This window comes from Symsagittifera roscoffensis, chromosome 2 (genome assembly GCF_963678635.1).
Source record: "Symsagittifera roscoffensis chromosome 2, txSymRosc1.1, whole genome shotgun sequence".
Lineage (NCBI taxonomy): Eukaryota > Metazoa > Xenacoelomorpha > Acoela > Convolutidae > Symsagittifera > Symsagittifera roscoffensis.
In genome coordinates, this window is record NC_087063.1 from 4,480,274 (window position 1) to 4,552,088 (window position 71,815).

The following is a 71,815-nucleotide window of genomic DNA, read 5'->3' on the forward strand; positions in this document are numbered from 1 at the left end:
ACTTCGAATAGATCAAAATATTCAATGCTTGATTGGCTCGCTTTGAAAAGATGATATTTTCAGGCTTCGTCTCCTGAAGAGTTTGCTTAGAAAATATTTTTTGTGACCCGATTTGCGCTATGAAATTGCTTGATGTGTTTCGAATTTTCAGCTCTTGACTAGATTGCTTATAAAAACCTGATCTTTCGTGAACCGATCCACGCTATAAATAAGCTTAATTGATTTTTAAAGTTTCGTTTGATTCACTTGCTCAGGAAAGTTTTGTTTTGTGAATCGGCTCACAAAAAAATAACTTGACTGATTTCCGAAAGTTTTAACGCTTAATAAAATTCGATTTTATTGCTAATTGATTCCAAGTAGAAAAAAATAAAACGGAAAAAGTCGAAAATTTAATTTTTTTTTATTTTTGGTTCAGAACGGTTTTTCGAATTCGTTGAAGTTTTTCTCAGTTACCTTATTTGAATGAAACGTTTACTTCGAAAATGATTTTTGATAACGAGCCTATTGATCAGTCGATACGGGCTTTTTTACTTAATAGCCTGCTGGTAAAAACTTTGTTCTTTAGCGAATCGTGCCGCCCATGAAAACGGCGTGAAATGATCTTTAATTTCAGTGCTCAAAAGTTTGCATGATTTATTTTTCTCTATTTTGCGAATAGCTTGAAGCTATCAAAGCAACTTAAAACATTTCGAAGCTTTTCTGCTCACCAGCTTGCTTCAAAAATTTTAGTTTTGCAAACAGATTCAGGCCTATAAGAGAAGTTAAAATTCTTCTGTGTTTTGCTCAATAGCTTGTTCAATTTTCAGCGCTGTTAAAATATTTTGCTGAGTAATCTTCTCGAAAAAAAAACTTAATTTTGAGGCAAATAGGTTCAAGCAATGATAGCATTTTGAAATGCTTCAATGTTTCAATAGTCAAATTTACACGTGATTTATTTTGCGTTTTTATTGAAACCATGAAAACAGTTTGAACTATTTCGATGTTCTATTGCATTACAGCTGACTTGAAAACCCTAATCTTTTTGGCGAGTACTTTCAAAACGATTCGGATTGTTTGAAAGTTTTGTCGCTTGAGTAGCTTGCGTATAATTTTTTGCGAATTGATCGCTTTGAAATAAAACGACCCAGGTCAAAATTTATGCCTTGAAAGCTTGCAAAGAAGGAATAATTTTTTTCCAGAACCCGTCTCCCCATGAAACAACTGGACATAGTCCGGAGTTTTGTCGCTTGAATAGCTTGCTACGAGTAATTTTTTTCGTGAATGGGTTGACGCAATGTAGTTATTTGAAACTTTCCAAGTTTCATTGCTTCAATAGCTTGCTAAGAAAGTTTATGAACTTGTGTATTGCTTCTTTTTACAACGAACGGATTTGCTCAATTGATTAATTTGAAATGGTTCAAATGTGTTACGCATGAATGCTTGCTGCAAAAACCTGAACCTTTTTAAGAACCGATTAACGCAATGAAGTTATTCGGAAGTTTTCAAATTTTCATCGCTTCTATAGCTCGTTAAGAAATTTTTAAAAATGTGCGGATTGATTTACGCTCAAATTAAACTTCAAATAGATCAAAATACTCAATGATTGATTGGCTTGCTTTGAAAAGATGATATTTTCAAGCTTCGTCTCCTGAAGAGTTTGCTTAGAAAATTTTTTTGAGCCGATTTGCGCTGTGAAATTGCTTGATGTGTTTCAAATTTTCAGCTCTTGACTAGCTTGCTCATAAAAATCTGATCTTTCGTGAACCGGTCCTTGCTATAAATAAGTTTTATTTATTTCAAAAGTTTTAATGTTTGAATCACTTGCTCAGGAAAGTTTTGTTTTGTAAATCGGCTCACAAAAAAATAATGTGAATGATTTCCGAAAGTTTTAGCGCTTAATACAGTTCGATTTTATTGGTAATTGTTTCAAAGTAAAAAAATAAAATGGAAGTCAAAAATTTAATTATTTGAATTTTGTTTCAGAACGGTTTTTCGAATTCGCTGAAGTTTTTCTCAGTTACCTTGCTTGAATGAAAAGTTTACTTCGAAAATAATACTTGATAACGAGCCTATTGATCAGTCGATACGGTCTTTTTTACTTAATAGCCTGCTGGTAAAAACTTTGTTCTTTAGCGAATCGTGCCGCCCATGAACTTGTGTATTGCTTCTTTTTACAACGAACGGATTTGCTCAATTGATTAATTTGAAATGTTTCAAATGTGTTACGCATGAATTTTTGCTGCAAAAACCTGAAATTTTTTAAGAACCGATTAACGCAATGAATTTATTCGGAAGTTTTCAAATTTTCATCGCTTCTATAGCTCGTTAAGAAATTTTTAAAAATTTGCGGATTGATTTACGCTCAAATTAAACTTCAAATAGATCAAAATACTCAATGATTGATTGGCTTGCTTTGAAAAGATGATATTTTCAAGCTTCGTCTCCTGAAGAGTTTGCTTAGAACATTTTTTTTGAGCCGATTTGCGCTATGAAATTGCTTGATGTGTTTCAAATTTTCAGCTCTTGACTAGCTTGCTCATAAAAATCTGATCTTTCGTGAACCGGTCCACGCTATAAATAAGTTTTATTTATTTCAAAAGTTTTAATGTTTGAATCACTTGCTCAGGAAAGTTTTGTTTTGTAAATCGGCTCACAAAAAAATAATGTGAATGATTTCCGAAAGTTTTAGCGCTTAATACAGTTCGATTTTATTGGTAATTGTTTCAAAGTAAAAAAATAAAATGGAAGTCAAAAATTTAATTATTTGAATTTTGTTTCAGAACGGTTTTTCGAATTCGCTGAAGTTTTTCTCAGTTACCTTGCTTGAATGAAAAGTTTACTTCGAAAATAATACTTGATAACGAGCCTATTGATCAGTCGATACGGTCTTTTTTACTTAATAGCCTGCTGGTAAAAACTTTGTTCTTTAGCGAATCGTGCCGCCCATGAACTTGTGTATTGCTTCTTTTTACAACGAACGGATTTGCTCAATTGATTAATTTGAAATGTTTCAAATGTGTTACGCATGAATTTTTGCTGCAAAAACCTGAAATTTTTTAAGAACCGATTAACGCAATGAATTTATTCGGAAGTTTTCAAATTTTCATCGCTTCTATAGCTCGTTAAGAAATTTTTAAAAATTTGCGGATTGATTTACGCTCAAATTAAACTTCAAATAGATCAAAATACTCAATGATTGATTGGCTTGCTTTGAAAAGATGATATTTTCAAGCTTCGTCTCCTGAAGAGTTTGCTTAGAACATTTTTTTTGAGCCGATTTGCGCTATGAAATTGCTTGATGTGTTTCAAATTTTCAGCTCTTGACTAGCTTGCTCATAAAAATCTGATCTTTCGTGAACCGGTCCACGCTATAAATAAGTTTTATTTATTTCAAAAGTTTTAATGTTTGAATCACTTCCTCAGGAAAGTTTTGTTTTGTAAATCGGCTCACAAAAAAATAATGTGAATGATTTCCGAAAGTTTTAGCGCTTAATACAGTTCGATTTTATTGGTAATTGATTCAAAGTAAAAAAATAAAATGGAAGTCAAAAATTTAATTATTTGAATTTTGTTTCAGAAAGGTTTTTCGAATTCGCTGAAGTTTTTCTCAGTTACCTTGCTTGAATGAAAAGTTTACTTCGAAAATAATACTTGATAACGAGCCTATTGATCAGTCGATACGGTCTTTTTTACTTAATAGCCTGCTGGTAAAAACTTTGTTCTTTAGCGAATCGTGCCGCCCATGAACTTGTGTATTGCTTCTTTTTACAACGAACGGATTTGCTCAATTGATTAATTTGAAATGGTTCAAATGTGTTACGCATGAATGCTTGCTGCAAAAACCTGAAATTTTTTAAGAACCGATTAACGCAATGAAGTTATTCGGAAGTTTTCAAATTTTCATCGCTTCTATAGCTCGTTAAGAAATTTTTAAAAATTTGCGGATTGATTTACGCTCAAATTAAACTTCGAATAGATCAAAATACTCAATGCTTGATTGGCTCGCTTTGAAAAGATGATATTTTCAGGCTTCTTCTCCTGAAGAGTTTGCTTAGAAAATATTTTTTGTGACCCGATTTGCGCTATGAAATTGCTTGATGTGTTTCGAATTTTCAGCTCTTGACTAGCTTGCTTATAAAAACCTGATCTTTCGTGAACCGATCCACGCTATAAATAAGCTTAATTGATTTTTAAAGTTTCGTTTGATTCACTTGCTCAGGAAAGTTTTGTTTTGTGAATCGGCTCACAAAAAAATAACTTGACTGTTTTCCGAAAGTTTTAACGCTTAATAAAATTCGATTTTATTGCTAATTGATTCCAAGTAGAAAAAAATAAAACGGAAAAAGTCGAAAATTTAATTATTTGAGTTTTGGTTCAGAACGGTTTTTTCGAATTCGTTGAAGTTTTTCTCAGTTACCTTATTTGAATGAAACGTTTACTTCGAAAATGATACTTGATAACGAGCCTATTGATCAGTCGATACGGGCTTTTTTACTTAATAGCCTGCTGGTAAAAACTTTGTTCTTTAGCGAATCGTGCCGCCCATGAAAGCGGCGTGAAATGATCTTTAATTTCAGTGCTCAAAAGTTTGCATGATTTATTTTTCTCTATTTTGCGAATAGCTTGAAACTATCAAAGCAACTTAAAACATTTCGAAGCTTTTCTGCTCACCAGCTTGCTTCAAAAATTTTAGTTTTGCAAACAGATTCAGGCCTATAAGAGAAGTTAAAATTCTTCTGTGTTTTTGCTCAATAGCTTGTTCAATTTTCAGCGCTGTTAAAATATTTTGCTGAGTAATCTTCTCGAAAAAAAAACTTACTTTTGAGGCAAATAGGTTCAAGCAATGATAGCATTTTGAAATGCTTCAATGTTTCAATAGTCAAATTTACACGTGATTTATTTTGCGTTTTTATTGAAACCATGAAAACAGTTTGAACTATTTCGATGTTCTATTGCATTACAGCTGACTTGAAAACCCTAATCTTTTTGGCGAGTACTTTCAAAACGATTCGGATTGTTTGAAAGTTTTGTCGCTTGAGTAGCTTGCGTATAATTTTTTGCGAATTGATCGCTTTCAAATAAAACGACCCAGGTCAAAATTTATGCCTTGAAAGCTTGCAAAGAAGGAATAATTTTTTTCCAGAACCCGTCTCCCCATGAAACAACTGGACATAGTCCGGAGTTTTGTCGCTTGAATAGCTTGCTACGAGTAATTTTTTTCGTGAATGGGTTGACGCAATGTAGTTATTTGAAACTTTCCAAGTTTCATTGCTTCAATAGCTTGCTAAGAAAGTTTATGAACTTGTGTATTGCTTCTTTTTACAACGAACGGATTTGCTTCAGCCTATAACGAGCCTATTGATCAGTCGATACGGTCTTTTTTACTTAATAGCCTGCTGGTAAAAACTTTGTTCTTTAGCGAATCGTGCCGCCCATGAACTTGTGTATTGCTTCTTTTTACAACGAACGGATTTGCTCAATTGATTAATTTGAAATGGTTCAAATGTGTTACGCATGAATGCTTGCTGCAAAAACCTGAAATTTTTTAAGAACCGATTAACGATATGAAGTTATTCGGAAGTTTTCAAATTTTCATCGCTTCTATAGCTCGTTAAGAAATTTTTAAAAATTTGCGGATTGATTTACGCTCAAATTAAACTTCAAATAGATCAAAATACTCAATGCTTGATTGGCTTGCTTTGAAAAGATGATATTTTCAAGCTTCGTCCCCTGAAGAGTTTGCTTAGAAAATTTTTTTTGAGCCGATTTGCGCTATGAAATTGCTTGATGTGTTTCAAATTTTCAGCTCTTGACTAGCTTGCTCATAAAAATCTGATCTTTCGTGAACCGGTCCACGCTATAAATAAGTTTTATTTATTTCAAAAGTTTTAATGTTTGAATCACTTGCTCAGGAAAGTTTTGTTTTGTAAATCGGCTCACAAAAAAATCATGTGAATGATTTCCGAAAGTTTTAGCGCTTAATACAGTTCGATTTTATTGGTAATTGATTCAAAGTAAAAAAATAAAATGGAAGTCAAAAATTTAATTATTTGAATTTTGTTTCAGAACGGTTTTTCGAATTCGCTGAAGTTTTTCTCAGTTACCTTGCTTGAATGAAAAGTTTACTTCGAAAATAATACATGATAACGAGCCTATTTATCAGTCGATAACGGCTTTATTACTTAATAGCTTGCTGAAAAAAACTTTGTTCTTTAGCGAATCGTGCCGCCCATGAAAATGGCTTCAGATGATCTTCAGTTTCAGTGCTCAAAAGTTTGCTTGATTTATTTTACTTTAGTTTGCGAATCACAGAAAACACAACTTTCCTGAGCAAGTGATTCACTTTCCTGTGCAAGTGATTTAATTATTTGAATTTTGTTTCAGAACAGTTTTTCGAATTCGCTGAAGTGTTTCTCAGTTACCTTGCTTGAATGAAAAGTTTACTTCGAAAATAGTACATGATAACGAACCTATTTATCATTCGATACGGGCTTTATTACTTAATAGCCTGCTGAAAAAAATTTTGTTCTTTAGCGAATCGTGCCGCCCATGAAAATGGCTTAAAATACTCTTCAGTTTCAATGCTCAGAAATTTGCTTGATTTATTTTACTCTAGTTTGCGAATCACAGAAAACACAAATTTCGCGAGTGAGTGATTAAAACATTAAAACTTTTGAAATAAATAAAGCTTATTTATAGCGTGGATCGGTTCACGAAAGATCAGGTTTTTATAAGCAAGCTAGTCAAGAGCTGAAAATTCGAAACACATCAAACAATTTCATAGCGCAAATCGGGTCACAAAAAAATATTTTCTAAGCAGACTCTTCAGGAGACGAAGCCTGAAAATATCATCTTTTCAAAGCAAGCCAATCAAGCATTGAGTATTTTGATCTATTCGAAGTTTAATTTGAGCGTAAATCAATCCGCAAACTTTAAAATTTCTTAACGAGCTATGGAAGCCAAGAAACTTTGAAAACTTCCCAGTAACTTCATTGCGTTAATCGGTTCTTAAAAACTTTCAGGTTTTTGCTTCAAGCTTTCATTCGTAACACATTTGAATTATTTCAAATCAATCAATAGAGCAAATCCGTTCCTTGTAAAAAGAAGCAATACACAAGTTCAAAAACTTTCTTAGCAGTTTATTGAAAGAATGAAACTTGGAAAGTTTCAAATAACTACATTGCGTCAACCCATTAACGAAAAAAATTCCTCGTAGGAAGCTATTCAAGCGACAAAACTCCGGACTATGTCCACTTATTTCATGGGAAGACGGGTTCTGGAAAATTTATTTCTTCTTTGCAAGCTTTCAAGGGTCATTTTATTTGAAAGCGATCAATTCGAAAAAAAAATATACGCAAGCGACAAAACTTTCAAACAATCCGAATTGTTTTGAAAGTACTCGCCAAAAAGATTAGGGTTTTCAAGTCAGCTGTAATGCATTAGAACATCGAAATAGTTCAAATTGTTTTCATGGCTTCAATAAAAACGCAAAATAAATCACGTGTAAGTTTGACTATTGAAACATTGAAGTATTTAAAATGTTATCATAACCTGAATCTATTTGCCCCAAATTAAATTTTTTTTTCGAGAAGATTACTCAGCAAAATGTTTTAACAGCGCTGAAATTTGAACAAGCTATTGAGCAAAAACACAGTAAAATTTTTTTGTGACCCGATTTGCGCTATGAAATTGCTTGATGTGTTTCGAATTTTCAGCTCTTGACTAGCTTGCTTATAAAAACCTGATCTTTCGTGAACCGATCCACGCTATAAATAAGCTTAATTGATTTTTAAAGTTTCGTTTGATTCACTTGCTCAGGAAAGTTTTGTTTTGTCAATCGGCTCACAAAAAAATAACTTGAATGATTTCCGAAAGTTTTAACGCTTAATAAAATTCGATTTTATTGGTAATTGATTCAAAGTCAAAAAATAAAACGGAAGCCAGAAATTTAATTATTTGAATTTTGTTTCAGAACGGTTTTTCGAATTCGCTGAAGTATTTCTCAGTTACTTTGCTTGAATGAAAAGTTTACTTCGAAAATAATACATGATAACGAGCCTATTTATCATTCGATACGGGCTTTATTACTTAATAGCCTGCTGAAAAAAAACTTTGTTCTTTAGCGAATCGTGCCGCCCATGAAAATGGCTCCAGATGATCTTCAGTTTCAGTGCTCAAAAGTTTGCTTGGTTATTTTACTCTAGTTTGGGAATCACAGAAAACACAAATTTCCTGAGCAAGTGATTCACTTTCCTGTGCAAGTGATTTAATTATTTGAATTTTGTTTCAGAACAGTTTTTCGAATTCGCTGAAGTGTTTCTCAGTTACCTTGCTTGAATGAAAAGTTTACTTCGAAAATAGTACATGATAACGAACCTATTTATCATTCGATACGGGCTTTATTACTTAATAGCCTGCTGAAAAAAATTTTGTTCTTTAGCGAATCGTGCCGCCCATGAAAATGGCTTAAAATACTCTTCAGTTGCAATGCTCAGAAATTTGCTTGATTTATTTTACTCTAGTTTGCGAATCACAGAAAACACCAATTTCGCGAGTGAGTGATTAAAACATTAAAACTTTTGAAATAAATAAAGCTTATTTATAGCGTGGATCGGTTCACGAAAGATCAGGTTTTTATAAGCAAGCTAGTCAAGAGCTGAAAATTCGAAACACATCAAGCAATTTCATAGCGCAAATCGGGTCACAAAAAAATATTTTCTAAGCAGACTCTTCAGGAGACGAAGCCTGAAATATCATCTTTTCAAAGCAAGCCAATCAAGCATTGAGTATTTTGATCTATTCGAAGTTTAATTTGAGCGTAAATCAATCCGCAAACTTTAAAATTTCTTAACGAGCTATGGAAGCAAAGAAACTTTGAAACTTCCCAGTAACTTCATTGCGTTAATCGGTTCTTAAAAACTTTCAGGTTTTTGCTTCAAGCTTTCATTCGTAACACATTTGAATTATTTCAAATCAATCAATAGAGCAAATCCGTTCCTTGTAAAAAGAAGCAATACACAAGTTCAAAAACTTTCTTAGCAGTTTATTGAAAGAATGAAACTTGGAAAGTTTCAAATAACTACATTGCGTCAACCCATTAACGAAAAAAATTCCTCGTAGGAAGCTATTCAAGCGACAAAACTCCGGACAATGTCCACTTATTTCATGGGAATACGGGTTCTGGAAAAACTATTTCTTCTTTGCAAGCTTTCAAGGGTCATTTTATTTGAAAGCGATCAATTCGAAAAAAAATATACGCAAGCGACAAAACTTTCAAACAATCCGAATTGTTTTGAAAGTACTCGCCAAAAAGATTAGGGTTTTCAAGTCAGCTGTAATGCATTAGAACATCGAAATAGTTCAAATTGTTTTCATGGCTTCAATAAAAACGCAAAATAAATCACGTGTAAGTTTGACTATTGAAACATTGAAGTATTTAAAATGTTATCATAACCTGAATCTATTTGCCCCAAATTAAATTTTTTTTTCGAGAAGATTACTCAGCAAAATGTTTTAACTGCGCTGAAATTTGAACAAGCTATTGAGCAAAAACACAGAAAAATTTTAGCTTCTCTTATAGGCCTGTATCTAAGAAGCTAAGAAATTTTTTGAACTTGTGTATTGCTTCTTTTTACAAGGAACGGATTTGCTTTATTGATTAATTTGAAATGGTTCAAATGTGTTACGCATGAATGCTTGCTGCAAAAACCTGAAACTTTTTAAGAACCGATTAACGCAATGAAGTTACTTGGAAGTTTTCAAAGTTTCTTTGCTTCCATAGCTCCTTAAGAAGTTTTTAAAGTTTGCGGATTGATTTCCGCTCAAATTAAACTTCGAGTAGATCAAAATACTCAATGCTTGATTGGCTTGCTTTGGAAAGATAATATTTTCAAGCTTCGTCTCCTGAGGAGTTTGCTTTAAAAAAATTATTTCTTTGTGAGCCGATTTGCGCTATGAAATTGCTTGACGCGTTTCAATTTTTCAGCTCTTGAGTAGCTTGCTTAGAAAAATCTGATCTTTCATGAACCGATCCACGCTATAAATAAGCTTTAGTTACATCAAAAGTTTCTTTTTATGTGAGTCGGCCCACAAAAAAGTAACTTGAATGATATCCAAAAGTTTTAACGCTGGATAAAGTTTGATTTTTTTGGTAATTGATTCAAAGTAAGAAATAAAACGGAAAGTTTGATGTTTTGTTCAGAACGGGTCTGCGACTTCGTTCAAGTATTTTTCAGTTACCTTGCTTGAATGAAAACGTTACTTCGAAAATGATTCATGATATCGAGCCAATTGGTTAATCGATACAGGCTTGCTAGTTTCTTTTTAATAAGGCAGAACAATTGTATAGTATTTGTGAATAAGACGTGGGTTATTTTCAGGCAGATGGTGGGAATGAGCTTCCCTCAGAGCAACGCTTTTCAATTCAAAAGCAAACAAGAGCGTTTTCTGTGGCCCAAATGTTCACTCTGTGGGTTGTGTGTGCCTTCTAAAGGTTTCACTTGTGAAAAATGTCCAAGCGATGTCTCGTTCACGTATGAGGCTCAACTTTATGTGCACATGCGTGACGTGCACAAAGTAGCAATACCTAGAATCATAATTTGCGAGCTTTGTGATGCCAGCTTCTCAAACACTGATGATCTGTTAGAGCATATTTTGATCGAAAAACATTCCTGTTTCAGCGAACACCTGCCGTGCCCGATATCAACAGGTAACTGTTTGACGCTTTTTGAAACCCAAGACGACCTTGATGATCATATCAACTCAAAACATGGCAAAAGTCAAGCGCAAGAGAGATATAACACTGCTGGTGCTTCTACCGGAATAGGTGGCGGACCCAATGCGAACGCCACTAACTTCATAATGCATACTGCCCCATTTGTTTCGGTGAATTTGAACAGCAACTATTTGCCTCCTCAAGGAGCTGCAGCCATGAACCCTGCAGCAGCCGCTGCTCACCAGCCCAACTATAACTACATGGGCTATTACAATCAGGCTAGAGCATATCAAGCCCCCATGCCCCAGTACAACCAGTATGCTAGTATGTATAACGCTTTTACTCAAGCTCAACATGCCCAGGCTAATTACTCTCCGCCCAAGTACACGCCATTCGCGCCCAAGTTCTCGAATCCGACAGTTCCTCCGCTTCAAGGCACTGCAAAGCCGCCCATGAAAGTGGAATCGAAATTCAAACAGCCCAAGCAAGTTCAACCGAGACCGAAAAATGAAGATCTGGTCAAGGATTTCGAAAGGATCAAAAGCAACAGAGTATGTTACCTATGCGACACTTCAGTTTCAATGGGCACTCTTCAGAAAACGGTCGCGACGTGTCCAAGCTGCAACAAAAAGTTTGCTGCAATGACTGATGTAATTGCGCATATGATTGACTATCATAAAGAGTTCGGCCCGATTCCAGTGAAGTTGCAAAACGCAACTACCATATGTGGACAACCGGGATGTTTACTGGCTGATAGTCCTATGAATATGATGGCGTACACGGAACACATGAGAGTGTACCATCCGAAGAAACCTGATGAATGTCGCTTCCACTACGTGTGCGAACATTGCTACCAGCTATTTGGTTCCCACGGAAGCTTAGCAGGTCACCACGGTGTCAAGGGTATGAAGTGCTCGGAGAAACTGGACAACACTTTGGCCGAGTTGCTGCAGTGTGAAACGTGTAATCATATGTGTTCGCCCTATGGTTATACGAAGTGCAACTTCTGCCAAGCGAGAGTAGCAGATGAAAGAGAAGCCTTGTTCCATATTCAGGAGAAACATACTGGAGTCGTTGCGAAGTTCAAAAAGTACTCTAAGCTTCCGCCGTTCAGCACCAAATGCGCGGTGCATTTCATGTGCTGCAAAAACGGGTGTCGAAAAATATTTAGCGACAGTAATGAAATGACGGCTCATCAGCGAAGTTGCTATTTCAAAATGGATGCATTCATGTCTGAAAAACTGAAGTCGATTCAAGAAAATGCTCTGAGATTCATAAATGACAAGGGAACGGAGAAAACTGTTTCTAGTGGTGAACGAAATCTTAACTCAAATACGGTTTCTACTGGGTTGAACGACCAAGAACAGATGTCTACAAGTCTGGTTCCGGCAACACAACCCTTGGCACCTGAAAGCGCGCCTGACGAAACCTCATATGAATGCGCTGTTTGTGGTTTCCTGGAAATATTCGAGGAAAAGTCGCTGAAAACATGCAAGTATTGTAGCTCGAACTTTCTAAGCGACAATGACATTGCAATTCACATGGCCGTTGACCATGAAAGTCTGTGTATGTTGGAGGACAACCCGAAACTGGTGTGCGATGTTGAAGAGTGTAATTCGTCCAGCACTAAAGTCGAATTTGACACCATCGAAGAACTGGTCAACCACCGAAAAGAGAAGCACTCCAAGTACAATAGATGTCTCATTCATTACATATGCCTGGACAACTCGTGTGGAAGATTGTTCGGAGCTCGACTTCTCCTGAAGTCGCACGAGAGCGCCAAGCTTAAGAAAACTTCGGACGAAAACTCCTCCTCCGCTCCTATATTTTGTCCCGACTGTATGAAAACATGTGATAAATCTGAAGTGCACAGTTGTGCGTGGTGTAGCCTGAATGTCGCTGGAGACATTGAAATGTTGTATCACGTGCAAAAAGAACATCCTCTGCATCTTTCAAAGGTCCACATGTGTAGATTCCACTGCAATACAGGGAACTGTGATGATTACTTTAACTTGCAAGAATACGTGTCGCATCGAAAATCACAGCATAAAATTTGTACCGAACATTACGCATGCTTACAAAGCGACTGCGACGCGCAAGTGTTCTCATCTGCAAAAGCGTATACAGATCACGAGGCCAAGTGTTCCAGAAAAGGAGATAAGTCCCCAACCAGGAAGCAGAAAGATACTTCAGCCAAAAATAATGACCCTGAAGACGAACCTCTTCAAAAGAAATCGAAAGTTCACGACGAGAGCTCTTCCAGCTCAAAAGCGACTAGTAGCAAAACATGTTCACCGGTGAAGGAAAGTTCGAAGCAAGCTTCCAGTTCCTCGAGCTCCGACGCGGGGAATGTCGGGACGGCAGCGAGCAAAACGTGGGACGATTTGATGGACAAAATGTTGTCATATACTAATTCACTTATGTAAAAAAAAGTTATATTCAATTATAAGTCAACTAAACGAACTACAATGTGTGCGATTTGAAGTTATGATCTATGATTTTTCTGTCTGATTTTGTAAAATGATGTTTGTTTGACTTTTTCGTCCTTTTCAGTAATTAATTTTCAATTTGATTGGAATCAAATGTCCGATATGTTGTTGTTCGTTTCAAGTTTCAATCTTTTTCCATGTTGTTCACGATCTGAACTTAACAGTTTCTTTAAACATCATTTCCTAAATTATAAGGTTCGGCTAATTGAAAAAAGGCTATCCGGTTGATTTGAAGAATATCATTAGATTATCTTCGATTGACATTAGCCGGTCCCAGAAATAATGTTTTTGGGTGAATTATTTTAATTCGAAGAAGAAGTTATTTGTTATATAAATTTACTTTTGTTAACATGAATTTGCTTCAACTTTTTTCCGACAAGTCAGATAACCAAAACTCCGTGTTGTCGAACTATGAAGTTGCTTTGAGGGAGTTTTTCTAGAGCAATCAAGAATTTGTCGATACATGAACTAGGATCGGAACTGCTTGCTTTAGACGATATCGCAAGCTTATCAGAATAGCTACAATTGACGCACTGACTCTACCAGCATTTTGTTTTGAATTTTGAGTAAGGTTAAAATCTGGTTGGCATAATAGGCTACAGCTAAACACGGCATGGCGACAATTCGTAACAAGCGACATTTCGTAAAAAGCGACAATTCGTAAAAAGCGACAATTCGTAACATGCGACCATTCGTAACAAGCGACAATTCATAGCAAGGCATTCGCAATTAAAATACGCTTGCTGTGCTGCGCTTACTGGCACGAGAGGAAAACTGCACGAATCAATGTTCCCCTCTTAATCTACTATTACGAATTGTCGCTTGTTAGAGTTGTCGCCTCACAGTTAAACACTGTCTTGGATACAATTCTGGGGATTTATAGATATCGAGTGAAGTGGTTGCGTCTCTCCCTCTCAATCGAAAGGTCAGATGTTCGAGACCCCCATGATCCCTACTCGTTGCTTGAGGGTGAGGCAACATCACCCAGCCCAGAAAAAAAGCCAAAAAAATTGCGTGTAATTCTTAAGCAGATGCGTACCAGCGGGCTTCGTACAAAGCTGAACTGCTCGTATGTTTGTCCTTTCCTTCCTGGATAAATCCTTTTAACCAAAAGAAAATATTTTTGATTGTTTATGCGTTGTCTTTGGGTTTTCAGATAGAATGGCTTCAACTTCAACTGTAGCTTCTTCGAACCCAAGCAGCTCAAGTGGTGCTTCAAATTTAGCTTCCAAGTTTGACGTGGAACAGCTGATCAAAGATTACGACCCTGAAATAGGTCTGACCAAATTCCTAGCCGATCACGTGCGCCTACCGATGCGAAACCCGAAGGCAACTTCAATCACTAACACCACTTCTCCAGCCAAACCGAAGGGCTCAAGTTCAGTTAAGGGGTCAGCAGGGGGGTCAAATTTGGGAAAGAAACATCGCTATTTCCAGCAGCCGGGTCAGCAGCATAATAGAGACAGGTGTGACGCGTGTTTGGGAATCGGTAGTATCATCTGCTGTGATAATTGTCCCGCTTCCTTCCACCTCAAGTGTTTTGATCCTCCGATCGAAGCCGACAGTTTGGGTCAAGTAAGTATATGTTATTATATGTATAGTAAGTAGAGTAACAACCACGGTGCAGGCGCGATTTTACAGTGGGGGGCACGTGCCCCCCCTTTTGAGGGGGACCAAAAAAAGAACCCGTTTTTCAGACACTATTGAGTACCCATTTTTCCGAAATGCGCCTTTGGCGCACCGTTGACCATTTTTAATGACTATTTTCTCTTTGAAAAGAGTTAAAGCGAAATATTTCATATTTCAGAGAGTTTATAACGAAAAGGAATGTAAAATTGGACATATTTCTTCTAAATTCGAAGTCGTTTTTTGTTGGTATGAACGCATTTATATTGTCTTAGTACATGTGGCTCTTATTGGTTATGTAAGCAGTTTTTTTTGGTGAAATATTAAAACATCTAGTTGGTCGACACGTAATTAGTCGTCGGTAATGCAAGAAAACTTATTTTGCGAAATATCAAAACATGTGTAGATTTAAAATTGAATTAATTTATCTTATATGGTTTTATATTTACTAAGGGACTTCTGAATATCGCATTTAAACTTGAAGTAGTAAAAAGTCTTGAAGAAGTGAATTCCGGGAGCAATGGTGAAGTGATTACGTCCCCGCCTCTCAATCGAAAGGTCGGATGTTCGAGGCCCACCATGATCCGTACTCGTTGCTTGAGGATGAGGCAACATTACTCAGCCCAGAAAAAAAATTTCATGTAGATTTTAAAAAGCGTCACAACAGCGGTTTTCCGCGAAGAGCTGAAGTCTCTTTCCTTTGTGGGTAAATCGTCTTAATAATTAATAACCTTAACAAAATATTATCTTTCTTAGGTTTGGTTGTGCCGAGAATGCAGCTCAACTGAAGTGAACGTAAATTCTGTCCACATCAATTTCCCATACGATATTACGCTTTCTTCAGTGGATGATGAAGTTACGCCGCCACAGTCGAAGCTGACAAACGTGCATGGTGTGACTAATTCGGATAATTCCGAGCTGCGATTGAGAGACAGTGACACTGAAACACTCACAGTTTCCAGTTGCGACTCTGTGAAATCTGGCAGGAAACGGTAATTTTCAGAAGTTTGGATAAATGGTCTGATTTTACGTTCGAATATTTCAAAGGAAGAAAACCAATTGAAATAGAATATTAGATTTATATCAAATATCATAATTGTCTTTGGAATGTATATTAACTTCCTAGGAATGAGCAGCAATTTATTGAGCTCCAAACATTTATTGATTTTTTAGAAGAAGACTGCCATCTGAAAAGTTGAGCCAGACATCGCCACCAAAGAATGCGAAATCTGTTGACGAGAGTCAACAGAAGATAAAATACATTACTTCAGATCTGCTAGAGACTCTGAAAGCTCTGAAGGTGCAGTGTCTGCGAGGAAACCCGAAAGAGTTCGCATTGCCACTTTCATATTCTACGCAAGAAGAGTTGGTGGGATCAAGTTCTTACAACCAACGAAATCGAGAGGTTCGTTCCGTTTCGTTTTCCCAAAATGCTCATTACGTTGGTGATTAGCAATCATTGTCAAATCGTAATTTCCTGAAAATTTTAATCTCAACCAGGGGCTGATCTAGGATTTTCTCGAAGAGGGATTTTCAAAAAAAAAATTCGAAAACTTTGTCGACCTTTTTTTGTAGGTCGAGCAAAATGATTTTCCGAGCTGACCCAAGGATCGTTTTGGCCAAATTTTGTGCGCCGCAGGCAAAATTTTGAAAAAAATAGCGTTTTTAGGCACTTTTTGAAAAATGTTGTTGAAATCGCGTTTTTACCGCTAAAAATTAGTATATATTGGCACCAAAGGCGTCTCTAGAAAAAATTTTGGGAAAAAAACAATCTGCTCCTGATCTCAACTACTGACACTGAATGCTAGTAACTAATGGTAAATGCTATGTCTGAATTCTTACCATCTTATGTATAATTATATAGTTAGGATATTTTTTGCTGATGGTTTTTCGGCTTCATGATTGCCGACCTAAACTCTGTCGGCTGGGTTTTTGAATTTTGTATTCCACCTTGCATGCACTACGTATATAGCTTTATTGTCTCTTATGTGGCTGGTACATGACCACATGATCTAATTTGATCATCCAATAAGATTTTTTGTCAAAAGTTTTCGGTTGACTTTAAGCTAATAGGGTATCGGCTGTAATTTTGTCGGCTTATTTACCAATTTTTTTGTTTCCTAAAACTTTGCGGCGTAACTTTGAAATCGAAAAGAGTTCGAATGCTCAAAGTTAGTCCCACAAGGACTATGTTCAAAAAGTTTTAAAATTCAAGCATGATTCTTTCTAGTTTGTAATGATTCTCCTTCAATGAGTGTCATGCTATTTTATCTTATAGTTGTTGTATCAAGAGAGGTGCTAAGCTCTGCTTCGCCTTTGTGTTCAAGGTGATCTACCAATTATTATCAAATTGTCCAAAGTTACCTGTGATCTCAAACAGTAGTCTAACTTAGTTTATTAATCAATAGTGAGTTTAAACTTAATAATCAAGTAAATTAATTAATTAATTTGTTCGGCAATTTTTTGTCAGCAATAATTGGTGGAATCGCTCATAGCTGAAGGACCGAATGGGTGAAAGTAAAAATCAGCCGATCAGATTTCTGTATTCCAAAATTTGAAAATCTCAATGAAAATAAAAATTTCCAGGGACTTGATATTAATTTTGTCAATTTTGAAATTGCCACTGACCGCCAACGAATTGGAACAATCTTTTTTTTTGATAGATTTCCTTATAAAAGAAGCAAAATATTGCTTTATTTTTCTTTTAATTGAACGACAATTGATTCATTTTATTAATTGAATTTCAACTTTTTTCGGTCCTTTGCTCATGAGTTCTTCGCCCAATTGGTCCTTCGCCCATGAGAATATCCCAGCAATAATCAACTATGTGAATTTTACTTAAAATTAGAATTCGGTCATGTGGTTTTTTATGATATTTTGGCGTTTTAACTTGTAATTTTTTCGTAAGTCATTTCAAATTCATTTCAAAATCATTCAGTTTATGGAACTTCAGTAATATCAAAAGGGGATTTCAGTAATATCAAAAGTGCAAACGGCGCAGAAAAAACGTGATTGATTTCTAGTTTCAAAAATGGATTTTCTTTTTGAGGACCGATTTGAAAATTTTTTATTGATCCAGTTTTTTCAAATTGGCTTAGTTTTAATTGGGTTCAAATGGGGTGTCAACAGGGGCGGATCTAGGATTTTCTCGAGGGGAGGGGGGGGGGGCGGATTTTCAAAAAATTTTCCAAAATTTTGACGACCTTTTTTTTAAGGTCCACCAAATTGATTTTTGAAAAAATTTTTTGGGCGCTTTTTGAAAAAATTTGACAAAAAAATCGCAAAGAAAAATCCCAGAAAAAAAATTTTTGTTGGTGCGGGCTCCCCCTCAAAGTTTGTATATATTTAAAATTATTATAAATATTATAAAATTTTGGGTCGGTCGGCCAAAAATGGATTTCTGAAAAAGTATCGAAGGGGGGACCCTTTGGGTCGGCAGGGGGTCGAATCCCTGAGGGGGGGGGGGGGGGGCATCCCTGCCTAAATCCGCCCCTGGGTGTCAATCATAAAAGGTTCTTCAACTTCAATGATCTTTGGGCGAAAAATTTCCCAATGAAGATTCTGCTATTCTTTTTTGGTTTCCTTCAGTCAATTAACACTTTTGCTATCTTTTGCTTGTTGTCTATGATTTATTCTTTTTCATAACTGAGCTGAAGTATGTTCACATACACAGGGGCGGGTCTAGGATTTTCTTGAGGGGGGGGGGTGGCGTGGCGGATTTTCAACAAAATTTCGAAAATTGTGTCGACCTTTTTCTGAGGTCGACCAAGTTGATTTTCTGAGATCTCCCAAATCACTATAAAGACCGTGTTTTCACCAAGTATTCTGAGCCTTAGGCAATAGGCAATTTTTTTAAAAAGAGGCCAAAGAATGCGTATATTTGCGCCGAAGGTGCCGCCTCTAAATCCTCTACTGCACTTACATACCTGTTATGTGTTGATGTTATGTTGTATTTGTTGTTGTCAGCTGACGTTTGACAAGCTGCCCCGGACGGAGACTAAACAGCCGATCTGTGTGGACGGCGAGGGCTGCGTGCCCACTTCTGCTTCCATCCGACTCTGCTACCAGTGTGGCAAGAGCTGTGCCCAGTTTCCACTTGTGGCTTGTGACTACTGCCCCGCAGGTACAGTCAGATACAGCCATCCACACATTTCACCTAACCACACATTTCCACCCCAAAAGCAGGCATTTCCAGAACAGATTGCTTCTGGGGTGGAAATGACTGGGAGCCATATTCACCCATCGCTCTTTTTGCTCTTTTTAATAAAGTGTCAATGAACGAAATGAAGATATTTTTTTTCAAGATAAAGTTTTGCAAGTTGTTCACGCTCAAATTGGGTTTTTCGTGGCTTGACTTCATGTGCTCGAGTTCACTGACACTTTTCCAATTGTCTGTTAGTCATTTTCAGTGGAATATTTTTTCCTCGTACGATTCTGCTCTTAAATTTTAAGTCCCATTAAAATTGTAAAGCAAAATCTGCAAGGGGCGAAATATGCCACAAAAATCAAAAGGCGAGAAATGTGTGTGGAGAAATGTGGACTAAATCAGTGAGAATTATTATATAATTAGTGCTCATGGAAAAAAACGCTATTTTATTGGGAGATAAAATCGACAAATTATTCTACCTGATTTTAAACCTTATTTCATGCTGATTATGCTTGCGACTAGCAAGGGTATTGCAATCAGGTACTAAACTTTTCTTACTGTATTTAACTTAGTTCACAGGATATCCAAGTTTAGAGGATCTACAGAGCCACCCAAGTTTCTTTTTTAACAGCTCTAGTTCCTGTTATAGAGTAACTGTGCTTAGAGTTAATGAGTTACTGTTGTTACAGCTGAAAAAGTTTCTAGATAATGTCGAGAAGGTAAAACGATAGTCGTCTAATTGTTAATTCCGATAGAAGAGATTGTCAACTTAATCTTACAAAGTTAGCATAAAGAGTGGTTAGAAACAGTATCCAAGGGTGACAGACTGTTCCAAGGACAAACACCTGCTAATCAATTAGTCTAGCACCAAGAGTGAACATTTGATTGACAGCTTCCGAAATGAACTCAATTACTCTATACAACACTTCCCCTTCGATAATGAAACTTTAGTTGAGTAGAAATGGTTTCGCTGGTTGACTTTAATGACTGAAATGGTTGATCATAGATGGTTGAAAAGAATTACTAGCTTCATGTTTGGCTACAATTTAGACTTTAATAATGACAACTTTTTAACAACTAAAAGATCACTGAGCAGTGATACCAATTGAGTTTTAAGTCACTAATGACTCACCCTCTCCCTGGGTTAGAACAGTTTTTCGGAAAGTTTTGTAAATCACTTGTTTCCTTCCTTGTTTTGATTTATGAAGTCAATCATTACGCCCCCCATCTTGGTGACCGCCGTTCTTTTGCGCCCGCTTTTTCTAGACGTCGTGGATGATGTCTCGTCCTGGCTCTCCCCCTGGCTGCTGTATGAGACCAGCTTTGCTTTCTTTGATGAGGCTCCTTTTTTTCTACTGGCGGTGATCGGTTTCGACTGGTCCCCTGGATTGGACATTCCTTGCTCCCTTGGATTTTGATTATCCAACTCGGCGCCTTGTGCCGGAATGGTGTCCTGGTCAGTTCCAACCTCGGCCTCTGGTAGTGCTGCTGCTGAACGTTCTATAGGTGCTTCAGGGGTGGTAGTTAAAGGCTGTTTGGCTCGTTTTACCGAGATAATCGGTAAGTCTTCGCTGTCTTCTGATTCAGAGTCGGTATCTTCGAATCGGCGCCCGGTCTTTTCCCGTTTCTTTTTCGCAATTCGCTGTGTTAATCGTTCCTTTACTTCGCGCGGAGTCGGCGGTGGTAATGCTGTTTGAATAGCTCGCTTTTTCACTTCGCTCGATGGTACCGGTAATACGGATTTGGCTGCAACTTAAGACTTCTTTGGTATGGGCTTCGTGGCCACTCCCGATTTCCTAAACACAACCCCATTGTCTAACGTTAGTGTATGTGTACTCTCAGATCTAATTTTAGAATGAATTTGTCTATACCTTTTTAGGTTTTTGTTCCCAGTTCGCTGAAACAACAATCCGGATGGTCCCGGTTGTCCATTGGGGTTCGCACTTCTAAGTATCGACGGTTCGTCGTCTTGATTCGCGGATTGGTCCACTGTAAGGCGTCGTGCATGGGTCCTGTTTTTGATATCGTAGGCGAGGTCTGATCTTACACTCCAGTTTGTATCAGCTGGATGGGGCATGTCTTGCACATTAGGATCGGTGGCATTTTTTGTTTTTATAACCCGTGACCAATCCAGATTTTGCAGCGATGGTTTTCTAGTAAGATTCCGTAAAACTGTGTTTGCTTCTCTACCATGATGAGCTTCCAAGGGCGAAATTTTAAGTGTCGAGTTTTTTGAGAATCTGAGGGCACCAAGGGCCCGTTCGACCATTTTCTCCAAGGGTTCAGGATTCTTTTCGTGAGCAAAGGTAAGAATAGAGTTCTTAAGACTGCCAATGGTACGCTCGACGCACCCGGTTGCTCGATGGTCGTTTACTGGTGATTTAATGATTTCAATGCCCTCCCCATTACAAAAAGCTTTAATCGCGTTTGACATGAAACTAGTTCCCTGATCAATGTGGATTTTCCGTGGCACCCCGTGGTTTGATATATAGCTCTTCAAGAATTTCAATATTTTGTCTGATCGATTATTTCCACAGACCATTGCCGATGGCCAACGAGAGAACCGGTCGACCGCCACTAGTACATATTTTGGGGATTCATTTAAGTAATTGATGGGGCCCCAAAAATCTAATTGGACTGATTCATTTGGTTCCGGTACCGATCCCAGTTGATTTTTATTTATTAACGTCTTTAAGTTCTTACCAGCTGCAGTACATTCAGGGCACCCTTCGGCAATGGAAGCTATTGAACGGTAGATGTAGGGATACCAGACATCTTTTGCGGCATCGAACATATTTGATTTCCCGTGGTGGTACGCGTGGATTCGGTTATTAATTGCTGACTGAAGGTTAATTGGAATTACTAATTTATCATCCATCCAAATACGTTTTCCTTTACTGAGAAATCATTGACGAATTGGGCATAATAACGGTTCATTTGAGTAACTTTTTCGTGAATTTCAGGATCTTGTGTAACAATGAGATTGCGAATAGCGCTCAGTTGGGGGTCCGATACATAATTTGATTCTATGAATTTTAAGTTAAACAGGTCAGGTAATGAAGTAGCTTTGTTAACGATTTTACAATTTCGCGGGATAATTGACATACATACAAGGTTTGGGTCCACTGGTGGTACTGTTTCTCCTTTGAATTCCGAGGGTAACGAGAGAGTTGTATTTGTGCGTATTGATCTTGTCTCTTTGGTAATGGCTTCTAGTGATACATTTGGGGGCAATTCTTCGATTTCGTCGCTACTACTATTCAGACATGGATGTTGTTTAAGGAATTTCTGCCATTTGCGCATGCTGCGGTCCATATCGATATTTGCTTTTGAAATTTGAGGGCTGGATTTAAGTAAATTTTGATTTTGAGAGTTGGATTTAGATAATTTTGAACAACTGTGTTCTGATTGAATAATAGCCCCAACTAATCCAGTGCGTATTTCGCGTAGCCGTCGGCTTAAACCACGTGTTTGAATCTGATTGGTTGATTTCCGCTTACATGTTTTTCCGCCCTCTACCGAGTCATTCTGTGACGAAACTACCAGTCTATTTATAGAATGCTTATTATCCGCTGTACAAATTGGTCCCTTGGATGTATTTGGTCCCTTGGATGTATTAAAGCCAAGCGCAGTGCGAATTAGGTTGATCTTTGCCACCGTAAACATATTATCATACGTACTAATTGGCGTTGCTTCTCTACTTGGATGACGTGATAAGTAGTCGGCCAAACCAATTTTAGCCCCCGGTTTATGCTCAATTTGAAAATCAAAAGGAATTAGTCGATCTAACCAGCGCGTTAAACGAGTAAACATCGTTTTATTTTTCTTGTTATTACCGTTCAAAAGGGATATTAGGGCTTTATGATCGGTAACGATCAAAAAACTTCGGCCAAGCATGTAATTTCTAAAGTATTCAGCCCCCCACACAACTGCCAACATTTCCAATTCGTTTGTTGAGTATTTGTTTTCCGCTTCGTTAAGATATCGCGACGCAAACGAGATTGGGCGCCATCCTTCTGGTCCTAACTGTTCCAACACCGCGCCGAGCCCGTTATGGCTTGCATCGCACACTATACAAATGTCTTTGTGGATATCAAAGTGCCGTAATTCAAGAATGTTAGAAACTTGTTTCTTAAGGTTTTCGAACGCGTTCTGGCATTCAGGTGTCCAAATGTATTCATTATTTTTGCTTAGTAGGGGTCGCAGCGGTGCCGATGATTCGGCCAATGCCGGCAGATACTTGTGCAAACTATGAATTGACCCCATAAACGATTTTAATTGTGACAAAGTCCGTGGCGGCGTTAGCGCCTCTATTGGTTCTGTTTTTCTAACCAATGGAGTAATTCCAGTCGGGGTTATTTTATGGCCTAGCCATTCGCATTCTCGTTGGACGAATTTACATTTTGTCAATTTTAGGGACATTTTTTCACGATCCAGTTTCTTTAAAATTTTCTCTACCGTCGCTATGTAGTCTATCGCCGTTCCCTTGGTTACGACCAAAATATCATCGATGAACGCATGCGCTTGCGGGTATTCAGCGAGTATACAGTCCATTGCGCGCTGGAATTCCGCGGGCATTGTAGTGAGACCATAGAATCCGGTTTTGAACCGGTATGTACCCGTCGAGCGGCCTCCAATAAGAGAAAAATTGCACTGTATGCTCGTCTCAGCGTTTAGTGGCAGTTGGCCATAAGCGTATGTTAAATCCATTGTTGTGAAATATATGTCTCCCTGTTTTTTTTCGCTAATCGTTTGTCCAACCGTGTCCATTAGTTCCTCGATATTCGGCATTTGGTATTTATTCTTATGCACTTGTTTATTTAGTTCCCTCGACTCGAGTGCCAGTTTCACGGACCCATCCGTTTTTACTGTTATTACTATTGGGGACACAAAGTATTTGTCCGAGCATTCGGATAATTTTTCGATATGACCCTGTTTCAATAATTTGTCAATTTCGGCATCCACTTTTTCTTGCAGCGAAATCGGGACTCGACGCCCCTTCTGTTGTACTGGGGTGAGGTTTTCAAAAAATTCGGCTTAAACTTTGTAGTTTCTTATTTTCCCTACCCTGCTAAAAAGGTTTGAAAACTGCTTACTGAAATATGTTTGCCATGAATCCAACTCCCCCTCCGGTTCCAGTGCGTCCTGACTGCCTTCTTCAATGGACATTATGTGGTCCCCTGGTGATTGTTGCACCAACTGGAGTCCTAGTTGGGGCATCAGATCTCTTCCAATTATTGATGGTCGGTTCCCTCCGATTACTTTTATCCTTGCATGGATCTTCCAGCCGTTTGATTGTATTGTTACTGCCATTGTTCCAATCATCTGTAGTGGATTGTTCCCATAATCCCGAAAAGCATTGTCCTCCTCCGTAAGATTGTCCAGTTTTACTCCTGATGTTCCCAAAGTTTTCCGCAATTCTCCGATGGTGAAAATTGAAATTGGGGACCCGCTATCGATCCACACTCGAGTGGGTTTCCCATTGACTTTGATCGGCAATTGTGCCCCAGCAACTTTCAATTCTGTGACTCTTTTTCGCTTTATGGCCATAACCATATAGTCCCCGTCGGAGCTGCTTGAGTCCCACGAGTGCACCACTGGATTCTTATTAACCCATCCAATGGAACTTGCATGTTGTGATGCTTCTTCGTCCGCCGAATTTTCTAGGTGATGATCGTCGCCATTCTCCCGTATCATTCCTACGGCTCCCTGTCCCCGCTGGTTTCCACGTTTTCCCCTGCAGGTTCGTTCGAAATGGCCAATTTTGTGGCAAAAATTGCATGTAACCCCCTTTGCTGGGCATCTGTCCAAGTGTTCCCTGGTGAAATTTTGTTGATCGCAGTTATAACATTTGTTGTTATTGGGGAGATTTCTGCCTCGATACGATCCTCGCCCTTGTTAAGAGCCCCCGCCCCTTGCACGATTGTTCCGATAACCTCCACGGATTATTCCGACTGGTTCCGATTTTATCTGGATTCCTCCGCCTCCTGATGATGATCCTGGGGCCCCCACTGGTCCCGTGGCAACATATGATGATGCATACTTGTTACCCCTCTCGTACGATAGAGCTATCCGGTACACTTCCTCAGGTGTTTTCGTCGACCTGCATAGTTCCTTTTGTGCATCCCGATTATTCATGTTAACAATGAATACGTCTCTTAGTATTCGGTCTTCTAGTGTTCCAAAATTGCACCGCGCTGCCAATCCGCTGAGTACGGAGTGGAATTGCTTCATATGTTTCATATGTTTCATTTCTTTCTTTCTTAAATTCCGTTTCCAACGCGTCTATCATCCGTGGGTAACGAATCGTCGTGAGGTCCAGGTGTGGTCGTCTTTTGTGCAGTTCATCCTGCCCCTTTTCCCCAGACACAAATACAGGTTCGAAATCAACACCTGTTCTGATTCCCGCCGATTTTTTCCGTCTACTTCCTCGGGCAAGTCAGTAATTTGGGCCTCTGTGAGTGTCGCGGCGAAGTAGAAGTTCATCGGGTTTAGTGAGTGCTTGGCGACCATTCCCCATTGGAATCTGTTAATCCAGAATTCCCACATCATTGGCGGTTCCGTGCATTTTGCTGGCCAAAAGCCCGTGATGCCCAGTGGATCCTTTCCCCCACCTGATCCTGCTGACTGCGCCATGTCGAGAAGGTAAAACGATAGTCGTCTAATTGTTAATTCCGATAGAAGAGATTGTCAACTTATTCTTACAAAGTTAGCATAAAGAGTGGTTAGAAACAGTATCCAAGGGTGACAGACTGTTCCAAGGGCAAACACCTGATAATCAATTAGTCTAGCACCAAGAGTGAACATTTGATTGACAGCTTCCGAAATGAACTAAATTACTCTATACAACAATAAAGATTGATTTTTTAACTAACAGATAAATAATTGATTTTGTTTCAATATTTGTCGGCTTATTTGGCTGGTGTTTTTTAGCAACATTGTGTTCAGTTCAATTGTTTTTATTCAGTTCAATTTTGAAGAATGAAACTATATTTCATGGATTTTTTATTTCTATACGCGCTGAAATTTTCAATTTGAAAATAAAAATTTTAAATTGTTTTTGTTGCACAGCGTATTGTTTTAAAGTCTGAATTTTTTCAGATTTTTTGTTTCGTAAGTTTTGTTTAGCAGTTTCGACTCGACTGTTTTGTCTACGAAAGATTTTAATTATAAAGACAATCAACCAGCTGGTGTAGAGGCAACGTACCTAGCGAAGATAGAAAAGAATTTTGATTCGATTCTGTCCGGGACCTGTTTTTTGCAAGCTAGATTTCTTGTTTTTTCGGTTTATCGTCCGTTTATTTCTTTTTGTCGGCTTAGTTCCCGTAGCTCAAAACTTGAAGGATCGGCTTTCCTCCAGGTTGCTGCAACACCCTTGCTTGTGACGAAATTTTTCGAGGAAATTTTCTGCTATTTTAGTTAATTGTCTATCTGCTTTTTTGTCGGCTTAGTTTCCGCAGAAAAGAGATTGTGAAAGTTCAGCTTCTTTCTAGCATTCCAAAAGCTCCTTGTAAAGTTTTTGATGGTGCAGTTAATAAAAGTTTTAAGTTTTTTTTTTTCAATTTTTGATTTTGCTTCTGTTTGATTTTTTAATTATAGTCATACATATTTATCGCAAGTGGTGCAAAACTCAGCTGTGTGAAGAAATGTTAACATATGTTTGGAATAATTTTTATATCATATTTTATGTTGTCTGTTGGTCTGATTAGCATTTCACCTGGAGTGCACTGAGCCTCCTCTGACGTCACTGCCCCAGGGCAGGTGGATGTGTCCCCTCCATCCCCACCACTACAACCCCACTCTGCAAACGAGCACCAGTTGGACCCAAAGAGTAGTCTACCACCAACAGGTACATGACTACTGAATGAAATATATTGATCAAAAAGCCGGAAAATTACAAATGTCAACTTTTTTCGGAAACGAGAAAAAATTTGCAAATTAAATTCATGTGTTAGTATGATTATTAACAGGTCTCGTCTCAATTAAAGACATATATGAGTCGAAAAAGACATTTGGTTTTAAGCATCAATGAAATGAAAAATAGAAAGTGAAAATTGATATTATATTTGAGATTTGTTCTTCTGATACCTGCTGGAAAATCTATTTAAAAAACATCAATTATCCGAGCTGGTCCGGCGTGCAAAAGAAATCATGTAAAAAAAATCATTTTTCTACGAAAATTTTTTACAAGAACTTTTTTTTGCATGAGAAGCTGTGCTTTTTGAAGCTTCATGAGCCAGGTATTTTTGTTTTCTTACATATTTGTCATTTGCTTAGTTCTCCAAACCAATAGATACAGAACAAGTGAAGAGAAAATTTTACGAGAACCTAAACAAAAAGTATCCACCATGGTTCGACAAAAACGAACCAAAGCGAAGGCCGAAAGAGTTCGAAATTGACGTGCCTGTATCTATTAAAGAAATGTACAGAACAGCGAAACTGAAAACTGAGCGACCGGAAATTCTTCAAAATAGTTCTTCTTATTCTGATACAATAAATAATGAAAGTCAGTTCGAGTCTTTACTTCATGATGAGAATAACAAAAAATTAATCGACGGTCTTTTAAACCTTATTGTAAATCATTCCGATTCACGATGTCCAACTAGTCATAGAATGAAGGAATGCGGAACTTTGAAAAATTGTAACCTTGAAAATAATAACGATAGTGTCGGAAATGTTGACGACTCGGAAATAATATCAGCTGTTCAATCGTTGTCCGATCACAGTTTAGCACGAGTCAACTCGTCGATTGCGGCTTTATTTGACATTGAAAGGAAGACAATCTGGCTGATGGATAAACCGTGGTTGTGCATTGGATCGGACGGTGATATATGCGACGTGGTTTTAAGTACTAGCTTGTGCAAACGGGTATCACAAAAACATGCCGTTCTCTTTTTCGATGCCAAATCAAGACAGTTTGAAGTACTCAATTACAGGTAAAAATTACTTCTTGACATTTCACAGGATAAAAGTATATTGAAAACTTTGTCTGACAGTGTAATAGAAATTTTATTGATACACTGAATCACATTTTGTAATCGGTATATAATTTGTGACTCGGGATAAATTGACCTTTCGATGTGCGCCCACCCCTTCCGTAATTATCAATAATTATCAAAAATAGCAAAACACCAAAAGGCATTAACAAACGCATGTAATGAGGAGCTGTGGCTGAGTGGGTAAGACACTCGGCCATTAACGCAAAGGTCTGTATCGAATCCCACTTCGGCCACGGTTGTAGGGGTCTCAGCGTCTTCCTCCTCCTCAAGGTGGGACCGGCTGCGACGAAATGGATGATATTTCTCTCCCACACGAAAAAAAGGCCCACGGTTGAATCGTGGGAGCTAGGCCAGGGCTATTAAAAATAGCACTCAATCGATTGGCCGACTGAACATTTTGTGTGACAAGAAAAAAATTTTGAAAAAGGAAAAAATCGTTGGAATTTTTTTTTCGAATTTCTGTTTTGGCGATTATTGCTTCGAGTAAAGCAAGTTAAATTTTGCTGCTCTTGCATTGTAATGATTGTATCTCAATACAGAACTTTGTTCTCGGCAAAATCTTAGTAATTGGTGACATAATATAGCGCATTAAACCTTCTTTATAATTTGGCTTACTGGTACGGCATTTAAGGTGGTGCTTGAAGCCCTCCATGATCCGTGCTCATTTCTTGAAGGTGTTGAAACATCATCCAGGCCAGAAAAAGTAACAAAAAAATTGCATGTAATTCTGACAATGGCCTCAACAGCGGTTTTCTGTAAGGAGCCGAACAGCTCGTTTGTCTTATAAATCGTCTTAATTTAAATTAACCTAACTTAACAACAATCGTATGAAATTTTTTGACATGTCTTAACAGCGAACATGGCACGATAGTTGATGGTGTTCAGCTTGGATGTGAAAATCACAGCAAGCCAAAGCAACCCGACAAAAAATGTCACGCAGCCAATTCAATGGATCCTTCTGCAACTACTGTCGAATCTGTCAGATTGTTTATCACGAAAAGTAGCGATAGTTCGAAATATGCAACCTTGAAAAAAGCACAGCAATATAAACGACAGGCGACGATGCGTACTCATCAAACAAGCTGCAATTGCGAAGAAATTATTGTCTTCGGGGGAACAATAGGCTGGGAAGGATCGGTGCACCTTCATCATGGATCAGTGTTGAGAATTGGATGTGTTTCTTTAGTTTTGTCAATCTTGTGTTGAATTTTAATTCGAAATTCTAAACCCTGACCAACATTTTTTTGCTGTTTGTTGAGGATTAAATTTCAGAATGTGTATAGTTGGTTGTATGGTTATTGTTCCTACTCTAGAAGGAAGTTGCAGAATATTTGTGCTTTGTAGGGGTTTTCTAGATAAATTTCAACTTTTAGACTAGCCGTATTTGACGGAATTTTTTACACAATTTGAAAGGTTTAAATTTAGGAGCTCAAATTTAAGAAGATGGTGTTCACCTGTGATCATTTTTTGTAAAACTGGGAGGCTTTGAAAATTGCCAATTTGGAATCATTAACGCGCGATATAGTTCGTGCTTTGAACGCGTAAGCGGCAATGCAATCTGGTCCATTATATATTGCAATTAGAATGGAGGCAAGCTATCTGGTTTTATTTGTGGTAAGGCGACAATTCGTAACAGTTGAATTGCGTAACAAGACTGCTCGTACATCAGGGCAAAGCCCTGAATGTTCCGACTGCCCTTTAATCCATATCCAGAAAAACTAAGTTCTATACGAAATCAAAGATCAATTGTACAACTTTGAGTCCTACGAAATTAATACGACCAATTAGCTAGCCTCAATTCAATTTGCACGATTTTGTTGTGCGGGGTATTTCGCCACATGTATTAATTACGCTTTCAGCATTATGAATAAAATCTTCAAAACGCGCATATATTAGTCCAGCGCATGACCAAATTGGCAATTTTCAAACTCCTAGAACTTTGCAAAAAATGAACCGAGGTAAAATATCTCTTTTATATTTGATTTCAGGGAGTCGATATATTCAATGGCTATAAAAATTTTTTGTCAAAAACTATTATTTCGATCGTCGAAAATTGACTGAATAAAAAGAAAACCATCCCAAGCAAAAATATTCCCTTTTCTTCGAAAGTCGGGACAACAAGGCATTGGCAAGCAGGGAATACCTTACTCCGCTGCGCTTTTACATTCGGCGCGAGAATTTCGGTGCGTGTAAATCAGTGTTTGCCGCTTAATCTACTATTACGAATTGTCGATTGTTACGAATTGTTGCTTGTCATGAATTGCCACCTGTTATGAATTGTCGGCTCGAGCTTAATCATACGTTTATAGCCGCTAAAAAAATTTTGATACATAACATAGCGTGCTTGGGTAAACTTTCACAGAAAACCCCGTAAAAATCCAAAGTTTTTTTTAATTTCATTTTTTTCAATCAAAAAATTTTTAATAGAGGTCAAAGGGTAGTCTTACGTTCAGGAATTAGCCCTGATACGATCGGTTTTGATAAAGCTATTTTTAAAGTTAGATTATTAGTAGGTTTTTAATTTCGAGATCATGATAATAAAAAGGGAGCATTGTTGGAATAGGTGAAGCCGATTCGACTGCTAAAAACGAGTCCTTATCGGGATTCAAACCCTGTTAGCCCGAAGACGGTCGCGTTAACACAATGTTGTGTCCGACCCTATTCAATGTAATTTCGCAGTCGGGCTTATGTGTTGCGTGCTTGCCAGTACAGAAGTACGAACTGTTAATGATGGAAACAAAATGCCTGGTGGTTATTGGCAGCCGATCTGTGTGGACGGCGATCTAAACAGCCGATCTGTGTGGACGGCGAGGGCTGCGTGCCCACTTCTGCTTCCATCCGACTCTGCTACCAGTGTGGCAAGAGCTGTGCCCAGTTTCCACTTGTGGCTTGTGACTACTGCCCCGCAGGTACAGTCAGATACAGCCATCCACACATTTCACCTAACCACACATTTCCACCCCAAAAGCAGGCATTTCCAGAACAGATTGCTTCTGGGGTGGAAATGACTGGGAGCCATATTCACCCATCGCTCTTTTTGCTCTTTTTAATAAAGTGTCAATGAACGAAATGAAGATATTTTTTTTCAAGATAAAGTTTTGCAAGTTGTTCACGCTCAAATTGGGTTTTTCGTGGCTTGACTTCATGTGCTCGAGTTCACTGACACTTTTCCAATTGTCTGTTAGTCATTTTCAGTGGAATATTTTTTCCTCGTACGATTCTGCTCTTAAATTTTAAGTCCCATTAAAATTGTAAAGCAAAATCTGCAAGGGGCGAAATATGCCACAAAAATCAAAAGGCGAGAAATGTGTGTGGAGAAATGTGGACTAAATCAGTGAGAATTATTATATAATTAGTGCTCATGGAAAAAAACGCTATTTTATTGGGAGATAAAATCGACAAATTATTCTACCTGATTTTAAACCTTATTTCATGCTGATTATGCTTGCGACTAGCAAGGGTATTGCAATCAGGTACTAAACTTTTCTTACTGTATTTAACTTAGTTCACAGGATATCCAAGTTTAGAGGATCTACAGAGCCACCCAAGTTTCTTTTTTAACAGCTCTAGTTCCTGTTATAGAGTAACTGTGCTTAGAGTTAATTAGTTACTGTTGTTACAGCTGAAAAAGTTTCTAGATAATGTCGAGAAGGTAAAACGATAGTCGTCTAATTGTTAATTCCGATAGAAGAGATTGTCAACTTAATCTTACAAAGTTAGCATAAAGAGTGGTTAGAAACAGTATCCAAGGGTGACAGACTGTTCCAAGGACAAACACCTGCTAATCAATTAGTCTAGCACCAAGAGTGAACATTTGATTGACAGCTTCCGAAATGAACTCAATTACTCTATACAACACTTCCCCTTCGATAATGAAACTTTAGTTGAGTAGAAATGGTTTCGCTGGTTGACTTTAATGACTGAAATGGTTGATCATAGATGGTTGAAAAGAATTACTAGCTTCATGTTTGGCTACAATTTAGACTTTAATAATGACAACTTTTTAACAACTAAAAGATCACTGAGCAGTGATACCAATTGAGTTTTAAGTCACTAATGACTCACCCTCTCCCTGGGTTAGAACAGTTTTTCGGAAAGTTTTGTAAATCACTTGTTTCCTTCCTTGTTTTGATTTATGAAGTCAATCATTACGCCCCCCATCTTGGTGACCGCCGTTCTTTTGCGCCCGCTTTTTCTAGACGTCGTGGATGATGTCTCGTCCTGGCTCTCCCCCTGGCTGCTGTATGAGACCAGCTTTGCTTTCTTTGATGAGGCTCCTTTTTTTCTACTGGCGGTGATCGGTTTCGACTGGTCCCCTGGATTGGACATTCCTTGCTCCCTTGGATTTTGATTATCCAACTCGGCGCCTTGTGCCGGAATGGTGTCCTGGTCAGTTCCAACCTCGGCCTCTGGTAGTGCTGCTGCTGAACGTTCTATAGGTGCTTCAGGGGTGGTAGTTAAAGGCTGTTTGGCTCGTTTTACCGAGATAATCGGTAAGTCTTCGCTGTCTTCTGATTCAGAGTCGGTATCTTCGAATCGGCGCCCGGTCTTTTCCCGTTTCTTTTTCGCAATTCGCTGTGTTAATCGTTCCTTTACTTCGCGCGGAGTCGGCGGTGGTAATGCTGTTTGAATAGCTCGCTTTTTCACTTCGCTCGATGGTACCGGTAATACGGATTTGGCTGCAACTTAAGACTTCTTTGGTATGGGCTTCGTGGCCACTCCCGATTTCCTAAACACAACCCCATTGTCTAACGTTAGTGTATGTGTACTCTCAGATCTAATTTTAGAATGAATTTGTCTATACCTTTTTAGGTTTTTGTTCCCAGTTCGCTGAAACAACAATCCGGATGGTCCCGGTTGTCCATTGGGGTTCGCACTTCTAAGTATCGACGGTTCGTCGTCTTGATTCGCGGATTGGTCCACTGTAAGGCGTCGTGCATGGGTCCTGTTTTTGATATCGTAGGCGAGGTCTGATCTTACACTCCAGTTTGTATCAGCTGGATGGGGCATGTCTTGCACATTAGGATCGGTGGCATTTTTTGTTTTTATAACCCGTGACCAATCCAGATTTTGCAGCGATGGTTTTCTAGTAAGATTCCGTAAAACTGTGTTTTTGCTTCTCTACCATGATGAGCTTCCAAGGGCGAAATTTTAAGTGTCGAGTTTTTTGAGAATCTGAGGGCACCAAGGGCCCGTTCGACCATTTTCTCCAAGGGTTCAGGATTCTTTTCGTGAGCAAAGGTAAGAATAGAGTTCTTAAGACTGCCAATGGTACGCTCGACGCACCCGGTTGCTCGATGGTCGTTTACTGGTGATTTAATGATTTCAATGCCCTCCCCATTACAAAAAGCTTTAATCGCGTTTGACATGAAACTAGTTCCCTGATCAATGTGGATTTTCCGTGGCACCCCGTGGTTTGATATATAGCTCTTCAAGAATTTCAATATTTTGTCTGATCGATTATTTCCACAGACCATTGCCGATGGCCAACGAGAGAACCGGTCGACCGCCACTAGTACATATTTTGGGGATTCATTTAAGTAATTGATGGGGCCCCAAAAATCTAATTGGACTGATTCATTTGGTTCCGGTACCGATCCCAGTTGATTTTTATTTATTAACGTCTTTAAGTTCTTACCAGCTGCAGTACATTCAGGGCACCCTTCGGCAATGGAAGCTATTGAACGGTAGATGTAGGGATACCAGACATCTTTTGCGGCATCGAACATATTTGATTTCCCGTGGTGGTACGCGTGGCTTCGGTTATTAATTGCTGACTGAAGGTTAATTGGAATTACTAATTTATCATCCATCCAAACTACGTTTTCCTTTACTGAGAAATCATTGACGAATTGGGCATAATAACGGTTCATTTGAGTAACTTTTTCGTGAATTTCAGGATCTTGTGTAACAATGAGATTGCGAATAGCGCTCAGTTGGGGGTCCGATACATAATTTGATTCTATGAATTTTAAGTTAAACAGGTCAGGTAATGAAGTAGCTTTGTTAACGATTTTACAATTTCGCGGGATAATTGACATACATACAAGGTTTGGGTCCACTGGTGGTACTGTTTCTCCTTTGAATTCCGAGGGTAACGAGAGAGTTGTATTTGTGCGTATTGATCTTGTCTCTTTGGTAATGGCTTCTAGTGATACATTTGGGGGCAATTCTTCGATTTCGTCGCTACTACTATTCAGACATGGATGTTGTTTAAGGAATTTCTGCCATTTGCGCATGCTGCGGTCCATATCGATATTTGCTTTTGAAATTTGAGGGCTGGATTTAAGTAAATTTTGATTTTGAGAGTTGGATTTAGATAATTTTGAACAACTGTGTTCTGATTGAATAATAGCCCCAACTAATCCAGTGCGTATTTCGCGTAGCCGTCGGCTTAAACCACGTGTTTGAATCTGATTGGTTGATTTCCGCTTACATGTTTTTCCGCCCTCTACCGAGTCATTTTGTGACGAAACTTCCAGTCTATTTATAGAATGCTTATTATCCGCTGTACAAATTGGTCCCTTGGATGTATTTGGTCCCTTGGATGTATTAAAGCCAAGCGCAGTGCGAATTAGGTTGATCTTTGCCACCGTAAACATATTATCATACGTACTAATTGGCGTTGCTTCTCTACTTGGATGACGTGATAAGTAGTCCGCCAAACCAATTTTAGCCCCCGGTTTATGCTCAATTTGAAAATCAAAAGGAATTAGTCGATCTAACCAGCGCGTTAAACGAGTAAACATCGTTTTATTTTTCTTGTTATTACCGTTCAAAAGGGATATTAGGGCTTTATGATCGGTAACGATCAAAAAACTTCGGCCAAGCATGTAATTTCTAAAGTATTCAGCCCCCCACACAACTGCCAACATTTCCAATTCGTTTGTTGAGTATTTGTTTTCCGCTTCGTTAAGATATCGCGACGCAAACGAGATTGGGCGCCATCCTTCTGGTCCTAACTGTTCCAACACCGCGCCGAGCCCGTTATGGCTTGCATCGCACACTATACAAATGTCTTTGTGGATATCAAAGTGCCGTAATTCAAGAATGTTAGAAACTTGTTTCTTAAGGTTTTCGAACGCGTTCTGGCATTCAGGTGTCCAAATGTATTCATTATTTTTGCTTAGTAGGGGTCGCAGCGGTGCCGATGATTCGGCCAATGCCGGCAGATACTTGTGCAAACTATGAATTGACCCCATAAACGATTTTAATTGTGACAAAGTCCGTGGCGGCGTTAGCGCCTCTATTGGTTCTGTTTTTCTAACCAATGGAGTAATTCCAGTCGGGGTTATTTTATGGCCTAGCCATTCGCATTCTCGTTGGACGAATTTACATTTTGTCAATTTTAGGGACATTTTTTCACGATCCAGTTTCTTTAAAATTTTCTCTACCGTCGCTATGTGGTCTATCGCCGTTCCCTTGGTTACGACCAAAATATCATCGATGAACGCATGCGCTTGCGGGTATTCAGCGAGTATACAATCCATTGCGCGCTGGAATTCCGCGGGCATTGTAGTGAGACCATAGAATCCGGTTTTGAACCGGTATGTACCCGTCGAGCGGCCTCCAATAAGAGAAAAATTGCACTGTATGCTCGTCTCAGCGTTTAGTGGCAGTTGGCCATAAGCGTATGTTAAATCCATTGTTGTGAAATATATGTCTCCCTGTTTTTTTTCGCTAATCGTTTGTCCAACCGTGTCCATTAGTTCCTCGATATTCGGCATTTGGTATTTATTCTTATGCACTTGTTTATTTAGTTCCCTCGACTCGAGTGCCAGTTTCACGGACCCATCCGTTTTTACTGTTATTACTATTGGGGACACAAAGTATTTGTCCGAGCATTCGGATAATTTTTCGATATGACCCTGTTTCAATAATTTGTCAATTTCGGCATCCACTTTTTCTTGCAGCGAAATCGGGACTCGACGCCCCTTCTGTTGTACTGGGGTGAGGTTTTCAAAAAATTCGGCTTAAACTTTGTAGTTTCTTATTTTCCCTACCCTGCTAAAAAGGTTTGAAAACTGCTTACTGAAATATGTTTGCCATGAATCCAACTCCCCCTCCGGTTCCAGTGCGTCCTGACTGCCTTCTTCAATGGACATTATGTGGTCCCCTGGTGATTGTTGCACCAACTGGAGTCCTAGTTGGGGCATCAGATCTCTTCCAATTATTGATGGTCGGTTCCCTCCGATTACTTTTATCCTTGCATGGATCTTCCAGCCGTTTGATTGTATTGTTACTGCCATTGTTCCAATCATCTGTAGTGGATTGTTCCCATAATCCCGAAAAGCATTGTCCTCCTCCGTAAGATTGTCCAGTTTTACTCCTGATGTTCCCAAAGTTTTCCGCAATTCTCCGATGGTGAAAATTGAAATTGGGGACCCGCTATCGATCCACACTCGAGTGGGTTTCCCATTGACTTTGATCGGCAATTGTGCCCCAGCAACTTTCAATTCTGTGACTCTTTTTCGCTTTATGGCCATAACCATATAGTCCCCGTCGGAGCTGCTTGAGTCCCACGAGTGCACCACTGGATTCTTATTAACCCATCCAATGGAACTTGCATGTTGTGATGCTTCTTCGTCCGCCGAATTTTCTAGGTGATGATCGTCGCCATTCTCCCGTATCATTCCTACGGCTCCCTGTCCCCGCTGGTTTCCACGTTTTCCCCTGCAGGTTCGTTCGAAATGGCCAATTTTGTGGCAAAAATTGCATGTAACCCCCTTTGCTGGGCATCTGTCCAAGTGTTCCCTGGTGAAATTTTGTTGATCGCAGTTATAACATTTGTTGTTATTGGGGAGATTTCTGCCTCGATACGATCCTCGCCCTTGTTAAGAGCCCCCGCCCCTTGCACGATTGTTCCGATAACCTCCACGGATTATTCCGACTGGTTCCGATTTTATCTGGATTCCTCCGCCTCCTGATGATGATCCTGGGGCCCCCACTGGTCCCGTGGCAACATATGATGATGCATACTTGTTACCCCTCTCGTACGATAGAGCTATCCGGTACACTTCCTCAGGTGTTTTCGTCGACCTGCATAGTTCCTTTTGTGCATCCCGATTATTCATGTTAACAATGAATACGTCTCTTAGTATTCGGTCTTCTAGTGTTCCAAAATTGCACCGCGCTGCCAATCCGCTGAGTACGGAGTGGAATTGCTTCATATGTTTCATATGTTTCATTTCTTTCTTTCTTAAATTCCGTTTCCAACGCGTCTATCATCCGTGGGTAACGAATCGTCGTGAGGTCCAGGTGTGGTCGTCTTTTGTGCAGTTCATCCTGCCCCTTTTCCCCAGACACAAATACAGGTTCGAAATCAACACCTGTTCTGATTCCCGCCGATTTTTTCCGTCTACTTCCTCGGGCAAGTCAGTAATTTGGGCCTCTGTGAGTGTCGCGGCGAAGTAGAAGTTCATCGGGTTTAGTGAGTGCTTGGCGACCATTCCCCATTGGAATCTGTTAATCCAGAATTCCCACATCATTGGCGGTTCCGTGCATTTTGCTGGCCAAAAGCCCGTGATGCCCAGTGGATCCTTTCCCCCACCTGATCTTGCTGACTGCGCCATGTCGAGAAGGTAAAACGATAGTCGTCTAATTGTTAATTCCGATAGAAGAGATTGTCAACTTAATCTTACAAAGTTAGCATAAAGAGTGGTTAGAAACAGTATCCAAGGGTGACAGACTGTTCCAAGGGCAAACACCTGATAATCAATTAGTCTAGCACCAAGAGTGAACATTTGATTAACAGCTTCCGAAATGAACTAAATTACTCTATACAACAATAAAGATTGATTTTTTAACTAACAGATAAATAATTGATTTTGTTTCAATATTTGTCGGCTTATTTGGCTGGTGTTTTTTAGCAACATTGTGTTCAGTTCAATTGTTTTTATTCAGTTCAATTTTGAAGAATGAAACTATATTTCATGGATTTTTTATTTCTATACGCGCTGAAATTTTCAATTTGAAAATAAAAATTTTAAATTGTTTTTGTTGCACAGCGTATTGTTTTAAAGTCTGAATTTTTTCAGATTTTTTGTTTCGTAAGTTTTGTTTAGCAGTTTCGACTCGACTGTTTTGTCTACGAAAGATTTTAATTATAAAGACAATCAACCAGCTGGTGTAGAGGCAACGTACCTAGCGAAGATAGAAAAGAATTTTGATTCGATTCTGTCCGGGACCTGTTTTTTGCAAGCTAGATTTCTTGTTTTTTCGGTTTATCGTCCGTTTATTTCTTTTTGTCGGCTTAGTTCCCGTAGCTCAAAATTTGAAGGATCGGCTTTCCTCCAGGTTGCTGCAACACCCTTGCTTGTGACGAAATTTTTCGAGGAAATTTTCTGCTATTTTAGTTAATTGTCTATCTGCTTTTTTGTCGGCTTAGTTCCCGCAGAAAAGAGATTGTGAAAGTTCAGCTTCTTTCTAGCATTCCAAAAGCTCCTTGTAAAGTTTTTGATGGTGCAGTTAATAAAAGTTTTAAGTTTTTTTTTTCAATTTTTGATTTTGCTTCTGTTTGATTTTTTAATTATAGTCATACATATTTATCGCAAGTGGTGCAAAACTCAGCTGTGTGAAGAAATGTTAACATATGTTTGGAATAATTTTTATATCATATTTTATGTTGTCTGTTGGTCTGATTAGCATTTCACCTGGAGTGCACTGAGCCTCCTCTGACGTCACTGCCCCAGGGCAGGTGGATGTGTCCCCTCCATCCCCACCACTACAACCCCACTCTGCAAACGAGCACCAGTTGGACCCAAAGAGTAGTCTACCACCAACAGGTACATGACTACTGAATGAAATATATTGATCAAAAAGCCGGAAAATTACAAATGTCAACTTTTTTCGGAAACGAGAAAAAATTTGCAAATTAAATTCATGTGTTAGTATGATTATTAACAGGTCTCGTCTCAATTAAAGACATATATGAGTCGAAAAAGACATTTGGTTTTAAGCATCAATGAAATGAAAAATAGAAAGTGAAAATTGATATTATATTTGAGATTTGTTCTTCTGATACCTGCTGGAAAATCTATTTAAAAAACATCAATTATCCGAGCTGGTCCGGCGTGCAAAAGAAATCATGTAAAAAAAATCATTTTTCTACGAAAATTTTTTACAAGAACTTTTTTTTGCATGAGAAGCTGTGCTTTTTGAAGCTTCATGAGCCAGGTATTTTTGTTTTCTTACATATTTGTCATTTGCTTAGTTCTCCAAACCAATAGATACAGAACAAGTGAAGAGAAAATTTTACGAGAACCTAAACAAAAAGTATCCACCATGGTTCGACAAAAACGAACCAAAGCGAAGGCCGAAAGAGTTCGAAATTGACGTGCCTGTATCTATTAAAGAAATGTACAGAACAGCGAAACTGAAAACTGAGCGACCGGAAATTCTTCAAAATAGTTCTTCTTATTCTGATACAATAAATAATGAAAGTCAGTTCGAGTCTTTACTTCATGATGAGAATAACAAAAAATTAATCGACGGTCTTTTAAACCTTATTGTAAATCATTCCGATTCACGATGTCCAACTAGTCATAGAATGAAGGAATGCGGAACTTTGAAAAATTGTAACCTTGAAAATAATAACGATAGTGTCGGAAATGTTGACGACTCGGAAATAATATCAGCTGTTCAATCGTTGTCCGATCACAGTTTAGCACGAGTCAACTCGTCGATTGCGGCTTTATTTGACATTGAAAGGAAGACAATCTGGCTGATGGATAAACCGTGGTTGTGCATTGGATCGGACGGTGATATATGCGACGTGGTGTTACGTACTAGCTTGTGCAAACGGGTATCACAAAAACATGCCGTTCTCTTTTTCGATGCCAAATCAAGACAGTTTGAAGTACTCAATTACAGGTAAAAATTACTTCTTGACATTTCACAGGATAAAAGTATATTGAAAACTTTGTCTGACAGTGTAATAGAAATTTTATTGATACACTGAATCACATTTTGTAATCGGTATATAATTTGTGACTCGGGATAAATTGATCTTTCGATGTGCGCCCACCCCTTCCGTAATTATCAATAATTATCAAAAATAGCAAAACACCAAAAGGCATTAACAAACGCATGTAATGAGGAGCTGTGGCTGAGTGGGTAAGACACTCGGCCATTAACGCAAAGGTCTGTATCGAATCCCACTTCGGCCACGGTTGTAGGGGTCTCAGCGTCTTCCTCCTCCTCAAGGTGGGACCGGCTGCGACGAAATGGATGATATTTCTCTCCCACACGAAAAAAAGGCCCACGGTTGAATCGTGGGAGCTAGGCCAGGGCTATTAAAAATAGCACTCAATCGATTGGCCGACTGAACATTTTGTGTGACAAGAAAAAAATTTTGAAAAAGGAAAAAATCGTTGGAATTTTTTTTTCGAATTTCTGTTTTGGCGATTATTGCTTCGAGTAAAGCAAGTTAAATTTTGCTGCTCTTGCATTGTAATGATTGTATCTCAATACAGAACTTTGTTCTCGGCAAAATCTTAGTAATTGGTGACATAATATAGCGCATTAAACCTTCTTTATAATTTGGCTTACTGGTACGGCATTTAAGGTGGTGCTTGAAGCCCTCCATGATCCGTGCTCATTTCTTGAAGGTGTTGAAACATCATCCAGGCCAGAAAAAGTAACAAAAAAATTGCATGTAATTCTGACAATGGCCTCAACAGCGGTTTTCTGTAAGGAGCCGAACAGCTCGTTTGTCTTATAAATCGTCTTAATTTAAATTAACCTAACTTAACAACAATCGTATGAAATTTTTTGACATGTCTTAACAGCGAACATGGCACGATAGTTGATGGTGTTCAGCTTGGATGTGAAAATCACAGCAAGCCAAAGCAACCCGACAAAAAATGTCACGCAGCCAATTCAATGGATCCTTCTGCAACTACTGTCGAATCTGTCAGATTGTTTATCACGAAAAGTAGCGATAGTTCGAAATATGCAACCTTGAAAAAAGCACAGCAATATAAACGACAGGCGACGATGCGTACTCATCAAACAAGCTGCAATTGCGAAGAAATTATTGTCTTCGGGGGAACAATAGGCTGGGAAGGATCGGTGCACCTTCATCATGGATCAGTGTTGAGAATTGGATGTGTTTCTTTAGTTTTGTCAATCTTGTGTTGAATTTTAATTCGAAATTCTAAACCCTGACCAACATTTTTTTGCTGTTTGTTGAGGATTAAATTTCAGAATGTGTATAGTTGGTTGTATGGTTATTGTTCCTACTCTAGAAGGAAGTTGCAGAATATTTGTGCTTTGTAGGGGTTTTCTAGATAAATTTCAACTTTTAGACTAGCCGTATTTGACGGAATTTTTTACACAATTTGAAAGGTTTAAATTTAGGAGCTCAAATTTAAGAAGATGGTGTTCACCTGTGATCATTTTTTGTAAAACTGGGAGGCTTTGAAAATTGCCAATTTGGAATCATTAACGCGCGATATAGTTCGTGCTTTGAACGCGTAAGCGGCAATGCAATCTGGTCCATTATATATTGCAATTAGAATGGAGGCAAGCTATCTGGTTTTATTTGTGGTAAGGCGACAATTCGTAACAGTTGAATTGCGTAACAAGACTGCTCGTACATCAGGGCAAAGCCCTGAATGTTCCGACTGCCCTTTAATCCATATCCAGAAAAACTAAGTTCTATACGAAATCAAAGATCAATTGTACAACTTTGAGTCCTACGAAATTAATACGACCAATTAGCTAGCCTCAATTCAATTTGCACGATTTTGTTGTGCGGGGTATTTCGCCACATGTATTAATTACGCTTTCAGCATTATGAATAAAATCTTCAAAACGCGCATATATTAGTCCAGCGCATGACCAAATTGGCAATTTTCAAACTCCTAGAACTTTGCAAAAAATGAACCGAGGTAAAATATCTCTTTTATATTTGATTTCAGGGAGTCGATATATTCAATGGCTATAAAAATTTTTTGTCAAAAACTATTATTTCGATCGTCGAAAATTGACTGAATAAAAAGAAAACCATCCCAAGCAAAAATATTCCCTTTTCTTCGAAAGTCGGGACAACAAGGCATTGGCAAGCAGGGAATACCTTACTCCGCTGAGCTTTTACATTCGGCGCGAGAATTTCGGTGCGTGTAAATCAGTGTTTGCCGCTTAATCTACTATTACGAATTGTCGATTGTTACGAATTGTTGCTTGTCATGAATTGCCACCTGTTATGAATTGTCGGCTCGAGCTTAATCATACGTTTATAGCCGCTAAAAAAATTTTGATACATAACATAGCGTGCTTGGGTAAACTTTCACAGAAAACCCCGTAAAAATCCAAAGTTTTTTTTAATTTCATTTTTTTCAATCAAAAAATTTTTAATAGAGGTCAAAGGGTAGTCTTACGTTCAGGAATTAGCCCTGATACGATCGGTTTTGATAAAGCTATTTTTAAAGTTAGATTATTAGTAGGTTTTTAATTTCGAGATCATGATAATAAAAAGGGAGCATTGTTGGAATAGGTGAAGCCGATTCGACTGCTAAAAACGGGTCCTTATCGGGATTCAAACCCTGTTAGCCCGAAGGCGGTCGCGTTAACACAATGTTGTGTCCGACCCTATTCAATGTAATTTCGCAGTCGGGCTTATGTGTTGCGTGCTTGCCAGTACAGAAGTACGAACTGTTAATGATGGAAACAAAATGCCTGGTGGTTATTGGCAGACTTTTGTAGGGTAAAACGTTGAACAATTATCAGGGATTGTAACTTTTGGCTTGTAATTTATCTGGCTCCGTGTGTTTACTCGCTTTGTTAGTTTAATGGCTAGTGTAGGTTATTGTTGCAGTAGTGAAACAGGTTCGAATCTAGTAACAAATTATCTTTCTCTTTTACTTTACTAAAATGATCAACTTATGCTTAAGCATGAACACAAAAGTTTTTTTGAAAAATCTGGCTTCGATTTTATTTGTTATGTTTTAAAAGTCAGCATTTTATGAGAAAATCTTTCATTCAGATTTTGTTTCTTCGAAAATTGTTGGCGATAATTTTTGCTTGATACTCTTGCACTTGAAGTGGATCAATTGCAGAGTATATATCCTTTAATCAATACCGCAGAAAATTGGATGCTTTCAGGTGTTGATGAATTAATAAAAGTGCAATGAGCTCTTGTTTTCCTCGAGTTCATCGAGGAACTCTCATTAAAGATGTATTGGACAACCGAGCTGAAAACGAAAACATGTTTTATTTGGAGACAGTTGACTCTTTGGACATGGATGTATTCAATCGAATGGTGTGTGCTTTCATGAATTCGCAATCCGGGGGAAGTATCTGGCTAGGTCTGGACGAAAGGGGAAGATGCCAGGGAATAGGAATGGACAGACCCTTTAGAGACAAAATAAGAAGAGAATTTGCTCAAGTAACGTTTGATTGCGGCTATTACGTGTACGTTCAATATTTGAGAATCGCGCTCTTTTCCGATTTCACCCCCTGTTTATTCTTCTGTTTGAAGCACTATTTACACATGCGAGCATGTGAGCGTAGTGTTTTAGTATGACTCTACTTTTTTCCCAACCTACTTCGCAAATAAAAGTGCTCATTTGGTGGCACTTTTGCTTTAATCACAATCTACTGTAGGATCGGAAATTTCGTAGTATCGGTTGTCGGCTTTGTTTGTGGCTTGTGTTTTTTTTGTTGTTCAAGCGTCTGTGACTGAAAGGGAAGAACATGAGACTCAAAACTGAAGGTTACAGGCTGAATTAAGCAGAAAGGAAAAGTTTTATTAATTCGAGGCTTATTTCTACCTTCTCTAATTTCACTTGTTAGAGCTTAATTTTATTTATCGCGCTGGTGTTTGCGAAACGCAGCTTCGTATTTGTGTCCAATGTGTCGTAATGGATTGAAACTTTGTAATTTAAGAAAAGTCATGAATATTTTCCAAATATGACAGAATTATATTATACCAGTCAGACTTTTTTCGGGATTACTTCTTTGAAATTTTTTATTGCAGCTCGAATCGCTTCGCAATGAAAAAATGCAATTTTAAGTTGAAAATTGAAAAATCACACTGCAAGGCAAGAATTTCCGCCGCATATATTTTTTAATTCTTACACTTGTCATTAAAAAACGAATTCAAACCCCAGCGTATGTTTAAAACTATAAAAAATTGGGAATTCAAGTGAACTTTTATCTCACAAGTTAGTTTAACTAGATCATCCAAATCCAGAAAACTTTCAGATACTCAACATTTTCCGAAGTGAAAGAAAATATATGTGTTCAAAATGGCTAGTAAATTTTTTTTATGTTCAAGGAGTCAACTGTCTTTAGATAAAAACATGAAAAAATTCTTTTTTGATCCAGCTGTCTCAAATTAGGTTATTTTTGTCAAAAAAACTGTCAATAATACCTTGTTCTCTTGAAACTCAAAGAGCTTTAAGGCGGCCTTATATTTGTTTCTTCGAAATTCGAAAATTGACGTTTTTTCAAAAAACAACTTTTTTTTTTCTTGCGTTCATTGACTCTTTTTCATTGCCTATGTTTTGATAAGTATTTTATTTCAATTAATTAAAACGTTTTCTGAGATCTGAAGATGGATGATTTTTCTCTCCCACTCCCCCACAAAAATTCTATTCCCCCTCTCCCACAAAAAAAATTGAACTCTTATTGTATGGTTGGTCTTTGTTGTAGACCTTACGGAGACATAATTTTTTCCCGAGTCCTGGACGAAAGCGGAGAGCCGATAGACGAACTGTTTGTGCTGCAAGTGAAGCTGCCGAAGATTCTTCTCAGAATCAACAATGAGACGCCTCAATTTTTCTTAAATGGAAACTTCTGGAAACGAAATCCAGTCGGGGAAGTTTACAGAGTCCACAGAACGAAAAGTAATATCCAGCTCATGTAGATTTTATAGATACTTTAATTCTATGGATTTTATTTAGCCAGATTATGCCGTTTTGAGTTTTCAGATTACATTCAAAGTGAATTGATGGCCAAGTTCAATTTGAGCGCTTTGCTTTGACCCTGAAATTACATTCAGGCGTTGCTCTAATGCGTCGAGATAAAACCATTGCTAAAATTATTTTGATCGTAGATTTGAGGGACGTTCATTTGTAATAGCAAGTGTCGAGGAATATGCCGAAGATTTTAATTTTTTTTTTCAGTATAAAGTATTGATTTTTTTCAGGATGAAGTTCTGAAAGTTTTTCACGTTCAAATTTGTATTTTCACGGATTGACTTTTGAAGCTCTTTTTGAATTCAAATTCTTTTGCTGCAAGAAAAGGAAATTACTGTCTCCGATAACGAAGTTCAAATGGCGCGAAAACACGGGAATGAGTTTAAAAAATGAATTCCATATTTCAGAATTTCGAGAGCGAAAAATATCTATTGAGCTAGTTTTCTCAATTTAGGTTATTTTAATTTAAAAAAGTGTCGACCATAAAATATTCATGAAAATCAAAGATCTCTAAGGTGATATATTTTGATGCTAGACCAGTAAATCGATGTATCAGTAAACCGAAAACCAATTGATGTAATTATTACGTAAATCGGTTTACTGATCTGGTAATTTACTGACACATCGGTTTACTGTATGCACCCCGTTTTTTTGTCTTTGAGATGTTTGAAAAAATTAAAGTTCTTCAAAAAAAACTATCCTTTTGTTGGGTCTCGTTAAGATCATTCACACTTTTCCAACTGTATTTAGACTAATTTTAATGTTTTTCCCTCAGGGCTGCGAACGATTAGAAAATGGGCCTTGTTTTGTTTTTTTGAAGTGCTATTTATTGTTTTAATGAAATTTGGTGAGAACGGTTTGAAGCAAGCTCATATCAGTTCATTTATTACATTCATAATAGAAGTGTAAGTGTTCTCAGCGACCGAGCTTGATTTTCAATTGTTAATCACTGTCGGCTTTGTGTTTGTTACACCATCGTTTTATTTATTTTCTGTTGTAGCTTTCGAATTTATTACGATATTTTTCAAAGTGATTCTATTTTGTTTTAAACTTTTTGCAACTGAAGAATACGTAGCATTTGCGCAGACCGTGAGAATTATGAGATAATTTGATTCAAATGATTTGCAGGTTGATAAATGAAAACCAATCTAATTTCAGTTTTACTTTGAATGTTCTCTTCAAATGACCGACGACAATATTTTATACGACAGTATCGAAGCGTCATTTGACCCAAATATTCAGCAGATACAGAACCCGTACCCTCCGACTCACAACCCGAAGTTCAGATCCCGCCTAGCGAATCACGGACCGCCAGGTGTTTCCGATTCATTTGATTACCAATATGTAGACGTTAATGGGGACTACTCGATTCTAGATCCAAATCCGACCACTGAAAGGTATCCATTACAGTCTAACCAGGAGTATCAAAATGATGATGCTTATGGAAACGGATACCCGACGAGTGGCCAGGAGTATTTAGCCGATGACGACACATTGCCGACGGAAGATCCCTCGTTTTATTACGACTCGGTTGACGCTACGGCTATGGGATACGGTGGCTATAACCCCGCGGGCAATAGATACGTAAACGAAACCCATCCTTGCGGACAACAAAACGGACCTCAAAATTATCAACGCGAAGTCGATGACCATTTCTATCCTCACAGCCAGTTTAGCACTAATAATGTACATAGTTCAGTTATGCAAGATAGCTTAGAAGTTACAAACAATGATTTCAGTCGCTACGAAGACGTGAACGCAGCCATAATGACTCCTTCTAACATCAATTCTAACAGAAGAAGCCAACAGCGCGATAGGTCACTGACGATAAACGAACCGACAATGTCATTTGGCAGCACTGATGCTGGGCAGCCAGTTTACACTGGTCAACCGTATTACAATCCGGATGCCGACGCGCACCAACATGCGATGAACATCCAGTCAAGTTGGAGAGGTTATCACACCAGAAAAACTCACGAAGATCAACACCCGGTGGCTGGTAGTTATCTCCCGCAAGATGAATCGAGTTACGAAGATTATAACACCCGGCTGCCCGAAGGCTTCGAACCCTCGCAAGTACCAGAAAGTTACGATCATGACAAACATGCGACAGTGATTCAGAAAAATTACAAGGGATACAGGGCCCGCAAAGATTACAAAGCGAAAAGAGAGCGAGCTAAGCAAGCTAAAGTTATTCAGTCGAGTTATCGTGGTTACAAAGCAAGGAAAAAGTTTGTAAGTGAGCATCATATTAGAGCAGATTCTGTGAAGACTCATTTCGAAAATGAAGACGATTTTCTGGAACGCGACAGGGCAGCTGTGAAAATTCAGTCGAACTATAGAGGTCACAAGACTCGGAAGGAAATTTCGAAACGTAAAGGTAGTTCGAAGGCAGAAAATGAAGATGCGGAGATTATTCAAGCCGCCGCTAGAGGTCGAAAGAACCGAAAAGAAGCGAACGACGATCAATATCGTCACGAAAAAGCAACTGTGATTCAAGCGAACTACCGAGGCTACAAAACTAGAAAGGATTTGGACAAAAATAATAATGAAGAAGATGATGTTCAAGTGGTTCAAGCTGCGGCTAAGGGCTACAAGTCTCGCAAGAAGTTCGCAGAAGAGAAAGAACAGAACCAAAAAGCGATCGTGATTCAGGCAAATTACAGAGGCTATAGAGCCAGAAAAGATTTGAAAGGATCCGATGGTTCTGACGACGGAAACGAAAGCGACGACGCTAGAGTTATTCAAGCAGCAGCGAGGGGCTACAAATCACGAACCGACATAAAAGGGGGAAAAGAAAGTGACGACGAAGAACACGCTGACATAATTCAAGCACGAGTGAGAGGATACCAAGATCGCAAGGAGCTTGAAAAACAGCGACACATGAATAAAAAGGCGACTGTTATTCAATCTCATTACAGAGGATACAGAGCTAGGAAAGGATTAGAAGAGGATGACAATGGCGATGATGTAAATAGTGATGATGTTGGAGCTATTCAAGCCGGTGCCAAGGGATACCAAACTAGACAGAATTATAGCCAGGATTCAAAAGAAGCAGATGTGATCCAGGCACATGTGAAAGGATACCAGACTCGAAAAGAGAGAGTTAAGGATGTGAAAAGATATGATTCGAGAGATCGAACTGACTTGGGAAGTACCGACGATGACCGAAAAGACAGGAAAAAAACCAATGACGAGAAAGATAATGCTGAACAAATCCAAGCGAGTGTGAAAGGGTATCAAGTCAGAAAGAAATACAACGAGGATAAAAACATGGAAGCGGCCTGGGATCGAAACCGAAGACTGCAGCAGCAGCAAAAACGTGAACAAATGAAGCCAAACAAAGGTCAAATTCAAGTTGGACCAAGAAAGTATACCGAGTATTTGGACCACAATCAATGGGCAAAGCGACAAGAGAAGAAGAAATCCGGAGAACCTGTATCGAGACTACCAACAGTGTTGAATTCAGCAGAAGGAAGTGAAAAGAGGTCCAAAATGCAAAACCAAACGCCAAGTAAAAACTCGAATGTATCGTTTTCGGAACCATATCACGAACAGAACGACGTCAGGAGTTACCCTAAAAGTCCAATTCCGCCAAATACACGAGAGTTTTCAGATATTACCTCAGTTTATTCTGAAGACGAAAGTGTTGTACAGAAACGAGAGCGAGAAAGATTGAAGAATAAATTACTGAAGAAAGAGAAAAGTCCGAGACGAGTGGAGGGAACAATCCCGAACAAAGACGAACTCCGCTCGGAAATTCTGGCCGGCGATAGTTACCGTGAACAAAATGGCCACGATCGTCAGCAGCGGAACCACCATAAGAAAGAAAAGGTACGGGAAAAGCACGCTCGGAAGCCGATGGTGCGTGATTTTTCAGCGGAGACTCTTGACAGTAATCTAGAAGACGACGAAAGTCTGTATGAATTCGACCCTCAAATCAAAAAAGTTCAAGAGCATCAATTGCGAGGATATCACAAGAAGCCTAGATGGATCAAACAGCCTAAGGATTCCGAGGAGGAAACGTATGAAGACGAGGAAGATGAAAGTGACGATGGTTTGACTTCGGATGACCAGTACGGATACTATGGCAACGGAGCTCCTATGTACCCCCAATACCCGGGTATGAATGGGATGCCTCAAATGGGACCCCCAGGTGGACATCCTCATGTGGCATTTGTTCCGGTACCCTGGGGTAACATGCACCCCCTTGAACAGACACTGTACGCGTCGCAGATGGGACCCGGTGGTATGCCAATGTTCTCGGGACAGTACCCGCAACATATGCTACCTCAACAGCAGCAGCAGCAGGACGCACATGGTGATAGGAATCAGCATCAAACGAAAATCGCTACAGCTAAAAAGGTCCCGGCTCCTCCACCGGGAAAGGATTTCGTAGAAAAAAATAAAAGTAAAGCCGTTCAAAGAGAGCAAGAAAAAGGAAGCTACAAGCACATCGCTTTGAAGACTAAGAAAGTCAAAAGTGAACCAGAAGTTTCTCAGACTAATAAGGTTGAAAAGGCAAAAGAAACGCGGAAATCTAAAGAAACTGGTCTGATCGAGGCTCGAACCACCGCCAGTGACAACCATCACGTGAAAGTTGACATAAACTTAAACATTCCTCCTGAACAATTGGCTGCCATGCTGGGAATCGATCCTAGTACACTTTCACCTCGTCAACATTTTACTATCAATACAACAACTGATAAGTCACCAGATAGACGAAGGAATGCACAGCAAAAAGCGATCAGAGAGTCAAACGAAGCTCCGTTTTCGAACAGAAATCAGCACGAACAGGAAAGACAAACGCACAGACGAAATGTCGCTATGCAAGAACCGATGATAAATAACTACACTGACGAGCGAAGAGGCCAAGCGAAACCAAAGGAACCTAACCCTTACTCCAAGATCCCGCCGATTCCCCAGAACGCCAAAAATCAGAGGCAAAATAATCAGGACACGCACCCGAAAACCGATGTATCGCCTCAACGAAAACAGCAACAAATGCAAAATAAAACACCAAGTCAACAGCCGCCGAAACCGGTGTTTTATAAACCGTATACGCTGGAAGATTACAAGAACCTGAATCTGGATGTTAAACTTCCCGTCCATTTGGGACCCGAGTTTGATAAAATAGAGGAGCGAAGAAAAGTCAGGGATAAACAATCTTCATATGCGAAAGTGGTGCATGAACAAAATATGCACCATATCAAGACGATGAACAAGTTTGAAAAGCCGAGTGATATTAAGCAGAATAGGTTGTCGAGAAGGAAAGTCGGGCTGGAGTATTCGAAAAGTGTACCGAAACCGAAACAGCCGGAGTACAAAAACGAACATGACGATGACGAGGAGTCGCCGCCTATGACTCAAGATATGCAGAGGCTGGAAGAACTGAAAAGGCGTCACGAAATGGACAAGTCAGCGGTAGCTAGCACCACTTGAAGTTAAGAAAAAAAGAATCATAACTGATCTCTAACCCTCAAATAAAGGACTGTTGATTTTATTTTTGTTTCATTTTTTGAAATATATATAATTCGTATTATCGCCTTATGTATATAGTGTTGATATTGTAAATAAAATTCTGAAAATTTTTCAAATTAGGGTGAATTATAGAAATATAAAATAATATTTTAGAATTGCAAAATTTACTCATATTTTCAAAATTACCAAGGTTTCAAGCAAAAGATTGGAGAAATACTGCTAATACGTGCTAAAAAGACGTGAGCCAGGCAATAAGCTGCAATCCATTAGAGTCGTCGGTTAATCTTTTCTTGTTTTCAAATGTTATATCATTCTTCTTTGTAGATATTGAAAGAACAGGTTGGAAAAATTTACCCTGTTCAAAACCTTAAAAAGTTTCTTTGAAAGCGTCAATTGGCCAATAATTTGAATTGTTAGCGGAACCGTGCCAACAATAACGTTTTGGGGCACTTTTTCATGTTCACTTTAAATTTGGAAAATATTGGCGTCAAAGGAGCATTTATAACAAAAAAATTTTAGATAGCTCGGGCTCCGATAATTGGATTTCATCATGAAGTTGGCTCGGTCCTGGTTTTCAAAAAGGAATACCAAAAATAACTCCTCGAAAAATAAGCCAAGAGCAAAATAAACAACCAGATATCCTTGCTTAATTAAAAGATTTCATTTTGAGAAAACGTGCCAAACTGAGAAATATCTTTATCATTTATGCTTTAAACAAAACTGAATTCCAGTCAGAATATCCAATTTATGGCACACTAGATACAGATAGGATTCGAAAGTTGTTAAGATTCATGAAATAACTCTTGGTATAAATTTGTGTTAAGTTCTTTTTTGCTCAAAATGAGTTTAGTAAAAATGAGCTTCGAAGTGCTCTGATACAAAAACCAATTTGCAATATTACTATTTTTAGCAATGAAATTTTTCCAATAAAATTTCAATCTTGTGAAAAATGTTTTTCTCATGTTTGGTTTCATAGAATGATGCCTAGTTAATATATAATCTGTCGAAAAAAATATAAAAACCATTTTTTTTATCCAGAATGGAAAATTTTAACTTTGACGTCGTTCCACCAAAAAAATTTGATTGTTAGTATGCTTCAATTATGAATACTTATTGTTCCGACCATTTGAAAAACGCGGAGAAACTCTGTATTCGGGAGAATTTGAGTTTTTCCACGCATAATTAGGTACCTTTATAAATCTTGGGATTGGATGGAATTAGTTACCATATTAAAACCCTTTTGGTCTTGACTTGAATGACACTAAAAAGTTCGAACATTTTTTCTCAGTCTTGACAAACACTAATTTCGAGCTAATAAGGTCAGCTTGCAGCTAGCTTATTTAAGGCGTTAAAATTTAGTTTCACTCGAGCAAACTTAGTTTTTGGAGATTTTAGCAAAGTTTTGGTAATCAACATGGGTTCAAAAATAATCTGCAAAATAATAGAAAATTTTTTTTACGATTTCCGTTTTTTTTTTCGCCTGTTTCTGCGAAACTTTTTCCAGTTGTCCTATTTGTTTGTTTGTCGAATGAGCCTCATTTCTATTTTTTGTTCAGATTTTTTGTCACACCACACAGAAAAACGACACTAATATGAAAAAAGTGTATTATTTTGAGACTATTGTCGGAACATTCTGAACTGTTTACATTGTAGCCGGCTATCTTTGTTTCTGTTTGAATTCAAAATTGCTGGATTTCTTCAAAGCCGATTGGTTCAGCTAGTTAAAGCATGGTTTTTATTGGCAATATGAATTTAGAAGGTTACTGAAATTCCTGCATTGTCTGTGAAACTTGTGTAGTATACCTTAAATAGCAAAATAACAAGATTTGAATTTTTTATCAAAAGCTTTGAGGCTGAAAAAAACTTAAAGGAAAATAAGCTGGTAGCTGCTCTATTTGTAAATTGTTACTTAAAACATGAAATTTTCTCAAAAAATGAAAACATTTTGTAACAAAGTTTTTGCTTAAAATTTAAAATTTTGCACATTTTGAAAGATGTTTTTTGGTTGTTCGCAAATATCCACATAATGAACAAGACACGAGATGATAATACTATGATTGAAAAAAAAAATTAATTTTGTTAGAAACCAAACCGATAGATTATCGAAAAACTCGCTGACGGTTTTACGCATTTAGCACAAATTTGGCTCTATTTTGGCTCTCTATTTTTTGTACTTTGTCACCTTTTTTAATTTGAAAACTTTTGATCTTTTTAATGGATTTTTATCCGTCATCTTGATTTTTTAATGCCGAGGGTGTCGATTCCACCAGGGTGGGTTTGTCTCGAAATGTTTTGTTCAAAACTTAGTTTAAAAAAAACTAAACGCACTGGATTGGCTGCTTAAATCTTTTTAGTTTTCGAGATATGGCGAATTGTGCTTTTTTGATTTTGCTTAAAAAATTGAATTAAAAAAACTCGCCGATCTCAAAATTCTCAACCGTAATGGTGGGGATCGGCCAGGGTTTTTTCAGGGGGCGTTGTCAGGGTACAAATCCGGCCTCTACTTTTTACTGCTCAGCTCTTTTCAGGTTTCCGAGATTTGGCTTTTCTCATGATTTTTTCAATCTTTTTTTTCAATTTAAAACTTCGATTTAAAACTAACTACAAGAAACTGAAATTCTTAACCCTTTAGTGCGATGCTGTCAGGGAACAATATAGAGCAGCAAATCTGACCTCTAATTTCATCTGCTCAAATCATTTTGGTTATCAAGATATGGCGTTTTTGATTAAAAAAGAAACTCATGATAGATGAGCCCAGCTTATCTTCAAGGTTGTTTTAAATATCGCTGTTTTGGTACATACATTCGGAATCTGTTTCGACGTTCAACGATCTATTTGAAGAATCGTCTGTGCGAGTCTTGCGCTAGTGTTAAATAATATGTTCCACCTGGTCTTGAGATCCTCGTGGTGTGCAACTACACTAAGGGTCAGAAGAAAACTAGAATGTTTGATAACATTAATTTGTGGACTATGAATTCTTTTTTCTACAAACTACAAAGAGTTGGGCAGCAATTTGTAGCCAAGGTGCTTTAGGGTAACTGAATTGACCGGTTAAGTTGAATAAAACAGCCAGAAGTATAGTAGATCTTTCATAACTAATCAGAAAAATATTTTGCTATGGCAGTGAATGAGGAAACAATTCCGCTAAAAATTATAATGAGTAAGTGTGGGGTTTTTTTTGTTTAGTCAGTCCCTGTTTTGTATTGATTTTGAAGCAATAATTTTTCTCATGGGAACTTTCTGCTATACTTACAAAATCTTGAAAAAAAGAACATAAAAACCTTATGTTTTGACTGTTCAAAATGTTTTACTTTGCTGTGAGTGAATTGCGAATTTTGGTTAGTAAGCCTTATCACATGAGAATATAGACTTTTTTCGAGTTAACAATTATTTAAAAATTCATTTGAATAGCTCGACTTCATTCACGTGCTCTCCGTTACGATTATGCTCAAGTTCTTGAAAATTTAATTTAAGCTACCGGTCTACTACTTAAAATACTTCTAAGAAACTATATCAGTGCTCTTGATATTGACAATAAATTCAAATATCTTCGTTTCTCCGGAATAATTGGACTAGAGTTAACTACTACGCCTGCGATTGCAATTGTCGTGGGTTCAAATCCAGGCAGTTTTGTTTTTCAAAACTCCAAGATAAAAAATTCTGTTTCAAAAAAGTTTCGCCCTGTCGGTTGTCTGATTAAGTTTTTTCGGCTTAGTTGTCGCAACACGGATATTTCTTGTTTTACAAATAGTTAAAATATATGATAGCTGGGCTAAAATCCATTCTTCGCTTTTCCAGCAAACACGTTTTTTGAGAAAAGTACTACGCCTGACGTGGTACAGGTCTTATATTCGAAATTGGCGAGAGCCTGCTTTTTTATGCGTAAGTAAATTTTTCTGTTTCGAAATATGTCATTGTTAATTTTTCTGTTTCAAAAAATTTTGGTGTTCTGTAATTTGTTTTTATTGTAAGTGAAAGAATTATGATCTGTTACTGTAATTTGTAAAATTACTAATTTTGTAGTTTTATCTTGTTTGTTTTTTGCTTAAAAACTTTGATTGGTCACAATGGTTTCGGCTTATGTTTTATCACAAAAGTGGCCTAATATAGCGTTGTTTTAAAGGTAAAATAGACTTTTATGCTTTTGTGTGTTTCCGTACGGGGAAGGGCGTAAAAGTTTAGATTTTCAGAATATTTTTTTTCAAAAGTTTTTCAACTGAACACAATCTTGATTTACAAGATTTTTTTCCAAAACTTTCAATTGAAAAAAATTAGATTTACAGGCAATTTTTGTTTTATAAAACAGGTTTTCAATTGAAGACAATTTTTCTCAGCGGGAGACTAAATTTTTTCGGCTTGGCTGCCGCTCAATTATTGTGTCTGAATACTAAACACGGGTTGACCTCCACAAACCGAAAATGATTATCTTACAATTCCATACATCAAATGTATGGAAAAATGCTAGTCATACAATTTTGATACAATTTCAAAAACTCATTGAAAAAAGATTCAAACTGGTTTCTGCGGCAATTTGAACCAAATAAAACAGTCTCGTGATGAAAAAAAAACTATGTTTCTTTATTTGGAAAAAAAATGTTATCATACAATTTCCATATATGAAAATTGTATGACTAGCATTTTTTTGATGGCGACAACAAAAATTTTTCTAAGTAATATTGAAATTGCCCTAAATTTTTTTTCAACCGCAAATTGAATTTTGTACTCAAACAAACATTTTGCAAAAAAAATTTTTGCATGAAATTTTAATTGTTTGCCTGCATAACGTAGTCCTGGATACACAAAAATTGGATTTTTTTCCGTTTCTCCGGATAACTTTTTTCAAACAGGCTGAAAACTCATCCTCTTTGAAAATGACCGCCAAAATTTAAAAGTTTGATGCTTTTAGTGTATGATTTACGAAGAGAACTCTTACACAATTCAGGTCGTTTCCAATGAATTGTAAATGCTAGACGATCATCCCTTTGGTGACTCTAGTTTTGAGCAAACCATGGTTTTAGTCATTGTGTTCGGTCACGAACATCCCAAAAATTTTGAGAAATAAAGTTACAAACACGAGTGTTACATGTGTTTGTGGATTTGTTTTCATCAAATTGAACATCATCCAGACAAATTTCTGAAACCTTTGTTTTTATGGTTTTTTTTAATGTATTGTTTTGTAGCTTTTGCTTCATTTTCTATCTGCTAGCTTGCCTTGCTATGCCTGTGTGGTATCGCAAGTGGCGCGAAGTTCCGCTTTGCCTCTGTGTCATGACATTTTTTCATAAGCGGTATCTTTGAAATTGTATGACATGACTAGCATTTTCTTTACGTGGAGGTCAACCACGAGTGAATTGTGATACTAAATGATTGCGAAATTTTTCGCAACGCGAAATTACTAGCAACGCGTCTTCTGGCAACGCGTAATCGAGGCACCGAAATGATCCAACTCAGAAAAAATCCAAACTAAATAATTTCAAACTGAATGAATTAATTGTCTTCAATCCTTGAAGAGCATGGTGGCTTAAAATGCATTTCGATCTTTGGTGAGTCTTTTTTCATCGTCCCGTCAAAATCAGTTTCATTTGATCTCAGCACAGTCAGTCTCCCTTTCATCGGTTTTATTTAAATGCTCCTTCTTTATGCATTTTCTGGCTTTCATTGCCTGCCCGACCCTTGGGGTTCCAGCTAAAAAGCGCTTGCTTTGCTATATCGTTGTTGTTTTTTTTTCTTGACCGGGCCGTCTTTCCTCAGGTAATCTGATATTTCAGCAGCCCCCATATTAAAAAAAATGCAATTCAGCGTTTCAGTTGCTAAGCTTTAAATAGTTTTTTTTCTGAAATTTAAAACACTAAGTTGAATAAAATGAAACCACAATATTTGAAATACAAATTAACTGCGAGCATTTTTTCTCGTTCATAAAATAGTAAACTGTTGCTTTTGTTTTTTTTCCATAGAATGCTTCCTTTTCCTACCTTACGGCGTGAATGAAATGCCCATATAAAATATACTTTCATCTGCTTTACGTATAAAACAGTGCGCTATGTCTATCTAGCTCTTATAAAGGGTACAGTTGGTATTTTCAGCAGAGCTAACAAAATTGGATTGAAAAAAGGTAAAAATGCCTTAGCAAGTAACCAGTCTTGAATTGCTTTACTTATTCGCGTCTCCAAATACACTTTCCTGTGCTAAATTTCAAAATCTTAATCTTGCACTTTATCGTAACTTATATTACCTTGATTTCACAATTTATTTTAACATAGACGTTACGCAATATATTTTTTTCGATTTTACTTGGCTTTATGCGAAGAAATTAGTTAGTATTTGTACTAGCTTTAGCTTTCTCATTAGGGCTCTCATCGAGCAAATTAAACCCCCCCCCCCCAAATTGTAAAAATCAATACTTGGTTGAGCCATATGTTTTTTAAACTAATATGAACAGAATAATGAGAAAAAATTGATCGTTTACGGTTTGACTTTTGAGTTGATTTTACGTTCCAATCAAATTCACTTTCTTGAAAGGAAGGCAAATTACATTCATCAGTTAGAAAAGCGAAATAAAGTGAATGACTTTGATCCAGTTTTCTCTACTTGGAAAAATTTTATGATGTTAAAACATAATCTGAAAATTTGATGAACTTCAACGTGATATAAATTTTTTCTTCAAATTTCTAAAAAAAAAATTCGAAAAACGAGAAATTTTTTTTGTTTTTTTTTACCTGAGCTCATTGACATTTTTCCAACTGTTTTTTTGCTATGCTCAAACTTGCGATGGCAAAAGTCTAGTAATCGGGAACACTGTAAAAAAAAAATCTGTACAAAAATTGTGAAATTGTTTTATTAGAGAATCGTAGCAACTTCTGAAATTTTTTCTATTTGGCCTAGAAGTAACGCGGGTGCCTTCGTATGTTTGGGTGAAGGATTTGAGTCTCGATCGGACCTTGTTGTTTTCAAGATGTGTGAACTTTTCCCCGGGAAAAATTAAATTAACGGCATTACAAGGACATATGGTGCACAGTTGGCGCATAATTTGGTGTTTGTGTGTCTCTGGAATCCATAGACAAATTTTTAAACATTTGAAATTTTTTTCGGAACGATCAACGAGAATTAAAAAAACAAAGAAAGAACAAAGGCATTGTCAATGATGCGAGATCCGCTCACAATTCACAAAATACACAGTTTGGCCTCGTTATGGGACTTTCGCTTGTCTGCTTATATTTATCGACTTGGTTACCACATCAGGGAGTTTTCTGTAATGTCACAAATTTTTATCGTATATGCAAGTGTTTTTGATTCACTTCTGTAATTTGCATAATTTAAAAGCCCTGATACATTTAAAAGCCTTTTTTTTTCGTTTAAAATTTCTATTTGATTTAATTTTCGTCTTGATTTTTTTCATCGACTTATTTAACTTAAATTGTGTCACTTCAAAAGCAAAACTGATAGATTAAATGATTTCAAAGTTTTAAAACCTAATTGCCCGAAAAATTGTACCGTATTATAAACAGTTTTTTTTTGGAATTTTTTGTTTTCGGGTTAATGGTCGTTGGCTTAGTGCCCCTTCGGTAAATCCTAAAAGCTCATTTTAAACTTGTGTCTTTTTATTTTTGTTTTCTTCCCCTGGCGTTTTTGTTTTCTTCCGTCTCATTATTTATTCGCTTGCATTGTATTGTTTGCATTGCTGCGCTGGCATTGTATCGCAAGTTATGCGAAGCTACGCTCCAGCTCTGTGTTAGAAGCTCGCTTTTGAAAATTTTTATTAAAACTTTGACAAACCAAAAAAGGCAACATGACTTTAAAAGAGTTTCAAAATATTTATGAGCAACATGATTTTTTTTCCAGATAAATTAGCACTTTTTAAGATCAGTTTGGTTCGTTTTTTTTTAAACCCCATCGAAAAGATACTGATATCTTTTGTTCAAAGGAATATTTAAGCTGCAATTATTTTACAAACGTTATAGTGCCTTGAAGTTTGCCGATGTGAAATTTCTATAATAAACTAATTAAATTCAAATGCAATAACTATAACAAAAATATAACAGTACGTGAAAAGGAGAGGATGAAATTGTCTTGGTTTTGTTTACTCAATCGTTCAATTTTATATGGTGTGCATTTTGTTAGCATAAGTCTGACCCCTTTTAGTGACCTGTTTTTTAGCAAAGCAATTTTGAAACAGAAAACATGAAACAGAATTATCTAGAAGATCAAAGTAAAGCAAATATTGCATATTTGATTAACAGACGTCAAAAAATCTTCTGACGAAAAAGCGAGTTCTGTGAAACGTTTTTATCATTTCCAAATGCAAAACTATCTAAGTTAGGCGCAAAACACTGATTCACGCGCACAGTAGCACTGCTGCCGAACATGAGAACAATAGAATGAAGCAAGCGTTCGCAACTTGCAGATGCCTCGTTTGAAGCAAGAGTTTCGACTCATTTTTTAGTCGCTTAGTCTGATAAATAGTCGATTGTCTGAAAGAGCTTACCATACGGTTTTCGTTATTTTTACTAACGTACGTAAGTGGGAATTAGTCCAGCTCAAGAATTACTTCAAATTGATACGAGGCAAGCTAATACAAATTTGTGTAGTTCCTATTTTTGAAGAAAGTTACGGAATGTTTGCGCTCGGAGTGTTTTTTTTCTCCAGGCGAACTCAAATGTTTTGCTGGCAATTTTTAAAAGAAACTTGGTGATTTTTGTCAGGCAATTTTCGCCTGAAAGTGGCAATTTTGGTCTGAGAATCAATGATGCCCCTAACTTTGAAATTAAAAGTGATTTTTTTCTTTGCGCACACTTTTTTAGTGGAACGAAGTTGGAAAGAAAGTTTTTTGGTTGCAGAAACATTTTTTGGTTAAGTCTGCTGGCGCGAAATCTCTCGTTTTTGTAGTTTTCATATTCTAGGAGAGTGCTGCGAGTTTTCTCCATTATTTGTTTTTTTTACTAATTCTGTATCATGAGAGAAAAGTCTAAATGTTCTTCTTCAACATAGTGTCTAAACGTTTTTTCTCTTTTTTGAACACTTTTTAGGGCTTCCGTATCATTCAGGAACTTACCAGAAGTGAAATTGTCCTCGAGGTTTGTTTGTTTGTTCAACTGTATCTAGTGAGTTTAGGTCCGAGGTGGCCTTCTCATAGAGTAACTTTGGATGAGGGTACACCGTTTGTTCGTCACGCTATCTATTTTCAGCCGGATAGGTTCGTGCAACTCCTTAGTCTAATACCAATCATAATTTAACTCTTATATTTCCCTGTTCTCAATAGATCTAGTTATATACTGGTTTTTTTGCGAGGTTATAGGGGGGAAGAAAGCAACTGATTCTTATCTTAATTATTTTATTCTCTAGCTGAAACTATGAATAGTTTCAGCTTTGCAATTTATCGTAAATTTTAGTCATGGATCATGATTAGTTTCTTATTAAAATTTTACAGTGACAAAAGTCAAATTATAAATAAATATTTATTTTCAACTATTTCTATTAAAAATGCAGATTCTTTCCGATGTCTTACGCATTTCATTCAAAATCCTTACTTTGATATTATATTTTTTGTTAAAGCTGAGCTTAAAAATTACTTTTATTTTATGGTCTGGAATCAGACGGATAGCCGGGTATATATTTATGCTTCTATACAAAGTTTTTTCTACGTTTCGAAGACTTTTAATTTATTGCTTTCGTTGTCTTCGATTATATTTGCATAACAAATTTTCAAACTCTTTGCAAATGTGATATCTTGTTTGTTCTCCTTGAGATTCAAATTATGAAGTTCAGCTCATCTTTAACATTTCCTTATTCTAAAATGTAGCAAGGTAAGTAAGTGGCAGATAAAATTAAATTTCAAGTAGCAATTAGTCTAATATTTGGTCAAATAACCAGGGTTTTTATGTTAAAGCTTGACTACTTGGAGTAATTTTTTATTCGCCTTCTGAGCTTTTCTTACTTCGTCTAGACAAAAATTGCACACAAAAATAATTATAAAGGGGCGCTCAGGTGTGTTGAAGTTCATGAGCACCGAAAAAAATACTATCTATTGATTATTTTGGCTTTGTTCATTTTGAAACCTCATTATCTAAATAAATTTTGTCACTCTTGGGCTTTATCATTTTCGGCTCTTTTGTACTTCGGCACTCATGAACTCCGCTATTAGTATTTCCATTAACATAAATAATAATTGCAAATAAAAATTGTATTTTGTGGTAGTCCATTCTAATTTTTTTCTGAAACTTGCTAGTCTTTCCTGATATATATCTCATAGATGGCGAAATTAAATACCGATTGGAAAAACGAGTTGTATAAGCTGATCCAAGCGCTTTAGTTGGTAAACATTTGTGATTAGTTAAAATTATTTAGAACAAAGTGTAATGATAGCGCCTTAACTCAAAGAGTAAAAAAGAATTAAATGAAAACAAAAAAACGCATTTTCCGGAAAGTTCTTCATATGTTTTCCGTAAAACTCCGTAAATTGCTATATTAGCATTTCATTGGCAAAAACATAATACGGTGACAAGGAAATCAACGTTCTAAAAGTTTAAGCAATAAATAGGTACCCAATTCAAAACAGAAGTCCAAGCTGATAAAATTTCAAAAAAAATTAAAATAAAACAAAAAATTTAGTTAAAAATTTTTTTAAACCACTTCTACACGCACAAGCTAGAATACAAAACCATGTAGTTAGCGACTATCAGCGTATTTACGTTCCAAATTGCTCGCCTCAGTTCAATTTGGAACGATTTTTGACCGGATCAAATCAACGCTTACGTCTTAGTAGCACTAAATGTTAGCTGAATTGTTTAGAAGGTGCCAGTTTGCCTAAATTAGGACAAACTTTATTTTGAAATTATAGAAATATAATCACTGATAAAGTTAATTCTCAAAAACTTTACATGTTTTGGATCGTATTTAAAAATGGCTGGTTAGAAAATCGAAGTTATTCGAAAAAATTTTGATTTTGACTCAGTACCATTGATTTTGATTAATTTTACCATTCAAAGGAAAAAGAAAATCTGCTGCTAATGCTAGATGAGGTAAGTGAAAAAAATACCGTTGAGGATAAAAAAAACTTAACTTGAAACAGGAGCGCTTGGTAAATCATCAATTTGTTTGTTAATCGCGCAGGAATTCACTTCCAATATTAAATTTCTTGGCTCATTTAGAAACTGCTTGATATTTCTTTAAAATTTTTTTACTGAGCCTATTTTTCAGAATTAAGTTTTATTGGTATAACCAACTGGAGAATTTTCATTCGCATATTGGTAGACAATTGCCAAAAAAAACGGAAAAGCTATAAGCAAAAAACTTTCGTAAAAAATTATCAGCATATAAAAAAGTATCAACAACAATTTTACAGAAGTGGTTTTGCTATTTTGAAAATGAAATAGGGAAAAATCACTATCATCAAAACGTTTCTAAGGATTTTTAAAGTTTCAGGTTTGTTGTTTTCTTGCTCCGAATCGAGTCCTGATTTTATGATGCCTGCCAAAGATCGAAACTATTTTCTTCTGATGGCTTTTTTGGGACGCGAGCAGATTTTCGAAACAAAATTCACGAGTAGAGGGAACATGGAAAACAAGCGTTCTCATTTTATAAGTCAAGCCTCTCGAAATAACGTTGGAATAGTCGTGATTTTTCAATATGGTTTCAAAAAATCCTAAAAATCAGCACTAGAAATTCGCTAAAACATAAAGTAAAAATGGCCAATAGGTTGGAGAGAATATGTCTGAAGAGGGGTCAAAACTTTGGCAAAGAAATATTAGAGCTTTTTGACAAATCTATTGGGACCAAATTGATTGTTTGAGCAAAAAAGATTGCGAGTTTTGATTTTTTTCTAAACGTTTTTTGATCTTGACAACTATCTTTAACTACAAGGTACCAAATTGGCCGATCTTTAATTGTTGGTTTAGTTCGCAAAAGGGGTTAAATTTTTGTTAATGTACAGGTAAAATAGGTGGTGACGGTTTAGTTAACAATATTCAGTTTTGTTGACCTCTGGCAGAATGCATAATTCAGTTTTTCTGAGTGTTGGAGAAATGACACAATTTTTTTTGTAAGCTGGTGCAACCCCCAGCTAGTCCACAAAAACACCTGGCATTAACATTTGCTCAAAACATTTTTTTTTCGGATTTCCCAAACAAGTAAAACTAATGAAATTTAGTCGGAGATCAGTTTGTTCGTTTTTTGAATCTTGAAACAATTGGCAAAAACACAAATTCTTTCCAAGCCGTAGAATAACAAAAAAAGTGTTTAAATAAAGTAAAACAATTTTATTTTTCTTATTGTGGGCAAAAAAAAACAATTTGTTTTTACAGAAACTGAAATTTGGATTATGTCTAAGCCATTTGTTTTTATAGAAGCGAATTTATTGTTGCCTAAAATTATTTCTTTTATTTGATTTTGGGACCATTTGTAGACGCTCTTGTGGTGGTCTTCTTCATGGTCAAAACATCTGCCAGTTTAGCTAACTGCACATTAAAAGTAAAATCATAATGAAAAATTCTGATAAGTGCATCTGCTTTTAATATATAGTATTGCAAGCGGACAAAATCGTACAAAATTTCACACAAAAAAAAAACATTTCGGTTTGACTTAAATTTTTGGGTTTCAGCTCGACTAAATGCCCGTGCGTTTATGGGCTTTTGATCAAATTTTGAAATTCACTTTGACATTTTTGACTTAGTTTGATGTTCGACTCAGTTTATTTTATGCGTTGTTGCTCCATTATGGATTTTGATCAAAATATGAATTTTGGTCAAACTATGACTTCTGGTTGTTTTTCAAACTAACCTGAGAAAATTTTTAGCGTCTTGTACCACTCAAAACAAAAATTCTGAAAACCGAAACCAAATACTGCTCCAATCGATTCAAACTAAAAACGACGCAACTCTAAATTCGGCCAAATCGATTAATTGTACATTCTGCAAAATTATGCGTTTAAAAAATTTAGGCGAATTGTAACAGCAAATTTTTAATGGTACACTTTTTTTAACAACATTTCTCTATAACTACTGACAAATCATTGACGAAACTACGGTAACAAAAACTCATCTTGTGACAATTGTTTTGATCATTTGGCCTACTTTTCATAAACATTTATTTTATCTTTGTTCCATTACTGCGGTTTGATTATTCCATCAAATACCATTTAAAACTTACAGTAATTTCCCATTGTTTCGACTTTTGAATAAAGCGAGGAGTATATATATGCTCAGGGTGGCTTTTTATAAACCAATTTCACCAAAAACTTTCATCACGTGCGGGTTGATGCTGTAACTATAGGATTACTATGCGAGTTTGCTTGCATTAACGTACTTACGGTTGAAAACTGGCCGTTCAATACTTAATTCTTTTGGAAAATGAATTAAGTTTTCGTGACGTACTATCCAGTGCTTGAGATTCTTTCAAATTGAAGTCAGGCAAGCTAAAAACTGTGTACCACTTTAACAATACTGACAGTCTGAAATTATAGGTTATCTCGATACCAGTTAAGGGTAATCGGAGCATGCAGGGCTTGGCCCTGATATGCGAGCAACTTTGTATATTGTGTAGCATCGTTCATCGTTAGCTGAAAATATTGATATTTCTGTCTCTTTTCCGTTCTGAGGTAGATCGGTTTCGGGTAGCTGGTTGATTGGCAACATTTCAGTTTGTAACAATCGGAAGTTACAAGTTAAAAAAGATTAAAAGCAGAATTCAACGTCATAAAGTCCACAAAATGAAAATGATAACTAGACTGCTCGTATCAGGTTGAAGCACCGAATCTTCTAACTGTCTTTTAAGTTCTCCGCTTATGTGTTATTAAATCTCCGCTTACGTGTTAATAGCGCAAAACCTATTGCGCTTTAATTGTCCCAAATTAGCCAAAATGGCAATCTTTAAACCCCCAAATTGCCACAGGTGAAATATCTTTTCAAATTTATGCTCAGGACATTAATACCTTGAATGATATTTAAAAATTCCGTCAAAAGTGATTAGTTAAAAAGTCGACATTTGTCTGAAGAGAAAAACCACCCCGAACACAAATATTACGTTAGTTTCGTTAAAAAAATCGGAACAATAAATCACTTTTAAAACAGAGTCTGAACATCTTGGGGCTCTTTTCCAGTTTCCCACCCCCTTCGTAAAATTACAAAATGAAGATGTTCAAAAAATTGTTGACACGGCATTTTTCTTGTTATAAATGTTGTAGAATTTAGTTCATCTATTCACGCTGACTCGTTTTAGTGCAGTTTATAACATGAAAAGTCATTTTAAATAGATTTTCAAATAATGAATTTCAGAAAATATCAGAAGGGGGACTGAAAAAAAGCCCAAACTTTGATACGATATTTAATTTTTCACTTTTTCCACGCACTCGATCACCACAAAAATCATAAGTTATGTCCTTGGTTTTTCTCGCTATGAATTCTAGTAAGAGCATTTGAGTAAAAATACCATCATTTCTACGATTTATCCAATCTTTGAAGAAGTCTTTTTAAATCCGAGAAACAGTCGCGTAAGCAAAAATGTTGTAACGGTTGGGCTGTTTTTGAAAAAAAATTATCTGTCTTGCTTATGGCAGCCATCTTTTTTAATTTTTTAAAATTCTCCAAAGGATTCCTCTTTACAAATGATTAAAAAGGAAAAAAAATCATTTAAAAACCACATAAATAAAAAATAAGATAGAAATTTGAAGCAAACAGAAAGCATTCGACTGTGAGAAAAGTAAAGTTTATAAAATCAAAATAACCACGTGGTATATTTATTATTTAATGTTTTGCACTTCAGAAAATATATAATTCATATTATATTTCAGGTGTTGCGTTTATCGGCGCATTTTCTTTTAATTCAAGCTCATCTTATCGTGTTACAAATTTTGGGATTAGGTTAATTATTTAAATTGCTTTCTAGTTATACACTTTGGTCGTGAAACTTAGAAAAAATGACTTCTGTTATTTATATTCCTTTATCTTCTGCTAATCCGACAACATACCGACTGTTATTGCAAATTTCTATTTCCTTTTCAGTTCTAGCATTAGTATGTTTTTTTCTTCTATCCAGTCAGAATGTGACCCATAATTATCAGATGAGACCAAGTTTACTCCATCGATTTATGAACTCATCTTTATTTTCAGAGAACAAAACTTCACATCTGAATCACAATTCAACGAAGGTCATTTCAGATTATGAAGTCAATGCTTACCCCTTTCTCTCCAATACTTCGTTTAAACAGTTTTTAAATTCAACTGGGCGGCAAAACTCCACATTTGTGCAGATAGAAAAGAATAAGAAAATTGAACAAAAGGTTTTTTCTCAAGCTTTGAGTTTGCTGAAAGACCCCGCTGAAAATCCAGTTGTGAAAAAAGCTCGACACTCTAAATGCATAGTGGTAGGCTCAGGCTCGTGTTTACGCTCCAAACGCCAGGGTTCTTTTATTGATTCTTTCCCTGTCGTGATACGATTAAACAAGGCGCCCATCAAAGGGTACGAGAAGGATGTCGGTTCCAAAACAGACTTGAGGGTGCTGTATCCTGAATCAGCACCTACAACCTTGGAATTCTACCAAGGCAAAAATGAGCATTTGAACTTTACAGATAAAAAAAACAAATGATTCAACTTATTTTTGAAGCTTTTTTCCATCACCATAACCCCTCCCTTCCCATAACAATACGCAAAATAACTATAGATAAAAAAGGGCTCTGTTCCAGTTTCCCACCCCCTCGTAAAATAGCAAAATAAAGCTTTTCAGAAGAGTTGATCATACGAAATTTCGAATGAAAGACATGTTGTAAAAATTTGTTCACCTGTTCACGCTGACACGTTTTGATGCAGTTTATAACATGAAAAGTCATTTTAAATAGACTTTTATAAATTGAATTTCAGAAAAAGTCAAAAGGGGGGAACTGGAAAAGAGCCAAAAAAGATAGAGAAGGAAACGAATTTTTCTTTCCAATCTTAAGATTTCTAAAATCAAATTAGATGTTTAGTGTTTTTAGTGCCTATGAGGATCCCAGTTTGTCCATTGGTTGTTTTATGAAAAAAAAAATAGCTAGTTTACCACAGCGTGTGATTTTAACCAGTTCAAAGCGTGTTTTTACGGTTTCTGGCAATTTAGACGACAGCTGTTAAGACGACAACCCTTTTTGATGGGACTTTAAGACGACGCTACAAGCAAATCTACGAATGTGTTTCTGAGAAATAACCTACTAAATGCCAACAGTTTATTTTAAATGTTTTTTATCGCTGAATTGTCGTCCTATTGTCATAATAATCATAATAAAAAATGCATGTAGTTCATACGCAGGGGCACAACAGCGGTTCTCCGTTATGAACTGAAAAGCTCGTATGTTGGTCCTTTCCCTTGTGGATAAATTGTCTTAATCGTACTTTAGTCAAAACAATAATAAATTGTTATCAGGTTCACAAATTTGTACAATAGTATAGGATATTGGTAATAACTATATCATGTCGTCTTAATGTCCTGTCGTCGTATTAATCTAGAGCCTCGGGATCAAGTTAAGACCTTCCACCCCAGCATTCAATTTGGTTTTCAATGCGCTGCTGTTAAATTTCCGATTTTGATTGGCTGAAAGTTTCAAATTAGAACCACGATAACACCCCCCCCCCCCCAAGTGGTTTGGGGGATGGGGAGGATGGTAACTTGGGCTCTTTTTCCTTTACCCCTTCCCCCCCCCACCTGCAAATTTTACAATTAAAATTACTGTTCCTACCAACCGATTAATTATCATGAAAATTGACATGCTAACTAATAAGGCCATGACATGGCTCTTTTTCCTTCCCCCCCCCACCTGCAAATTTTTACAAGTAAGTTTGTTGACCACATTGTCCGATTGTTATGAAAATTGACATATAGACTAATTAGGCCATGACAAACATATTTGGTCTTCATAATTAACCTCGTAAAACCACTCGTTACACTAAAAAATTGAAGCTCGTCTGAGGTGGGGGGGAAAAGGAAAAAGAGCCCATGACAAACATATTTGGTCTTCATAATTAACCTTGTAAAAACCCTCATTACACCATAAAATTGATGCTGATATGAGTTGGGGGCGGGGGGGTATGAGGCCTGGAAAACGAGCCTTAACTTGGTCCGAGCCTTGTTTTACAGCTCAGTTTAAAAAAATTTGAAAACTAATAAGAATTTAAGGCTCTTTTTATCCCCCAAACCCCCCCCCCCCCCACCCACCTCCGACGACCATAAATTTTATGGTGTAACGAGTGGTTTTACAAGGTTAAATATGAAAGACCAAATGTGTTTGGCTCATCCTAATTAGTCCGCATGTCAATTTTCATAATGATCGGACAATGTGAACAGTAACTTTACTAGTAAAAAATTGCAGGTGGGGGGGCAAAGAAAAAGAGCCGAAGTTAGTGTAAATGATTTAAATGTTCATAATTTGCATAGGAGAAGGCGCAGTTGCAGTTGCCTTATTTAAAGAAGACGACATCAATTGGGTGTCTCAGTTAATTCAACCGAGTTTACGAAAGCCGATGAAATTTTGGCAGAAAAGTCCTCTAGAAATACCAGTTAAAGCAGACAAAATCATGATAATCAACCCTGAAATCTCGGAACAACTGTTCAATAGGTCCAATCAAAACCAAAACACCACTAATTCAAGAAGCACCACTGGTTTTGTAGCTGTTCAAGTGGCTTTAAACATGTGCAGGAGCGTTACAATAGCTGGATTTTGTTACGGTCTCAATTCTATGCCCAATTCGTCATTTATGTATTATTATGGAAACGAGAAAATGCCCAAGAGGTATCCAGGAGTGCATAGTAAGTCAAATGAACCCGAACTGAGACGAAAACTATTTTCTTCAGGCCGTTTGACAGTATTGTGAAAAACTCTATAGCAAAAACTAGTCGCTAACAAAAAAAATTAAATCAATTTTGCTTTTATTATCAATTTCCTAGAAACCAAGTTAGAGATCTGTTGTATTAAATTATCTTAATTTACAAAACAAAATAATGTATTTGCTGAAAAAGAGATTTTTTCGGCTACAAATAAGGTCTCAAAACATTTTAGAATAGATCTAGTCAGTATCATCCAAGAAAACACATATGAGAAAAGAGACCCGAGGGAAACTGTGAAAAACTAAAAAATTTGGTTTACTCTGTTTTTTTTTTACTTTTCTCACAAAAAAAAACACGGCAGGAATGTGAGCAAAAATATAAGATTTTTTTACGAAACTTAACATGTTCAGAATGATTCGACTGCATTTTTTCTTGCAAAAAATTAACTGAAAAAATCAGCGCGTTTAGACAAAAGCCGTCGAGTTTTTTCAAACTGAAGGTTTTTTTTTTTAATTTTATTACACATTTTTGCGTTTTTATCTCAAAAAGAGTGAAAAGCTCATAAATGTTAGAAACAAACATAAAAATTGCTGATTCATGTGTAACAAAAGAAAAATCGTTCATCGTTGAAATGAATAGTTTTAGTCAATTTAATTAACTCTTCGCTGAGTACGAAAAATAATTTATTAAGAACTATTTTTTTTCGACATTGAGAGATCTGGTTATTTTACAGACCTCCAAACTCTGCTTTTCAATTATTTTTTCTTTTGTTCAGGTTTTTCAACTATCACTGAATTTTGATTTGTTTTCAATTACGAACAAATTTTATTGTTATTTACTACAATTTGGGAGTCCGTTTTTTGACTGAAGGGCTTCAATTTGAAAATTTTGGCACCCTACAGGTGTTTTTTGAACTGTTTAAATATCACGCGACAAAGAGCACTACCCTTTTTCATAGCTCCTTCCTATTTTTATTCTTGTATCTTTGGAGTGTGGGGTTGAAATATCTCACGATTTAATTAACTAGCTTTTATTTTTTTGTTGCTGGTGTTTTTGCAACAGTAGTTAAAAACAATGAACTGTTTCACAAGAAATGTTAAATGTTTTCAAACAGAATAATTCAAATTTTGTTAAATTTTGCTTTTTCATTCAAAATGAAATATGAAATTTGCAAATTTTAAACAAGGATAGTCAGTTAGTGTGCAAGTAGCACAGAATGTTGCGATCATAATTTTTAAAAAAATACAACAAAGTTTTTTCAAATTATTGTCGTTCTTTTTCGGCGTTGTGTGTTAAAAGGAGCTGAACAAAAACTGGAGATTAAGTATGTTCGACAGCAATGCTAAAATGAGCAAATTGGAAATAATTTTTAAAGAAAAATTACTGGAAAAACAAAAAAAAGTCAATAAATTTTCGAAAAGTTTTTCAAGTTTTTCAATTTTTATAAAAACTCTTACGTTTAAATTAAGCTTTTGAGCAATAATACGTTTGCTCGCTTGCTTGGTTCGCTCGAAATAAGACGAAAAATCGAAAACTTCGAACCAGTTTTTCTCGATATTGGGAAAATTTGTTTGAAACTTTTTTAAAGTGCTTTAAATCAAGACTGTAAGGGCTTTAAAATGACATATCACTCAACCCAGTCCAGTCATTATTTATGGTGCTTGATTTTGTGTGGAAAATAAAAAGCAAAAAAAAACAAACCTACCCGAATACAAAGTTCCTCCCCGTTTTCAATGGTCGGAGCAACAAATATGTTATTCAATCAGGTGTTACAGAAATGAAGAGAATCCGTCAGTTTAGCTTGCTTGTAGTCAAGTTTTAGTTTAAAAAAAGGAAACTATTCAAACTAAGTTTTACTCCACACTGGCATGGCATTTTGTTAATTTTTCTTTACATTGGTGTAGAATATTGTTTTCTCAATAAGTTTAAGGAATCCATTTTTTTTTACTGATGGCTTTCGCATGATACTAAATTTAGCAGCCTACAAGTTTACGTTGAACTACCAAGAATCGAGCAAGAAAAGAAACATCATACACCATAGTATCTTCCAAATTTTATTTGTGCTTCTTTATGTTGTTAAAAGATTTATAGGTCCTATAGCTTGCGACTAGTTTAGTATTTTACTTCACAATTTTAAAATTCTACTTGAAAATGGGCAGAATGAAAAACACTATGACTTTTTTCCAATTTTTCATTTAAATTTATAAATTTCAAACGCCACATTTTTATTGTTGTTAAAATACATAACAATTAGCACGCTGAACAGTTCAATGAAATCAGAATTATTTGTTTCTTCAAAAGAACACAGAAAAATCCTAAATCAACCCACATTAGCTTGTCAAAGTTTTTTTTTAGAAAAAAAAACAAAAATTTACAATAGAGTTCTGGTTTTGAATGGTACTAACAAAAGTTGAAAAAAGTTTGTAATTGCAAATCGAGGAAGTGGATCAGCTCAGAATGGAATAGCTGAGAATTTTTTACTGCAGTTTTTCCCACAAAAAGAAGCAAAAAACATTTAAAATTATTCTCACGAAATTGAGAAACAATTATCCTTACCTGAAAAAAACTGCAAATTTCAAGTAATTATAATTTTTGCCCAATCGTGTCTTACAGAGGGAAAACTTTTTCAATATTGAATGAAGGAATTCTGTCAACTTAGTTCGCTCTTCGCTGAAAGAGAGTGCAAGCGGAAAATTTTTCACGATAATTTTCTTATACAGATATCTGGCTAATCTATCGTCATCTTTTATTTTTGTAATTTTTTTTTCGAATATTACAAAAAAATGGCGATTGTTTCTCACTCATTTACGAACATTTTTTGCTGAAGAAATAAGTGCTAGGAATCCTAATTTTGTCTTTTTTTTGAAAAAATTGTTTTTTTTTGATAATATATAAAACAATGAACAACTTGTATTTGAGCTACCAAAATGCATCACCATACACCATAGCCCCGCTCAAATTTAAGTTTTGACTTAAAAAGTTAAACTGACTCCAAAGCATGAGTGTTGGCTTATATGAACCTCACAGTTTAATATGAATTTGTTATTTGGTTTTAACAATAAAACTGTCAAATCCTTAAATTCAGCACTGTATGTAAAACTCGACATAATTAATAACCATTTCCTAAATGGGGTATGTAAGTGTCCCATCTTTCGTTACCAGCTCGTGCGTTATGGGCGTGGACAATTCATTGCTAGGCCGACACAGAAAACATTCCTTCCACATAGCTCACCAGTTATATTGCTATTTAAAAAAAATTGGAATTGGAGAGAATTGTAAGAAACTTGCTCTCAGGAATTAAGTGGAGGTTCGAAACATCCATGGCGCTGCGCCACGGTGTCGCTTTGTAGCAATTAATGCGTTGTATCAAAATAGTACTATATAATACCCCAGGGAACAAAAGGGAATGCAGATATTTCGGAACTACACACTACTTAGTTGGGCAGTTCTAAAACGCAAGAAGAACCTCAGATAATATTTCTAATCTACAATAATCAAAGGTGTCGAGCCCAAAAATTTCATACTTGACCGACACGTAGCTACAATTCCGTAGCTGAGAATTGAAGAAAACTTTGATCACAATCAGCGTTAAGCTCGACAACAATTGTAAGCTTACGCAATTTGGTCTCGCGCGTTGCGTGAATCTCAACCTTCCCTCAAAATGAAAACAACCCGCACC

The 71,815-nt window shown here is 36.9% G+C and overlaps 4 protein-coding genes across 5 annotated transcripts; all 4 read left to right on the forward strand.

Moving 5' to 3' along the window:
• The first annotated feature begins 14,335 nt into the window (after positions 1–14,335).
• On the forward strand, positions 14,336–29,187 carry LOC134840464 (PHD finger protein 12-like). The gene is made up of 7 exons (XM_063856270.1): positions 14,336–14,757; positions 15,565–15,800; positions 15,982–16,213; positions 18,775–18,931; positions 26,665–26,804; positions 27,233–27,891; positions 28,809–29,187. The coding sequence occupies exons 1-7, from the start codon at positions 14,344–14,346 to the stop codon at positions 29,158–29,160; spliced, it is 2,190 nt and encodes a 729-aa protein (XP_063712340.1). The 5' UTR covers positions 14,336–14,343; the 3' UTR covers positions 29,161–29,187.
• A 715-nt stretch (positions 29,188–29,902) lies between these two features.
• Positions 29,903–41,226, forward strand: LOC134839658 (PHD finger protein 12-like). The gene is made up of 5 exons (XM_063855281.1): positions 29,903–29,912; positions 30,717–30,863; positions 38,599–38,738; positions 39,167–39,825; positions 40,743–41,226. The coding sequence occupies exons 1-5, from the start codon at positions 29,903–29,905 to the stop codon at positions 41,092–41,094; spliced, it is 1,308 nt and encodes a 435-aa protein (XP_063711351.1). The 3' UTR covers positions 41,095–41,226.
• Positions 41,227–43,045: 1,819 nt separating this feature from the next.
• Positions 43,046–50,510, forward strand: LOC134838863 (uncharacterized). Of its 2 annotated transcripts, none has more exons than XM_063854155.1 (2): positions 43,046–43,368; positions 44,611–50,510. In XM_063854155.1, the coding sequence occupies exon 2, from the start codon at positions 46,059–46,061 to the stop codon at positions 50,316–50,318; it is 4,260 nt and encodes a 1,419-aa protein (XP_063710225.1). In that variant the 5' UTR covers positions 43,046–43,368; positions 44,611–46,058; the 3' UTR covers positions 50,319–50,510. The 2 variants fall into 2 exon arrangements, with proteins under 2 accessions (XP_063710225.1, XP_063710226.1); XM_063854156.1 differs by having other exon boundaries at positions 43,046–43,342.
• A 9,162-nt stretch (positions 50,511–59,672) lies between these two features.
• On the forward strand, positions 59,673–68,327 carry LOC134839659 (type 2 lactosamine alpha-2,3-sialyltransferase-like). The gene is made up of 4 exons (XM_063855282.1): positions 59,673–60,157; positions 65,137–65,897; positions 66,317–66,333; positions 67,747–68,327. Exons 2-4 carry the CDS (start codon positions 65,263–65,265, stop codon positions 68,181–68,183), a joined length of 1,089 nt encoding a protein of 362 aa, XP_063711352.1. The 5' UTR covers positions 59,673–60,157; positions 65,137–65,262; the 3' UTR covers positions 68,184–68,327.
• The last annotated feature ends 3,488 nt before the right edge of the window (positions 68,328–71,815 follow it).

Bases quoted from the DNA above. Each gene is read 5' to 3' on its own strand.
- LOC134840464 (XM_063856270.1), top strand. From the start codon at position 14,344: ATGGCTTCAACTTCAACTGTAGCTTCTTCGAACCCAAGCAGCTCAAGT. The intron at 15,801-15,981 runs GTAATTTTCAGA...TTGATTTTTTAG, and splicing joins GTGAAATCTGGCAGGAAACG to AAGAAGACTGCCATCTGAAA. The intron at 16,214-18,774 runs GTTCGTTCCGTT...TGTTGTTGTCAG, and splicing joins ACAACCAACGAAATCGAGAG to CTGACGTTTGACAAGCTGCC.
- LOC134839658 (XM_063855281.1), top strand. The intron at 30,864-38,598 runs GTACAGTCAGAT...TGGTCTGATTAG, and splicing joins TTGTGACTACTGCCCCGCAG to CATTTCACCTGGAGTGCACT. The intron at 39,826-40,742 runs GTAAAAATTACT...ATGTCTTAACAG, and splicing joins TTTGAAGTACTCAATTACAG to CGAACATGGCACGATAGTTG.
- LOC134838863 (XM_063854155.1), top strand. From the start codon at position 46,059: ATGACCGACGACAATATTTTATACGACAGTATCGAAGCGTCATTTGAC.
- LOC134839659 (XM_063855282.1), top strand. From the start codon at position 65,263: ATGACTTCTGTTATTTATATTCCTTTATCTTCTGCTAATCCGACAACA.